The sequence below is a fragment of the Neovison vison genome, chromosome 1 (genome assembly GCF_020171115.1).
Source record: "Neovison vison isolate M4711 chromosome 1, ASM_NN_V1, whole genome shotgun sequence".
NCBI lineage: Eukaryota > Metazoa > Chordata > Mammalia > Carnivora > Mustelidae > Neogale > Neogale vison.
Window position 1 is genome coordinate 291,337,555 of NC_058091.1, and position 60,948 is coordinate 291,398,502.

General features: G+C 45.3%; 2 protein-coding genes and 2 long non-coding RNA genes across 4 annotated transcripts in view; 2 read left to right on the plus strand and 2 right to left on the minus strand.

Moving 5' to 3' along the window:
- SUB1 (SUB1 regulator of transcription) overlaps positions 1-2,470 on the minus strand; it is a 17,773-nt gene extending 15,303 nt beyond the window's left edge. Inside the window, exon 1 of the mRNA XM_044233121.1 lies at positions 2,388-2,470. The gene's annotated coding sequence lies outside the window, so the exon portion shown is untranslated. The remainder of the gene's footprint in view (positions 1-2,387) is intronic.
- Positions 2,471-35,171: 32,701 nt separating this feature from the next.
- LOC122895637 lies at positions 35,172-38,694 on the plus strand. The gene is made up of 2 exons (XR_006382244.1): positions 35,172-35,275; positions 37,849-38,694. It is a non-coding gene; the product is annotated as an uncharacterized LOC122895637 (long non-coding RNA).
- Positions 35,952-38,694, plus strand: LOC122895629. The gene is made up of 2 exons (XM_044233165.1): positions 35,952-37,141; positions 37,852-38,694. Exon 1 carries the CDS (start codon positions 35,962-35,964, stop codon positions 36,967-36,969), a length of 1,008 nt encoding a protein of 335 aa, XP_044089100.1. The 5' UTR covers positions 35,952-35,961; the 3' UTR covers positions 36,970-37,141; positions 37,852-38,694.
- A 2,336-nt stretch (positions 38,695-41,030) lies between these two features.
- On the minus strand, positions 41,031-57,461 carry LOC122895641. The gene is made up of 4 exons (XR_006382246.1): positions 57,322-57,461; positions 47,448-47,685; positions 41,539-41,667; positions 41,031-41,059 (listed from the first exon to the last, which is right to left on the minus strand). It is a non-coding gene; the product is annotated as an uncharacterized LOC122895641 (long non-coding RNA).
- Between the last annotated feature and the right edge of the window lie 3,487 nt (positions 57,462-60,948).

A 60,948-nucleotide genomic window follows, 5' to 3' on the forward strand; every position in this document is an offset into this window, starting at 1 on the left:
TTGTAGTACTGGAGTTGTTACGCTCAGCACAATGCTATAAGTTATACTCTTAATTTATACTCTTCCAAATTGAAAGTAACACCCAGAAGCCAGCAAGGAGAAAGAACTAAATGTCACACACATCTCACACTCCTACACCTCTTTCTCAAACCCATTGGGTGTTTTTATACTTCATTTTAGAGGAGTTAGATGTTTATGGGTAGACTAAATTGGAAAAAGGCAGCTGATAATCTGTTAAAACTAGGAATAGGCATATTCTCAGTACTGTTTTATATTTCTCATTGATGAGACCTAACATAATTATTAATTGCAGGAACTGACCCCAACATTCACACAACATGGGGCACAGCTGCACTATACAGATGTAATTCGTTTGCCAGAATAGTCCTATTTTTTCATATTTCTAGATGTCCCTAATTTTCTTTGGCTTTTTGATCATGCCATCAAAATGACAAAAATAATTCTGAGTTCACAAAGTTAAATACAATTTTTACAGTTTGCTCTATTTTACACTAATTTTCTACTCTGAAATAGTTTAACTACATTTTGAAGAATCTGCTTATAGGTGGGGCAAAACCTCCTCTCAAATTCCACTATGACCTTAGCTCCCCCCACCACAAGATACATAACCCAATATCTTGCTTTCAGGTGGATCTTTATTGAGAGACAGAGTGCCTTGTGCACAGATTTTTGCAGAGAAGTGGCGGGGGGTGGGGCGCAGCTAAAGCCCAAATTTCAAGGAATTCCAAAGCACTCTTTTCAAGACACTTATAAAACCACTTATTATTAAATTATCTTTAGCCCTCTCTATCTCCAAAAAGACTGAGTCCTATTAATTTCTGTATGCCCTAAGGGCCCAATATATTCAACACACAGTCTGTAAATGTTGAATAAAGGGAAAAAGACTTCATTTCCTCCTCAAAAAAACTCAAGTAATCTAGCTCTCTAGACTAAACTTGCCTTGGCAACTAACACTAAAGGTGTTCCACAATAGGAGGTCAAGGTAAAAGAAGTGGGCCATCCTTCCCAATTCTAGCCACTAATTTCAAAAAGCTCAAACAAGCGCAACCAGCCATGTTGTTTAACTGGTAATTTCCCGATGAGAAGAGTAGATCTGGAGGGGGACCAGCAACGTTGAGAACCACATTTTATGTATTATTCCTGTTACTGTTCCATTTTACAACCCTAACTCCAAAAGCAATTTACGTTTTTTTAATGCTAGAAGCTAATAATGCCAAGAAACATTTTTTAAAGGTTATTAAATTGGACATAACCTATTTTTTCACTTTGAAACTGTCAAGCATAACTATACGGTCTATTAATAAAAGCTGTAGGGGGGGATGCTGCCTAAGATCACTTCACAGAACGACTTCATAAATAACCCAAATTATAAGACCACCGAAAAAAAACAAAAACAAACCAAAAAAGGTGATGGTAACTAAAGCCACTTTGAACTTTTAACAAGATAGATTTTTACTTCCACTTCATGAATCTTTACTGTTCGAAGGAGCGGGGCAGGCCAGTAATTCGGGCAGGTGATACTAAACGCTAGTGTGGAATCTATACAAAATGCAACTGAAAAAATGCGTTTCTGTCTTTGATGATGGCGTGAGGATCGGAAAAGACGAGGCGAAACTAAACCGGGACTAAAGGGCACAGGAATTCGGTACAACACGAGGGTGATGAGCACCAAGGCGGGGAAGAGGGTCGCGCGGTGCCAGGAAGCTACTGGAACCCTGGGGCTGGCAACGGCTGAGGCCCGGGGGTGGGGGGCGGGGGGGACAAGTTGGTCGGAGGGGGCGTGGGAGGCGGCGAAGTGCGGAGGAGACCGTATGGGAAGAGGAGGGACTTGCACCAAGCGCCATTTTCTTCTCTCGAAGCGTTAGCTCCCCTCAGCACACCAGCCGTCCTTCCCCCACCCCCTTGCCCTCCTCCGACGGGGTCCTCCCTTGCCCTCCGGTAGAGAGCCCCCCAACCCTGGATGCCGAGGAAAGAGCCCCAGCCAGGCTCAGGGAAGAAGCCGGCACCACACGCGCCCCCGCTACGGCCCGGGCCGCCGCTGCATTGTCCCGGGGGCGCCCGGGCCCCCTCCCCGCGGCTCCTCGCCCCCGCCCGGCCGCGCCCCGCCGCCGCACTCGCCACGCCGGGGCCGTTCACGGGAGCCGGCTTCTGGCGCGAGTAGGGCTGCAGAGCATGGGACGCGCGGGTCGGCGACAGAGGAGGAGGTCCAGGGAGGCCGAGGCGGGGAGGCCTGGCAACGCCGCCATTTCCCCTGGCCGTGGCCTGCGAGCTGGGTAGAGCCGCCAGAGGCTTGCGGCCCGGCTGGGAGGGTGGGGGCCGGCCAGGAAGGGGTTCGAGAGGGTGGGGGCGGGGTCCCCAGAACTCACGCTCCACTCTTGCAGCCGAACTGCCTTCTGCTCGCTCGCTTGCAACTGACAGAGAACCGGAAGTGACGGAAGCTCAGAGACGCCGGCCCCGCCCCTCTGGGACTGTGCCCACGTGATGGGGCGTGTCCTCCCCGCCGAAACCAACACCGAGACCCTTTCCAGGGCCTTAAAGGGACCCGCCCTCGTTTTCAGCGGGTCCCTTGAAAGTGTAATGCTGAGAAGTTTGGGTATGATCTGTGAATAAAACAGGAATGGGAAACCTCGAGCTTTGCACTCGTTCCATAAATACTTCTTGTACTAAAGTGAATTGTTCATACAGAGAAAGCCCATTTTCACAGAAATGGTCCTTTACCCCCATTCCCAATATTTGACTCTGGCTGGTGAAACCCAAAGGAATTTTTAATTCCAGAAAGTGCCAGAAATCTTTACAGAAGTCGTTGGCCACACACATCCTTATCTTTAAACTGAAGTCCTGGGGGTAGTTCACAAAAGAGAAATCTACAGTACTAGCAGGAACATGACCAGGAGATTATTTTAGTGTATATGTAATGAATGCTTACTATAGCTAAAAATGTATATCGTTTTATTTATCCAACACACATTTATCAAGCACCCACTATGTGCCACGCACTGCACAAGGCACTTTGCATATATTACTCATCCTAACAAGCACTTTCCAAAGCAGGAATAATTACTCTATTTTATAATGAAGAAACCAAGGGTCAACAAGGTTGAATAAGCTTCTGGAGGTTATGGGAGTAAGTCATGATTCAAACCCTGCAATGCCTGCCTGACTCACAGTGCTGCAGACTGAGGGGAAAAGCAAAAGTTCTTACCCCTCTCCTGGTCATGCAGCATCAGTTTAGATGACCACTTTTCAAAAATGAAACTTCCTGTATAATTCCGTTTATATGATGTTCCAAAACAGGCAAAAAAAAATCTATAGGGATCCAGGTCAGGTTGCCCTTGGGGGATAATCAGTTGGGACCAAGTATGAAGGAATCTGCTAGGATGCTGAGTATGTTTCGGTCTGGGGTTGATTACACAAGTATACACAGATAAAAGATTTCATTTAGTATTTGTGCATTTCACAGTACACTTCAACAGGAAAATTGAAAAAAGTAAGAAATATTTAAATTAATTTGTAAAAAGGAAAAAAAAAATGGAAGCTACTCAATCACCACTACTCCAGCATGGTTACTTGCTAGCCTAGAGCTTGCACACCTAGAGGAAGTTTAGGGAGCTCCCCCACCAAACTATGGCTAATTGACCAAAGTTCTCCTGAAGCCAATGGTGCCTGTCCTAGGGCATTGTGGGGGGTATCTATATACTGGGGTAACTAGAGGATCACTGGGCTGCCCAGCCCTGAGAGCCATGAACGTGGCTCTTCCTGGAAATCTGGTGCTGGTTGAGAAGGGACAGGGTTTAGAACACTGGTTGTAGCCATCTGATTCCCAACCTCCGCTTCTTCTTCTCCATGACAGAAAGAGTTACAACTCTGCTCAAATGCAAGAAACTGCCCGAAGTTCCTTTCCTAGTTTATTCATTCATTCAATAAACATGTTCAGCATCTACTATATGTTGGCACTACTCTAAGCACTGGAAATTCAGGAATAAACAAGATAGATAGGGCTGCTGTAAACACATGAAATAGACTATAAATAAGCAAAGAGTTAGATAAAGATAATAATTTCAGATAAGAAAAATAGGATGATGCCATACAAAGTGTTGGATGAAGTTAATTTAGATGTGATTAGGGATGAAATGGAGCTATTTAAATAGGGACCTGAATGAAAAGGAACAGTGGGCTAAAAATTTTGGTGCTGGAGGTTTCTTTTCTTTTCTTTTTTAAGACTTATTTATTTATTTGAGAGAGAGAGAGAGAGCATGTATGAGCACAAGCCCAGGAGCTGGAAGGGCAGAGAGAGAGGGAGAGAGAATCTCAAGCAGTCTCCACACTGAGCACAGAGCCAGAGGTGGGGCTCAATCTCACAACCTTGAGATCATGACCTGAGCCAAAACCAAGAGTTGGGCCAGTTAAGCAACTGAGCCCCCCAGGCACCCCAGTGCTGGGGGTTTCAAGCAGACCAAAGGCCCTAAGGTCCAGATGAGTCTGAAGATCAAATATTCTCTTGATGTAGGAGCCCATCAGAGACAAGGGGCTTCAGCAGGTATGGCCCACCCAGAAGCTCCCCAGGCTCAGTACCAGGGCGGATGGGTTGGCTCTGCAGAGCTACTGGCTTCTGGCCTTTCTCCAAGATGCAGGATAGCACCTCCGCCTTTTCTTCTTTCCTCATCACTACTAATCAACACCAAGGAATCCCACAGCTTCCCTCCAGTGATATCTGTGCCCAGAGAAATAGATCTGTGTTAACCAGGGGTTTGTATTTTGAGGGATCAGTCTACAGGCAATAAAGCAAGGCCCTGTTCAATCATCAAATGACAGCTACAACAATAAATACTATAAAATTCTGCAAATAGCTGAGCCTCCAGATTGGAATGAACTGGGAACACTTTGAAGAGAAAGACAGCCTTAGGGGGAATGAGAGAGAACATGTGGACTGGGAAAAGAGGAACACTCTGCAAGGTATGACCACAAAATGAGTAATGCACATTGAGAAGCTGTGAGTGTCGATCCGATCGGAGCAAGTTGGCACAGAGGAAGAGTAAGCAATTCTTTGGAAAAGTAAGATGAAGGCAGATGGTAAAGGGCCCTAAATGAAGTCCAAGGAGTTTGGATTGTCCCCTATGAATAAGAAGACAGAGAAGATTTTTGAGCCAGGGCAGTTAAAATGGGAATGTCTGCAGTGATGTGAACATGGGGCTAAAGAAGGAAGAAAGAAGAGCTAGAGGCTGGAAACACTATAGAGGAGGTTTCTCTGGTTGTGAAAATAAGAAATGATACATTTCTAGAATATCAAAGTGACTGTCCTGTGGACTCAGCCCCAGTTGAGCTCTCTGTGCTCCTGTCTGGGCCCAACAAAGAGACCACCAAGAGTAATAAGGAGAAGAAAGATGTGTTCTAAACTTAAAACCGCTGGATCCAAGCAACTGTGCTGTAAAATCCACTTGCCTGTATTACATGCAGAGGAAACACAGTCAACCTTCCTTCTTTGCCACTGACTAGAACACCACTGTGGAATTGTGTGGGCTCAAGGTGAGTCCAGAATAAATTCCTAGGCCTCAGTGTACAACAAGAGAGGGCATAGTACCCAAGAGAGAGGGGAGGCCTCAACCCCAGCAGAGCAATGCTTGGTAGAAAACAGTACTCAGCAGAGACCACCAGGCCCTGGGTCGATCTCACTCCTCTGTAAGCAGAAGAGAGACCTGCATTGTCATGGCCACCAGAGCAGAGAACAAACACAGTGCAGAATCCTAAAATGTGAAGCAGAACAGCAGGTAGAAAAATGGTAAGGGAGTTGGCAACGTAGGTGCCAAATCCTATGGAAGCGCAGAATTGCAGGCCAGAGATGCCATGGAAGGATAGGGGGTGCAGGGGATGGGAATGAGAAAAGTGGGGAATGGTGGGGACTACATTCAGAGCAACGACAGCAGGGGTTCCCATCCACCCCGTCCTACCTTCTCTGTTCTATCTTCTCTGGAGAAACTGGAGGGAGTGTGGCATGCGGGCAGGGTTTGAGGAGCGAGCTGAATTTAGAAGCTGCATCTAAGCCTGAACACTCAGGCGAAACATCACTCCCCAGACCCTTCCCTTTCTAGGGTTATTTGACTTTTAAAAGATTAAATGCAGACAAAAACACAAGTTAATTCCTTAAAATATATACATTTTGTGGGGCCCCTGGGTGGCTCCATTGCTAAGCATCTGACTCTTGATTTCAGCTCAGGTCATGATCTCAGGATCGTGAGATCAAGCCCTGCGTAGGCGTGGAGCCTGCTTAAGATTCTCTCCCTCCCCTTCTGCCCCTCTCCAGCCCCCCCCCACTCATAAATGTGTGTGCACTCACTCGTTCAAAATAAAATAAAAAAAAATATTTATATATGGTGTGTGTGTGTATGTGTGTGAGAGAAACTCTAAATCATAATGAAATAAAAGTTGCCATGTAAATAAACACTGAGAGAGCCTGCTGATGTGGGGAGGGCGGGGCGTCTGCTCACTTGTTCCCCTCTCCCTCACATGCACCTACCTGACAAAATTGTAGGAGAGGAGTTCACCTCCACACCCTTTCCGAGAATTAAATTGACATAAGACAGATAAGGAAGAGAAAAGCATATGAATGTGGTGTAAGTTTTGCGTGGCATGGCAGCTCTCATAAGGAAATGAAGACTCAAAAGAGTTGCAAAATCCAAAAGCTTGTCTATTAGGTTGGAGTAGAGGTAACTGTGGAAAAATTACACGGAGAGGCTAAAGAAAGATAAGAATTATTTGAACAAGGCCTATTTGTACAGAATCCTCTCAGTCTCAACTTCCTGTCGTGTTGATAAGAACTTTCTTTCTGGTTTGGGAAAGACATCTTCCATATGGGGCTTTTATCTTCTGCATTTAGTAAGAAAAGGGGGATAGTCAGAGCGTCCTTCTTGTACCGGCTGGGGTGTTTTTCAAGTGCTTTTAGCTCAAAATAATTTTGATGTCAATTTCAAGGCATATTTTGGGATGACATAGTTTGGTCTCCTTCAAAATCTTTATTGATATTCTAGGTAATACCAAGCACAATAAATAAATACAGCATCCTTTGCGTCTCCATCCCCTCCCCCTTTAACAAAAGTTTTCATTCAGTTTCTGTGTCACTGAGAGAACTGGGCGATATGCCTGCCTGCACTGAGTTTGGGTTTCAATCCTCTGAGCTTTGGGAGGAGGAGAACTGTTAAGGAAGTATGAATTTTTAGAAGCAGGGAAATGAGAGGCTTTGCATGCAAATGCAGTTGGCTGTTTTCTCAGGTTTTGATACTTGGGGAAACTGTTAGCAAATCCTTGAAAATAAGTGATTTCCACCATTTAAAAAAATATATATATATATTTCAAAAAGTTAACAAAAATAAATGTTTACATTTAAGTAAAAGTGAAAGGATGGTTTTTGTTATTTGGTGTTTTTTTACACCAAAATAAGACACAGTTGCCTTCAAATAATAAGAAGGAGGTGAATTCATGTAACTTTGTACAGAATAGGGTGGAGAATTGTTTCTTTTTTAAAAAATTATTTATTTATTTTAAGTAATCTCTAGTTCCAACATGGGCTCAAAGTCATAAACCCTGAAATCAAGAGTCACAAGCTCCTCTATCTGAGACAGCCAGGCACTGTGGGAATTGCTCCCTTTATAGGAAAAATCCTAGAGGGAAACTCTGGATGTGAATGGACACCATCCCCTACTCCAGGTCTTGCTCTGGAAGAAGCAGCTGCTGCAAAATGAGCTGAATTTGGAGTGTCTATATGTAGACCCAAAGAGAAGGTGGTCGGGGGAGCTGAGATAGAAGAGAAGAGAAAATGTGAGGGAAACAGTCTGGTTACCCTGGAAGACCAGAGTCTGAGGAAGAGACAGATAGGGAGAAATCCCTAGAGCCCTGGAGGGGCGGGAGGACTCTTCAGTGATCCCCAGCCATGCACTGCGCTGCAAACATCTCCAGTACTCAGTTCTACCAAAATTTCAGAAAAAGGTTTGTTCAGGCAGCAGGATATTATTTTGAAATATTACCCCATATGGTTCCTATTCCCAGCACTTCCCATTTTCTGACCCTTATCCTTTCCCCACCTTCCCACTTTCTGTCTACAGCATTCCACCAGGAGAAGGATGTTAGAGCAGAGCACAAGGCTCAGATTCTTGTGACTTTTAAAATCTTAGGAATTCAGACATAAATTATAAACTTAAAACAGTATGTCATGAGCCAAATCCTGTTCTTTCTGTCCCTATCCCAACCCCCTGGAGATATTCTCCAGACTAGAGGAAGGGAGAATTAAAGAGGAATGAAATAAAAGTTCTCTTCGGTGTCTTTGAAAAGTACCCCTGTGCCCTGTCCCCAGACCTGCCCTGGGGGACAATGCCCAGAGAGTTTGAGGGTCTGAGAGAAAAGCAAACCAGTGACTTGCTAGCCAGGTCGGCAAGCTCCCAGAGGTTCTCTATACCCCCACGGGGTATACACAGAGATGTCTCTGTGTCAAGGATGGCAGGCCTAAGGCAGCCTCACTCATTCTCGGGACCCACCAAGGTGCTACAGGACTCCTTGCCAAGAGTAGCTCAGATGTGGCGCTGGCAACCAGCAGATCTGGGCTTGCAGTCAGGGCAAGATCTCACCAGCCACAGTCTGGATAGATTGAGCAGAACAAAGAACATCTCCACAGCTACCAGTGTGAAGAAGCAAGAAAGACAAGAACAAGTCATGACCAACTCTTAACTGAAGACCTGCCTGGGCAGATGGGGGGGGAAATAGGCTAGACCCCACCACCCTTGATGATCCAACAGCATATAAGCCCACCCCACCCCTGCCCAGCATTTAGAAGGGGAAAAAGAAGGAAGGGGAGAAATCAGAGTTTAACCTGAAATTGGCTAAGATGAAGCTCTGTCACTAGATGGAATGAATGGGGTGACTGTCAGATGCAATCATAGAAAAGTCCAGAAAGTCACATTTCTCCTGAGCCTGAGTTTGTAGCACAAGAGCTGTACCTGTAACATGCAAAGAAGAGGGGACAAGAATTAAAGGAAGAGGAGCAAAGCCATGTGCCAGGGATGGGGTGGGCACCGAGGGAGGTCAGGAGCCCTTGGTCAAGAGCATCTAGCCTAAAATAGAGAAGCAGACCACAGCATGGAATGATTAGACCATAATTCTCTGCAGAAGATTTTTGGACAACTTAGCAAGGTTACTAGAGATCGTGCAGCAAATGAAGCAATAACAACAACCACTCCATTTGAATATTAAAGTGTTGGTGGCTTTGGACATCAAGAGGTCTGGGGAACACCTAGGAAGGGGGCCTCTGGATCATACAGGCAATTAAGGAAAGGAGTGCAAGGGAATCTGAGGCACCCTTCGGTGCAGCGACACTGGAGAGGTGGGAATGGAGAGGGTACAACATAACAGGGTGGTACACCTCTCCTTAAGAGAAGACACTGGAAGCATCTCTCCTCGCAGGATATAAGCGACATCCCTCAGATGTAGAGAAGTGAGAAAAAGCTAAGAAAAAGCTAAGAGAAAGAAGTCATGCTTCACAGGCTTTGAGGAAGACAGAGAAAGTTCTGGAAAGTTAGGTCTAGAGACAGAGAGGGAAGGAACCAGTAGGAATATTCCCTCAGTGAGCTTGGCTTTCATGATAAATAACACCAGACCAAAAAGCCGACAGCAATCAAAAGCAAAGAGCAAAATTCCTCTGTAGACAGCTGGAGACCAAAATGGACAAACCAATAGGAATGTGGGGAGACAGGGAGGGTTGTGTTTGCTCCTGAGTAAGCTATGCCCTACTCACCAGAATTTTCTTCTATCAAATAAGCTGCTACAGGTTTTTTTTTCCCCCATTTATCTGCTGAAATTAACTTTCACAGTAGAACATTAAAAAGTTAATAATTTATAGTTCCCAAAGTTTAATAATTCTTCTCACTCAAGTAATTATAAATAAATATGAATTATAGGTAAGGTCATATGCAATGAGTAACAGGAATGTTTTTAAGGAGGCTATTTAAATATAAACTGCTAAGCATTTTTCCCTTAGGGTGACTTTTCTAAACTTGGGAGTAGAGCTATTCTTAGATCAAACCTTCATTAGAAATGCTATGCCACCTTTTATAGAAGAATGCATTTTATAATAGCAAAAATATACACACCATTTTTACTAGGTGAATAACATAATTCCTCTTACTATCTATACCTGACTCACTGAATTCTCTATAAAATAGTGTGATTCTTTTCTAGTAAATACACCGTAATTTACAACCAAATGAATGTTTTCCTCTTCAGAAGTCATCTTCATAGAAGCTGTGCGATTATCACTCTGACATTGGTCAGAGTTAACTTCCAGAACTCTGTTTTGAGAATAGCTGTCAGAGCTTAAAGTATGGTCTTTATATGTCCCTGGTAACAGGAAATATTTAGCTTTTGAGGTCAATTTCTTTCATAAAGAGCAAAGGAAGTCTCAGATCCATGATTACATACGTCATTAAAACATTCATAAAATGACATCCTTATATGGATCACTAACTAGCCCTCATAGAAACTCAGAGAAAGGGGATGCCTGAGTGGCTCAGTCAGTTAAGCAACCGCCTTCGGCTCAGCTATTGACCTGAGGGCCCTGGGATCAAGTACCTCATAGGGCTCCTTGGTATGCGGGAAGTCTGCTTCTCCCTCTGCCTCTGTTTCTAGCTATCTTACTGACAAATAAATAAGTAAAGTCTTTAAAAAAAAAAAAAAAGAAAGAAACTCAAGGGGGAAAAAAGAAGAAGAATTCGAGCATAAATGTGGTTTGAACAAGTATATAACCTCCCAAGGAGACTACAGTGGAGGACAATCCATTGAGGCGTTGAGTGCTTAATCAAACTTCTAGAGTGCTCCATACTTACCATGCATCCTATGTTGCTAGGCTTGTGATAATCAAGGAAACCAATATGAAAATCCAATCCAAGCATTTTCCTGTCTAACTAGGACCCAAAGCTAGGGTTGACTTGGTATTGCCCATCACACCCCTGGGGAGTCTGTCCATGAGTCTGGCATGAGCTGTACTTGCCAACGGGGTCTGCATAGTGACTGAACAGACAATCAAATGCTGCCATGGTCTCTGAGAAGCAAGAACCCCACCTGCCAACAACCCTATGAAGCCACTTAACCAGAGACCACAGGGCCAAGTGATGCCTGCCTTGAGAAACCCCAATAATCCAACACGGTCATACCTCAGACTACTGGAGCTAAGGACAGCTATGTAGGATATTTGACTCTGGACCATCACAGAAACCTACAGACCAGGGTCAACATGACAATGTCACTTTATCTCATTCAGAACTATGGTCTTTTCACATCACTGTATCTTTAGTAAATACATGTTGTTTAAAAGCAATCAGATTCTTACTTTCAGTTTCAAACATTTAACTATGATTGAGGAACCAACACAGGTTCATAGTTTCTGGTATCTTCTCTGGTTGTTAAAAGATCTACTTTCTGGTAACATCTTTAACCCACTGAGCCACCCAGGCGCCCCTTACTTTCTGGTAACATCTTAAGTGGACATCCTTGTTCTTCAGTGGTTTCTGCTAGGTTTTTAGGCCTAGAATGCAAACATTAAGTAGTTCTGTTCTTTCACTGTGGTGCCTAGGATATCACTGACTCTATATTTCTTAATATGACAATGCCAAATTTGGAAAGTCATTTAGAAGTGTATCTAACTATGTCAGACTGGGACATAGAACCAAATCAGAAGGGGCATCTGGTTGACTCAGTCAATTGAGCATATAACTCTTGAGCTCCAGGTTGTGGGTTCAAGCCCCACATTAGGTTTAGAGATTACTTAATAATAAAGTCTTAAAAAAAAAAAAAAGAACCAAATAAGGAAAATAGGGACCTAAACACAGAGGACCATAGCAAGATGAAGAAATCAGTGCCATCATCTTTAATTATCTTTAATGAAAAAACGAATGAGTAATTTTAAACTATTAAAAATATAAAAGATTTTAAAGTCATTGGTAAGTGATTTCTTCCCAAATGTTTTTTTCAAGTTATTCTCTTAAAGAACTTCAGCTGTTATAAGTGTTAAGCAAATTCAACAACTCTGCTGTATTATTTCTCTACTTTTTCTTGTTTTTTTAGCAGTTGCTCAAAACATACCTTTGAAGAAACTTCTGGAGACCCCTTACCCCACTAGATTCTGCCAAAGAATATTCTCAGAATCCTAATGTCTCTGCTCAGAAGATCTAGATCTTTTTTTTTTTTTAATGAGGTATGTCTTCTATGAAATAGAACGGTTCATCTCCAGTACAGTTTTGTAATAAAATTTCCCTGTTTTAAACACTCTACACAAATTTATATTTATTCAGGACATTTATGCAAATTTTATCAATTCTTTAATATTTTGACCTGAGGCTGGTTTACTGATTTATTCCTAGTACCTGTGAATGGGCCCTCATTTGGAAATAGGGTCTTCACACAAATAATCAAGTTAAAATGAGATCATACTAAATTAGAGTTGGCTGTAGATCCAATAACTGGTGTCTTTAGAAGAGAAAAGAGGAGATTTGGCTACAGAGATATAGAGAGTCACATGATGACCTAGGCAGAGATTGGAATGAAGAATCTATAAGACAAGGCCAGCAGATTGCTCGAAGGCCCAGAAGCTAGCAAAAGGCAAGGAGGGATTCCTCCCTGAAGCCATCAGAGATAGCACGATGTCTCTAACACCTGGATTTTTTACTTCTGCCTCCAAAACTGTGAGAGAATAAATTCCCGTTGCTTCAAGCCAGCCAGGTCATAGTCATTTGCAAAGGGAAGCTGGGGACACCAGCATCACACAGCTGGTGAGTAGAGGGGCTGGAGTTTGAGCTCAGTTGCTTGCATCCCAAATACCTAGCATAACCCATAGTCCATGCTGTCAAGTGTGGTTTCTTTGTCACGTGATTCCCCAGCCTACTCCTACTCCAGTGCTCCAGACTTCATAAGCCAGCCTGTGTTAGGCCGGCTGAATTCAAGGTAAGAGCTACACATGCCCAAACCCCTGTTATTGTCACTCAGAATTGATACATGGGGAGCTGTATGGGCGGAAAGAATACTAAAGAGCCAAGTGCAGAGACCAATGGTGATATTGACCAGAATAGGGCTGGGGCAAGTCATTTCACCTCTCTGGGTCTCAGTTTCTGGCTCTGGGTCTCAGTCAGCCATCAAACTAAATATTCCATGTGATTCCAGACAACTGTGTAACCGGCTGGTGGGACCCACCAGGCACTGTTTTTATTTTCACTTTTGTTGCTTTGTTTGGTCTGCAGGTTTTGATAATTCATTTTTTTTTTTAATGCTCTGCCACTGGATTGGTGACATGCACATTTCAAGGTTTCTCTCTTGTATCTGTCTGTTCATTCCTAAGCATCAGAAATTAAAATATTGGAACTATTTTGATTTCAAGGAACTATTTGATTTCAAACAGTATTTCTTGCTCCTTTTGAGGTGACAGCAGCTCATACTTTTAAGGAAGGACCCGAGCCGGAACAACGCGCTGGTAGCCACAGCAGGTGCAACAGCAGGGCTGTTTCGAAATCAGAGCAATGAACCGTCTCCAAAATATATATAGTACGGTGATGAGCTATTGAAACCATCCACCATGCCGAGTAACGTAAATACTGAAGTGGGTTGTTTTCCAGGATGACCTTTCTTTAAGAATGTAAAGCAGGCAGAAACGCATCTGCTTCTACAGCTGTGCCCGAACAGAATCAGGCAAACTCCCCCGGTGACACATCCTGTCCAGTCTGACAGGTGTGCAAAGTCGACATTCTTAGCTACGAAGGACTTGCCCTTCGTTGTGTGTGCCCGAAAGAGTGCTATTTAAAAAATACTCTGAAATAAAAGGTTAAACACCGAGGAGCTTTCGAGGCACCCTCCTAAACACTGGTCTGTTTCTTGAGGATCCAGGATCTGCAGTGGCTGCCACTGAGAAAAGGAAGAAGGTCATTGCGCGGGAGAAGAACGCGGCAACCCGAGCTCTTCCTTCCAGTCTTCCCCACGATTCTCTCCCAGACCTGGAGGTGGAGATCCCCACAGCCTCACAGCTTCACAAAGTCTTCCTTCTGTCTTCCTAAATGCACAACCAAGATTGTTACCAACATTATGATTGTCGGGGTTTTTGGTTTCGGGGACTTTTTTTTTTTTTTTTTTGTCTTTTTTATTATCCTGGTGTGAGAGAATCTGATTTCCTAAGCTTCAGTGTGAAATGTTAGTGATTATGTACACGTAACATGCGCATGCGCACGCACAGTAAATTCGGTTATCGATTGTCGTTGAGTACACAAGGAATGTTTCTTTAATGCTATAGGACATGCCAATAAAATTAATAGATATTGAGTGAGTCCTACAAGCAAGTATTCTCAGCAAGGTAGTCTCAACAAAGTTGATCCTTTCAAAAGATAATTGATTCCAATTATGAAATGAATAAAGTCACAAGGATAAAAGGTACAGCATAGGGAATATAATATAGTCGGTGGCGTTGTAACAGCGCCGGATGGTGACAGATGGTAGCTATGCTTATGCTGAGCACAGCTTAACGTCCAGAGTCATCAAATCATTATGTTGTATACCTGAAACTAAAGTGACATTGTGTGTCTACTACACTTCAATTAAAAGTAAGTAAATAAATAATAATATTAAGGAAAAAAGATGATTGATTCCAGGGCTAGCAGTTAAAAGATAAAGTGACAGCTAATTGAATATAAGGTTTCTTTTTGGGGGGTGATTGTTGTACAACTTTGTGAATACACTAAAACCCACTAAATTGTACACTTCAAAAGGGTGAGTTTTGTGGGTTTTTTTTTTTTTTTATTTGGGGGGCACCTGGGTGGCTCAGTCAGTTAAGTGTCTGCCTTAAGGTCACAGTCTGCCAGTTAAGGTCACAATCTCAGGATCCTGGGATCAAGCCCCACATTGGGCTCTCTGCTCAGCTGGGAGTCTGCTCCTCCTTTTCCCTCTGAGTGCTCTCCTTCTCTCTCTCTCTTTCTCTCTCTCTCTCTCTCAAATAAATAAGTAAAATCTTTTTAAAAATAAATAAAAACAAAATAACTGATTATTTAAATTCAATTAGCCAACATATAGTACATCATTAGTTTCAGATGGAGCATTCAGTAATTTATCAGTTGCACATAACGCCCAGTGCTCATCATCTCACATGCCCCCCTCATTGCCCATCACCCAGATACCCTGTTCCCCCTACCCACCTCCCCTCCAGCAAACCTCAGTTTGTTTCCTATAGTTAAGAGTCTCTCATGGTTTTTCCTCCCTCTCTGATGACTGTCATTTAGTTCTTCCTCCGTTCCCCTTGATCAAACCTCTGTACTGTTTCTTCTATTCCACATGTGAGGGAAACCATATGATAACTGTCTTTCTCTGAGAGCATAATACCCTCCAGTTCCATCTACACTGACGTAAGTATTCATTAAAAGGGTGAATTTTATGGTATGTGAATTGTATCTCATTTCTTTAACGATAGTTAAAAAGTAGCTAGTATGTGCCAGATATCCTGAGCTAGGCACTAGCCCTTTGAGCCACTTACTACGTGCTAGAGCCTTTCCTGTGTCCTTTACATTTGTCCTCTTATTTAATCTGTATAAAGCTCTCTAGAGGGAGGGAGTATTGGTATCCCATTTTGCAGCTAAGGAAATGGATTTAGAGTCTCTTTCTTAAAAATCACACATGTAGGGGCGCCTGGGTGGCTCAGTGGGTTAAGCCGCTGCCTTTGGCTCAGGTCATGATCTCAGGGTCCTGGGATCAAGTCCCGCATCGGGCTCTCTGCTCAGCAGGGAGCCTGCTTCCCTCTCTCTCTCTCTGCCTGCCTCTCCATCTGCTTGTGATTTCTCTCTGTCAAATAAATAAATAAAATCTTTAAAAAAAAAAAATCACACATGTAAGACTGAGGGTTGCTGGAGGAGAGGAGGCTGGAGGCAGATGTGGTAACTGGGTGATGGACATTTAGGAGGACACGTGATGCAATGAGCACTGGGCATTATGCAAGACTGATGAGTCACTGACCTCTACCTCTGAAACCAATAATACATTATATGTTCATTGAACTTAAATAAAAATTTAAAAGATGAAATAAAATCACACATGTAAAATTAAGCAGGATCATGTGAAACTGCCATTTTGTAGGCTATTTTTGTGTTCAAACATCATCCGTTTCTTACAGCTCAATCTAATGAGTAGCTATATCTGTCCAAGTTCTTAACTATGCACATGGGGAAACCACTCCAGGGAGACTTGGCAGTAAAGAACTATGAGACAGTAAGAGCCTAGTTCCCTGAATGACAATCCACACCAGAAAAGGCTTCACATGAGCAACAAATAAGTTTCTCTTGCACAAAGCCACAGCTACCTTGAGTTTTGTCTGCTACCCCTGGTACCACTAATCCTTACAAATAGACCAAATCTATGGAACACTAAAGACTGCGTTCCTGCCTGTTGGTGATTTGCCTCCTTCAAGAAGTTTAGAGCCTGGTTATAGATATGTGTAAAATGAACTAGAATATACCAGAATCAAAGATAGAAATGGCTAAGTTCCACAGAATGCAACAAATGAGAAATCATAGGGTTAATGTACAGAGGACACAAACAATCAGCACCTTAGCCTTTCGGCCAGATCCACCATCTTCCAGGAACACACAAAGATGATCAACAAGAAGAAGAAAGGAAGGGCTCCAGCTGTATGTTCTCTAGGCCTTTTGGGAAACACAGAGTTGTTCCTTTAGCCACATACAAATGTACAAGAAAGGTGATACAGTGGACATCAAGGGAATGAGCAGGGTTCAAACAGGAATGCCTCACAAACGTTACCATGGCAGACCTGGAAGAGTCTACCGTGGTTCCCAGCGCGTTACTGGCACTGCAGTGAACAAACAAGTGAAGGGCAGGAGCCTTGCCAAGGGAACTGATGGATGTAGTGAGCATGTTAAGTATTCTAAGAGCAGAGATAGCTTACTGAAACATCTGAAGGAAAATGACCAGAGAAAGAAGAGCCGCAAGTCTCCACCCAAGAAGCACGCTCTGTGAGAAAAAAACAGAAAGGAGCCTGAGCTGCTGGAACCCCTTCCCTATGAATTAGTGCAAATAAATAAATAAATAAATGACCTCTAGACTGTAAAATGTTTCTCTTAATTGAGAATGTCGTGTCCCCAGCCTCAAAGAAATATTTAAAGCAAAAACAAACACACACACACCCAGTGGCTTCCCCAAAATAAAGGGCTTATTCTTCCCACAATGTAAGAAGCCTGGAAGTGTGCAGACTAGGGCTGGAACCCTGTCTCCAGGATGCCACCAGAGACCCCAGATATGCCTACCTTTCCACTCTACCATCCTTAGCATGTGGGCTTCTGAGAAAAAAGGGTAAGTCGAAGGACAAAGGTGCACACCAGTCCGAAGCAATCTCCTTTTAAAGAGCTTCCTCTGAAGCCCATCCCAGAAATGACCACATGGCAAGAACTGTCAGCAGTGACCGGAGTTTCAGAGGAGAATGTGAAATGGGATTGTTTTTTGAGATGGTCACTCACCTGCCCCATCCCCAACCACCATATAAAATCAGAGTTCTGTTGGTAATGGAAAGTGGAAAAAGAACAGTAGGCCACACAGTTGGCAAATGTCCACTACAAAGGGCAGCCAGAATTTGGACCCAGGTTTGATTGCCCCAGAGCCATGACTCAAAATCCCAAACCATGCTGGCTCCTTTGTAGACACATAGTCTGGGAAAGCATGTCAACTATTAACCAGAATACAGGGATAGTGCCCTAGTTCCCTGTTGGTGTTGTAACAAACAAGCACAGACTAGATGACAGGGCAACCCAGATTTATTCTCTTACGGTTCTGGAGGCCACAAGTCCGAAATCATTCCCATTCCCACTGAGCTTAAGTACCAAGAGTTGCCAGGGCTCTTTCCTTTGCAGGTTTGGAAAGAAGAATATGTTTCTTGGTCATGCTAACCTCCAGCTTCTGAAGCCCATCCAGATAATCTAGGAAAACCTCCTCATCTCAAGATCCCTAGTGGAATCCCATCAGCAAAGTTCTTCTTGCCCTGTGAAGGACATTCATAGGTTCCAGGGATTAGAATGTGGACATCCTTAGTGGCCATTATCCAGCCTGCTACGCATGATAAGTTATAAATTAATAAGTGCAAGAAAGAAAGGATGACAGCATTGGCAAGTACCTTGAGTAAAGAGCAAGATTAATATGTAGAATCTAAAAACAAAGCAAAATAAACAAACAAACAAACAAACAAACCAGACTCTTAAACACAGAGAATAAGCTAGTCTCACCACTGGAAGATAGGGTAGGTAAAATAGATAAAGGAGATTAAGGGGTACAAACTTCCGGTTGAAAATAAATAAGTCACGGAGATGAAAAGTACAGCATAGAGAATATAGATATAACATTGTCATGACATTGCATGGTGACAGATGGAGATGACACTTTTCACGGTGAGCACTGTGTGTAGAATTGTTGAATCAGTATGTTGTACACCCAAACTAATATAACATTGTATGTCAAGTATACTTCAACAACAAATTGTATTTAATTACAAAAAAATTTTTTAAGAGAGCACATGGAGAACCATAGGAATTCCGAAGGTCAAAGAGAGATATTGCTTGGATAGTCAGAAAGAGGAGCATATGGGCACCTGAGTGACTCTGTCGGTTGGGGGTCTGCCTTTGGCTCAGGTCTTGGTCCTGGGGTCCTGGGATTGAGCCCCACTGGAGTCAGGATCTCTGCTCAGTGGGGAGCCTGCTTGTCCCTCTGACTCTGCCCCTCTCCTCTTCCCCCTTCCCCGCCGCCCCCCTCCGCTTGCGTGTGCAGCTCTCTTGCTCTCCCTCTCACTGTCTTTTTCAAATGGATTTTAAAAATCCTATAAGAAAGAAAGAAAGAACATAGCAATTTGGAAATGAAAAAATAATACGGACATTTTAGGGAACCAAGTAAAATACTCTGGACTAAGAATAGGCTGGGTCAGAACTGGAAGGAAAGGTGGTTGGTTATGGACATTGGGGAGGGTATGTGCTATGCTGAGTGCTATGAAGTGTGTAAACCTGGCGATTCACAGACCCCAGGGGCTAATAATACATTATATGTTTATTAAAAAAATTATTAAAAAAAAAAAAGAACTGGAAGGAAGACTCTGAGACCAAGAGCTTTGTTGGGCTTTGTCTCCAAAGCTAGACAGAAGGAGATTCAAGACCACTCAGGCCCCCAGGGATATCTGCTTACAAGTCTTCTGTAGCCTGCTACACCCTTTCCAGCAGCATAAGCAGCTCCGGCCCCTCTGAAGGCAAGGGAACCACAGGCCAGGACTGGGGGAGGCAGGAGAGGAAGCTTCACTGTCCCTGAACTCACAAGACCCAAGAGGGAGGGCCTCTGTGGATTTTGTGCCCTAAGCCCCTTGCTTCTCCTCCCCTAAACCCAGGCCTGGGGAGCTTCTAGATAAGCAAGGCTTACTTCGGCCATGAGGGGTACACCTGAATAAGGTCAAGTAGAACATTTTAAGCAGTAGGCTTTAACAACCTTCCTCCTACCTGGCCCCTTGCAGACACTTTAATTTCTGAATCTAGACAGTTGTGCTGAAGCAAGGCATTCCCTCCTACAGGGGAGCCCTCAAACACTGATGGCTCCCGCCATTTGCTTTAGGTAAATTCCCTTAAAGTTCAAGTCCCTTAAAAATGCAAAAGGAGGCCCCAGGCTGCAGGAGTCTTCCCACCCCTCCCCACCCCTCACTGCACGGGGACTGCCTGGCCTCAAGCAGGTCTCTTTGGGGACCCAGGAAGGTCTGTCGGAGGCCGGGCCCTCACACCTCTGTGTGACCTTCAATGTGTGGAGGGTCCCTGCACGCCTCACCTGTTAACATGTTAGTAAAACAAAGCAAGTGGAAGAAGCAATAAGGATAACACTTGATGTTATCCAAGTCTACACGGGATCATTTGTTTTCACTACTTTTAAGAACATGTAGCTTCTTCTGAGGAAGCTATCCCGGAGAAAGGACAAAGGGGTCCAAAAAGTGCAGGAGAAAGACAGAAGTCCGGGATGTTCCTGTTGCCCACAAAGATTGGGAAGAGGGGATGGTCTGAAGGATTGCTGGTTGGGCCTTGGGCAGAGTTCTCAACCCTGACCCTGCTGCCCGTGGAGTGGAGGAATTCTCCATGGTGGGGTTCTTCCGGGTATTGTAAAATGCTTAGCAGCCTCCCTGGCCTCTACTGAATCCCAAGGACACCCCTCCCCAAGTCATGAACCGAAAACAGCTCCAAATATTGCCCAGTATCCTCTAGGAGACAAAACAGTCCCCATCTGAGAACTGCAGCTTTGGGGAGGGGAAGGGTCATTGCCTCTGCTGACTTAATCAAAGTGACTTTTCCAGCCTAGGACTTTCATTCCTGTGAATCCTGAATGAGAAGATGACAGATCACAGGAACTCATTATTCTAGTCAAAGTAAAATTATATCCCAAAGTATATTACAATGATATATTTTACATGTTATATGGGAGCCTGACTTAGTGTAGGAGGAGGGAGCAAGGGGCCCTGCTATGCCCCTCACAGAGACTTCCAAACCCCACACACATCTCCGTCCACAGAAACGTGCCTGCAAATGTTCCCTCATCCTTCTCTTCTTGTCTGGAAATGATGCCAATGGCTACAGCTAATAAACCCCTTTTTTAAAAAGTTTTATTTATTTATTTGAAAGAGAAGAGAGAACACAAGAGGGGGTTAGGGGACAGAGGGAAAAGGAGAAGCAGGGTCCCTCTTGAGCAGGGAGCCCGAGGCAGGATATAGGATATGATCCCAGGACCCTGAGATCATGACCAGAGTCAAAGGCAGACGCTTAACTGACTGAGCCGCCCAGGGGCCCCAACTAATAACCTTTCAAATGTATAATGCAGGGAATTGATAGTAAAATGGTTGTTGCTGGTAGAGCTTGGGCTGACTCCACACACAGCATCTCCCAGGATGCTCACCTCAAGGCAGGGAAGTGATTAACATCATTTCCTGTGGATCTGGCATCTATGACGGCCCCAGGGGGATCACAGCCCCCAAACTACCTCTGTCACCAGATGGGATGTGCAGGGTGCCCAGAGAAAAATCGAAAGTCAGGACTGTCCCCCTCTGCGCTCCTGCCCTCCGTGTCCTGGCTTTCAAGAAGAGGGCAGTGCTGAAAGGAGGCCAGGCTTTCCAGGCCCATCTTCTCTCCTGCTTCCAGCCCACGCCCTCCCCTACTGCTTCTGCCTGCAGCTGCCTCTGCAGCTCTCTCCTCCCAGAACTTTGACTTCAACAGCATCAAACGTGCCTCTGAGAATCCGGAAAGGGCTCCCCTCCGGCCCGCCATCTCCTGTACAGCTGGTGGGGTGATGAGCTCTGCTAGAGAACACACAGAGACCCTTCCCGCCTGGACTGTCTCTCCCTTAAATCCGCCTGGGGACGGGGGCTGCGATCTTGCTGATTCCTCACCAGAGTGGGAAAAACAAACAGCCTCAGAAAGATAAACAGACAAAAAGCGAAGATCGGGGAAAAGACCATGATTTTAATAAAAGGTTCTTTCAAAACAAGCTGCTATAAGGATTCGGGGTCCTGATTACACTGGGCTGTCTCTGTGCATTGTATTTCCTTCTGTGCCTCCTGTTGGTTTTTCCTACAGCCTTGTCCCCAGTGAGATGGGGCTGAGAGCTAAGCTACCCCCACCAGCTATAAATTCCACCCTAACACCAAATGATAGGAGCACAGAGGCCATATATCTTTGGACATTGAGGTAGTTGTATTAGTCTGGGTTTTCCAAAAGAAACACAACACAATAGGATGTGTGTGTGTGTACACATGTGCGTGCATGCACACATAGCAAGAGAGAGAGAGAGATTTTAAGGAATCAGCTCACATGATTGTGGCACCTAGAAAGTCTGAAATCTGAAGGCAGGCTGGAGATCCAGGGAAGAGCTCATTTTGCGGTCCTGAGTGCAAAGGCAGATGGAGGGCAGAATTCCCTCTGCCTTGGGGAACCTCTGTTTTTTGTTCTTAAGACTTTCAACTGATTGGATGAGGCCCACTCATATTAGGGAGGGTAATCTGCTTTACTCAAAGTCTTCTTTGACATTTTAAGATTTTGAATTTTAACATTGAATTAAATGTTAATCGCATCTGAAAATGCCTTCACAGCAAAATCTAGACTGGTGTTCAACATAGCCATAGCCTAGCCAGCTGATACATAAACCTGACCATCACTGTAGTTCTAAATTCCTACCTAGCGGAAGAGAACTGGATTCAATAGGGCTTGAATCAGAGCTGAGGTATAGGCAACTGCATCCAGGAAGCCTCCCTGCAGAGTTCTAGACTTGGAGAACCCAACCAGATACATGGTAGGTTCCACCTTTCACATCTTATTCATTATTGTTCCAAAACTGTAACTCCGAGGGCACCCGCATGGCTCAGTCAGTTAAACATCTGCCTTTGACTTAGGTCATGATTCCGGAGTCGTGGGATCCAGCCCCACATCAGGCTTCCTGCTCAGCAGAAAGTTTGCTTGTCCCTCTGCCTTGGATCCTCCTCCCCATTGGTGCTCTCTGTCTCAAATAAATAACTAAAATATTTAAAATTAAATAAATAGGGGCACCTGGGTGGCTCAGTGGGTTAAAGCCTCTGCCTTCAGCTCAGGTCATGATCCCAGGGTCCTGGGATTGAGCCCCGAATCGGGCTCTCTGCTCAGCAGGGAGCCTACTTCCCTTCCTCTTTCTGCCTGCCTCTCTGTCTACTTGTAATCTCTGTCAAATAAATAAACAAAATCTTTAAAAATAAATAAATAAATAACAATAGATAAATTAAACTATAACTCCTGCTGGAGTCTGCAATTTCTTTCCCGGCTACAAGGGCTTGCTGGGTTTTGCAACTAGATCAAAGTCAGGAGGTTTGGGTGGACCCTTCAAATGGGTCTAGGACAAAAGTTATTTCAGTGGCAATGTGGGGAACCTGGAGATGATAGATAGATAGAATCATAGATAGATATTCAGTGTAGGCACTAAACAACAATACGATAAACAAGAATCAGACTTGTCAGTAGGCCAGCATTCAGGTCCTGGTATCCGCCTCTCCTGTCATAACCATCTATATGACATTCGTTAAGCTAGAGGCCTTGGGGGCCATTTTCCCTCCTCTATCAAAATACCAATGGAGAGGACAGAGGACATCTGTGGGTGGATTCTCTATCCCTTCCACTAACAAACAACTCTGATCTAGTTCTAGACAGTGGGTCAAAGTGTATTACAGCAGATGACTAACAATCCAATGTAAGCCCAGCACCACCCGTCCGTACCTCTACAGGCCAGCCAGTTTCTCAAGCCCTGCGAGATTGGACTAACACGATCAAACGAACCTCATCCTCTGATTGAGAGAGAGCACGGGTTTCAGAGTGAGAGGTGAGTCATCTAGGTTTTACTCTGACCTGGAGACATCTGACAATGTACTGGGATGTGCCAGATTCCTGTCCTCCAAGATGGCAGCAATCCTACTCACCACACAGGCTGCCAAAATTGTTCCAAATTATGGAAGTGTTTAGTACAGTGCCTGGAACATAGTAATTGCTTTAAAAATGTTAAAGTTAAGGGATGCCCAGAGTGAGCCTGGGTGGCTCAGCCAGGTCATAGTCCTGGGGTCCGGGGATTGAGCCCCACATCAGGCCCCTTGCTCAGCAGGGAACCTGCTTCTCCCTCTGCCTGCCACTCCTCTGCTTGTGATTTCTCTCTCTCTCTGACAAAGAAATAAATAAAATCTTTTCTTTTTAATATTAAATTTAAAATTATTATCTTCCTTCCCTAATTATATTTTAAGATTAAAGCAAGGATTATTTCTACTACCTTGTTTATATTTTTCCCTTACTCACAGCCCCTCTTCCCACCCACCTAGCACTGAAAATGAATGAACACCACCCCACACTCCCAAGGATGGCTACTGTCAAAAAAATGGTAACAGAAAAGATCAAATGTTAGAGACATATAGGAGAAATTAAAACCCTTGTGTAGGGGCACCGGGTGGCTCAGAGGGTTAAGCCTCTGTCTTCGGCTCAGGTCATGGTCTCGGGGTCCTGGAATCAAGCCCCGCATCGGGCTTTCTGCTCAGTGGGGAGCCTGCTCCCCACCCTCTCTCTGCCTGCCTCCCTGCCTACTCGTGATCTCTCTCTCTGTCAAATAAATAAATAAAATATTTAAAAAAAAAAACTTGTGTACTGCTGGCAGGAATGCAGAATGGTGCCACCACCATGGAAAACAGTATGGGAGTTCCTTAATAAGCTAAAAAAAAGAACTACCCTATGATCCAGCAATTCTATTTCTGATTTTACCCCTAAGAACCAAAAGCAGCGACCCATATTCAGAACAGCATTATCCACAATAGCCAAAAGACAGAAGGACCCAAGTGTCCATCAACACAGAAACATGTTTTGTATATTACAAACAAAACATGATTTGTATATTACACACACACACACAGGAATATTATTTAGCACTAAAAAGGAAGGAGATCCTCACACACGTTACAATGTAGATGATGCTTGAGGACAATATGCTAAGTTAAGTAAGCCAGTCAGAAAAAGACAGATGCCTTATGATTCCACACATAGGACGCGCTTAGAATCGTCAGATTCATAGAGATGGAAAGTAGAATGGAAGTCATCCGGAGCTAGCAGGAGTAGGGGATGAGGAGTTGTTGTCTAATGAACATAGATTTTCGGTTTTGCAAGTTGAGAAGAGTTTTGGAGATGCGTTGCACAACAATGTGAACATACTTAACACTAGTGGTCTATAGACCTAAAAATGACTAAGATGATAAATTTTATGTTATGTGTGCTTTATCACAATTTAAAATTTTTTGAGTGAATAAATGTACCGATACATGTTTCAACATGATAAAATGTCCCAAAGAAGCCAATTCATGGAGACAGAAAGTAGATGAGTAGTTTACAGAGGCCTGAAGAGAAAGAGGGAATGAGAGGGAACAGGGTATGACAGCTAACAGGTACCAGGTTTCTATCTGGGGTGATGAATGTTCTAAAATTCAAGAAGGGAGATGCTAGCTCTGTGAATACATTGAAAAGTACTGAATGGTACACTTTAAAAGAGTGACTTTTATGATATGTAAATTATATCTCAATAAAAGTTGTTGTTAAAAAATGCATGAACAAATGAGGTTCTAATTACATCCAGATCATTGGGATCATTTTAATTCAGTGTCAATTCCAGGAAAAGGGACGTCTGTCGTGAATAATTTGAATCAGAAATATGGGTAACAAGAGGTTCAGATGGGTCTTCTTGGCAAACCTCAGTTTTAGCATGCCATCCACACTGGAGAGTTGTTGGCTAATGGCCTGAGGGTTGCTAGAAGCCCTAAGTTTTGGCAGCATGATCACAAGGCCTTTGTCTCCCTAAAGCCACTGGTTTGTCTAACTATGGAGTCTCCTTAGGGCACTGGAGCTAGAAAGAGTACATCTACTCACCCAGAAACACCCGACTGAGAATTCCATTTATACTTGCCGTTATAATGACGTAATTGCATGCTACTCGTTGATACTGTGCAAAACAATCACTAGAGAACATAAACAAACAGCTGGTGCACAACCTCCTTGCAAAAGCTTAAAGGTAAACTTCAAGAGTTTTTTTTGTTTGTTTGTTAACAGGTTTTGCAAACCTACCGCAGTGAGCCCAGATGTGCATGAGAGTGTAAGTAGTAGCTCAGAAGCAAACTGACACCGTCTGGAACATGGCACGTTGTCAGAACCCATCAAGGGAGAAAACCCACAGGCAGGAATGAGCCAGGAAGAGGAATTATGATTCACTGGCAGGACTTGTCTCCCGTCCTTGACGATCCAAACGTTTCATGCTTAAAAACACCTTCTGTCCCCTGAAGGCATTTTCATACAGCATATAAATTCCAAGTTGCTTCTCCTCAAAATACTTTCCTTACCCACCCCACAGCAGCCTATAAGATGTGATCGAGGAGATGTACACCATCAAGGCCTTTGTACCTGTTGTCTTGCCAGCTTCCGTGGACAGTTTCGTCTAGACCCCAAGACCACCCACCTGCCCCTTACCAGGATGTGGCACCGAATTTCTGGTTTCTGGAACTGGGTCTTTGAAAAATAGCAAAATGAACTAAGTATTTGAAAATTAACATACCATTCCTATAGCTTGACTATAAACATATATAAACAATGTAGGCCCAGAAAAAAAGAATTATAAGCGTAACAGGCATAGTTTGGTTCATCACCAATCCCTCTTGTCTGAGAGAGATTGATACACTCTTCAAACCCCCACAAAGAAAGGCAATCCTGGGCCTGACCAGGTTCGTCATCTGAACCCTGGGTCCCGTTCCGCAGCCATCTGTGGGTTCTAGCTGGGGCACAGCAGGCTCTGAGCATTGTCTTAGTTCTTAGACACAGAATATGGGCTGGTTTTACTGTCTGTGGTTGTTTCTGTTAAAAAATTTTTTAGGGGGCACCTGAGTGGCTCAGTCAGTTGGGTGTCTGCTTTCGGCTCAGGTCATGATCCCGGGAGTCCTGGAATGGAGCCCCTCCTAAGCCTCCCTCCTCTCCCATCACCTGACCTACCCTCTCACCCCCACTGCTTCCAGCCCCCTGCCCAGCAGGGAGTCTGCTTCTTCCTCTGCCCCTCCCCGCTGCTTGTGCACACCCTCTCTCTTTTCTCTCCACAATAAACAAATAAAACTTTAAAAAATTTCTTAGATTGAGATGGAATTTATGTGTCTCTAAATTCCCATTTTTAAAGTGTACAATTCAGTGCATTGTAGTATATACACAAAATTGTGTCTCTGTCACCCTATCTGGTTTCAGAATATCAACATCATTCCAAAAGAAACCCCTTGCCCATCAGCAGTTACTGCCTCCTCCCTCCCCCAGTCCCTGATTACCCTAATCTGCTTTTTGTTTCTGCAGGTTTTCTTATCCTGAACGTTGCATATAAATGGCATCATACACTATGTGGTCTTCCGCAACTAGTTCCTTTCCCTCCCCATAATGAGGGACTGTTGCACGTTATGCTGTTGCACGTTAGCTATATTTCATTCCCTTCTATGGCCGAATAACGTTCTGAATTATAAAGTAATATAATAATAATAACAATAAGGCTGAAAATATGGGTTAATCATATTTTGGTTATCCATTCATCACTTGATGGACATTTGGGGCTTTCTTACTTTTTGGCTTTTGCGGATAAGGACGCTGTGAGCATTGGTTAAGTGTTTTTGTGTGGGCGTGTGTCTTTCTGTCGTGTGGATCTATAGCTAGGAGTGGACCCGGTGGGCCATATGGTGATACGAGGTTTAACTTTCCTGAGGTCTTCCCGGACTTTTTCCCCAGCAGCTGCACCATTTGCCTCTGTGGTGGCTCCCTCCTACGGTAGGGGTAGAAACTTTCCTTGGCTTCTGCATTTTGTGCTTCTCACTAAACTGCCCAACCCACAGATCCCTCTTGCAACATACTTCCATGTACATTTTGTTCTCCGTCTTTCCCTCTTGCGTGGCTAACCTGCTCCTTAAGCAAAGAGAAGAGAAAGAGAAGGAAAACGCAACAAGGGTCAGCTGCTCACCAAGCACTACACTCCATGCTTTGTGTTTGGTTCTTTTGTTCTTTTGTCCTCGCAATAAGACCACTGGGTGTCCCCACCTAACTGATTAGGGAACAGAAAGCCTGTTCTAGTTTTATTGCTCCAAAATGCTTCCCAGACCTCGATGCAGTGGTTCTCGAACTGTCTACTGCAGAATCTGATGGTGCTTCAGGGGTTCCGCAAAAACCAGTATTTTCTACCAAACAATGAATATTTAAAATTCCTGAAAAATCCACTCCTCGTTTTTATGTGCTTCGTGTTTTGAAGTACATCACCAGTCTTACTCACCGCTGCTTGCCCAGGGCTTAGAGCAATATATGATATAGAGCGGTGGCTCTGGAAGTACCTAATGAATGAATCTTTCTGTTAAAAATGTGGCCAATTGAATGCTATAGCATTAGTTCCTAAACCTGACTGTATGTAAAAAACTGCCTAACAAGTATTTTTAAAAATATAGTTCACTGGGCCCTGCTGACTCACCTCTCTGGAGCCACCGGCATTGGACCTGTTGTTATTTAGGCTCCCCGGGTGACATTGATGGAGCTTTCCACAGACCCTTGCCTGGTGCCTCTGCACTGAGAAGTGTTGTCCTTGGCTACAGGGCCAATGACTCCCGCGGTTATCCTCCCAGGCCTAGGGGACCTCACTCTGGCCCAGACACATGTGGTCAGGATTCTCTTTCCAGATCTATTGGCATTCCAGTCCCCTGACCCCTACTGGCTTCATTCCAACAGTAGACCTTTCAAAGTGACCAATGACTCTCCATGGCCGGAGCTCACCACAGGCCAGTCGTCCCCTATTCCTCTACCTGAGGTCCGCTTTCTTATTTTAGGAACCAGAGATTGAAGCCATGCTAGTTTGAACATCAGAAGTTCTCCATAGCTGCAGAAAAGAATCTCATCACTTCCTACATCCTATGACGCTCCTCCCTACTCTCCAAGGACTTGAGGGAGAAGCACGCGGCATGCAAGAAAGTTTAAGCTTCCTCTTCCCCCTCCACCTACCAGAAAGGGGCAGGAGTTCCTGCAGACTCTGACAAGGCAAGTGTCAGTAGTTGTAGTTTCTTTCCCACAGAGGATGGACCTAAAGAAAAAAAGAACTTCTGGCTACTTTTATTTGCTTGCTCAAATTTTACTTCCCCTTTTCTTACAGAAAGGACTTTGTCATACCAGCAAATGTAAAGATTCTCTAGAGACGTTCAGCTGTTTACCTAGACTCAGAGGAGGCCCACAGGGTGAGGAAGACCGGGGCATGGCCGTGGAGTTGCCCCTTAGGGCAGAGCCGGGGTAGCAGAGTGGGGGTGGGAATAGGGGTCAGTAGGGGGAGGGACGTAGGGGCAGGGAGGCAGAGTGAGTCTAGATGACCATGAGGTAGAGCCCAGTCAACAGAGCACAGTACCCTTGAAGGTACAGCAACTTCCAATCCCAGTTCAAGCAAACCACTGGCACCCCAGACTTGAGAAGTCTCAAGACAGACTCACAGGCCTGCAAAGCACAGCAAACTAGACTCGGCAGCCCTCTGCCCCTCAAAATGTGGTCCTCCACCAGCAGCATTTGTTAGAAATGGAGAATCTTGGGTCCCACCAACAAGATCCCTGTGTGCTTTGAACACACACTCAAGTGCTCGGAACCAGCTTGGGAACAAGCACAGATCAACATTAAAACCCAGTAGTTGACTTGACTGAGGCTAGGACTAGGACACTGAAGTGTAGTGCACAGGACATTTGCCTGGAAGACTTCCGATTCAGCAGACTTTGGGTGGGGGATGGGATTCTATAGTTTTAGCAAACACATAGGTGATTCTGAAGCCAGATGTACAAACTGGTTTAGTTCTGGGCAGATGGCATGTGGTTCCCACCTATGTGTGCAGAATAACATTTTGAACCCTTAACTAATTTTTTCCATATATTTTTCTCTTTTACCCATTTCATGCCTCTTGCCATTTGGAAGGGCGAAAGCAAAAAAGAATTAGGGAGACAGACAGACTTCTTCCTGATTGTGGCTTCTAGAAGCCTAAAGCCCAGAGTACCCTGAGAAGAATCGGGCAGGGCCAGATGTTTGGAAGTGGGATTGAAGGAGGGGGATTCCATAACTTCAGAAAAAATCGCTTTGTGCTGGGTGAAAAGAGGGATGGACAACCAGGACAGATGTCAGTGAGGCCCAGGGCCTGAGGCTCTGTGCCCTAATTGCTACAGAGAATTTCATGTCTCAGAGGAATTCCATTGTCCTCAAGACTAGGAATAGAGTAGCATGAGAAAAGCGCTGGGACTTGAAAGAATCAAGTGGACAGGAGTGAGGGGCATCCCAGGGGCAACGTGCATGAACTGGTATGTTGGAGGGATGGTCCTGGCAGACACCTACGTGGACAGATGACCTGAAGATCAAAGGGACCTTTACTGCCACCATCACCACACTTCCATGTTCATAAGGCCTGCAGATGCGGATTCAAACTCAAATAAATGCCCGGGGTATTGAATGTGAAGCCCTGGTGGATTAGGCACTTGGAATTCAGTTGTTCTAGAAAATAAAGAAAGCCAGAACATGAAGTGAAAATTGCACAAGCCACAAAGGAGAGCTGGCAAGACTTCAACTCAAGAACAGCTTCCAGATGACCCTCTCCTGAGGGCCCTCCCGTGGCACCTCTTGGGCGCCAGTCCCTCTCACCACTGCCTCCAACTTTTCTCTTCAGAATCCCCAGATTTTTCCCCTCAAACATCTTGTTTTCTTTACTCGTTCTTCATTTTCTTTCTTCTCCTCAAAATTGCCTCTAACAGGCCAGCAGGAAAAAAACCTCCCTGACCCTTCAAAATTAGAGTCTCAAGAACAACGAAGAAGCGCTATTTTCTTTTTTTTTTTTTTTTAAAGATTTTATTTATTTATTTGACAGAGAGAGATTACAAGTAGGCAGAGAGGCAGGCGGAGAGAGAGAGGAGGAAGCAGGCTCCCTGCAGAGCAAAGAGCCCGATGTGGGACTCGATCCCAGGACCCTGAGATCATGACCTGAGCCGAAGGCAGCGGCTTAACCCACTGAGCCACCCAGGCGCCCAGAAGCGCTATTTTCTTTTTGACCCACTTTCTCCTGGGACAGGAGAAGCCAGCTTTTCAAAACATTGCTTCACCTTCCCTCCCTGAATGGGAGCCTGAACCCAGTGAACGCCTGCCCAGGTGAGGCCCGCCTCGAACCTACCTAGGATAGCCTGAGGCACTCCTGAGGCCGCAGAAAAGTGCAAAATATTTCTGTATTAAAACAAAATGAGCCTTCACCTATCCAAGTATTCTTACCAATATTGTTTTTAATGTGAGGTCAAGATGAAAAATGTGTTAGCTTTTGAGGAAAATACCTGCTAACAACGACAAAGACAGGGTTCCCATTTCCAACCCCTCCCTTCCCTAGTGATGAAGGGCAGCTTTCCTCAAGATTCAGGGTCTATGCAACAAGAAATGTCTACCCCAGAAAGATGATTTCATACTCAGAGCATTTGTCCTGTAATTGTTTACGGAAATGGAGTGGTTAAAGGAATTCCAAGACTAACGATGGCCTGCCAGAGGCAACAGCGCCCCAACTTCCCCTTCCTGAAGCGAGACCAGGATGGAGGTAGAGACCCGCTGAGCAGAAGAAGAAAATCCCACACGCAGTCGCCAGCTCTGCAATTTCTGGGCAAGAACTTTTCCTCCTTAATCCAAAAAACAACAGGGTCTGGCCTTGCGCCAGCCCCACATGTCCGCACCTGCCCTGCGGCTGCTTCAGGACTCCCTGGGGAAGTCAGTGGGCTGCTCCCCACTCCTCCAAACCCAGCAACACTTTGGTTCACTCTTTTCCAGGCTCAAAAAAGGGGAACAAGCTGTCTGAAAGTGGGTACAGACCACTAACATAAGTGACTCCAATTATAACCATCGCCTCAAATTACAGCCTGCCCCCACTTCCTCATTCTCTTCGTCTCCAAGAGATACCTGTGGGGGTCTCTGCACTTACGACCCTCCTAGTGTGGCTGTGGCAGCTATGTGACACTGTGACCTCGCCACCCCACAGAGGGACAGCAAGCTGCAGGGGAGTCTATCGGTTGTAGTCTGTCCAACTGCAGTCATGCGGGCAGAGGAGAGAGAGAAGGTACAGAGGGAAGAAACTCCGAGCTGGGGAAGTGCGAGACCACCAGCCAGTCCTGAGTCCTGATAGTTCACGTCTTGCTTCCACAACACTTGACAGCCCCTGGGTTTCATAGAGCAGCCCTGTGCATCCTGCCAGCGTCTCTTCTTTCCCTCAGAGCGATACTCTTTCTTCATTGTATTGTCTCTCTCGTGACTATCCAGGATCTCTTTGACACCAGAGACCATTTTTATCCATATCTGTAACTTCAGCTCTTGATGGAGAAGTCTGGCACAGAAAAGATGATTCGGGTGTCTGTTGAATGAATGAGAGACAACTCGATTATCCAACATGATCCTTAAAGAGCTGGTGTTTCAGGTGCCTTGTTGGCTCAGTGGGTTAAGCCGCTGCCTTCAGCTCAGGTCATGATCTCAGGGTCCTGGGATCGAGTCCTGCATTGGGCTCACTGCTCAGCAGGGAACCTGCTTCCCTCTCTCTCTCAGCCTGCCTCTCTCACTACTTGTGATCTCTGTCTGTCAAATAAACAAATAAAATCTTTAAAAAAAAAAAAAAGAGCTCGTGTTTCGTGACCATAGTTGTTCAACATTATGTTTGATGATTTTGTGTGTGTGCATGCACGTTAATATCTTTTCTTCCATCCATAAAGTCATCACATGTGGCTTTATGGCGGCCTGGCAACAAGGGCTCCTCAGTGGTACTCACGCCTGTGGAATCCACAGCATGACCTTCCAGAGTGAGGTGCTGCTGCCCCCGCACAGTCACTCTCCCTCTCGGCATCGCCCCCCACCCCCACCCTCGTCCAGCTGCAGAGACCAGAGACAAGCAAATTACCAGCCTCGTTTGCAGCTCGAGCACAGGCAGGTGACCCAGTCCTTGTTCCTGGGACCTGCCGTGGCTTCTGCTGAGAACCTCTGGGAAGATAGGTCCTCCTTGATAACGGAAGAGCAGGCTCGGAACACTCCTCTCTTCTTGCTGGAGACAAGGCCTTGTGAGAATGTGATGCTTGGAGCTACAAGGTGATTTTATTTTATTTTTTAAGATTTTATTTATTTTATTTGACAGAGATTACAAGTAGGCAGAGAGGCGGGCAAGGGCGGGAAGCAAGCTCCCTGCTAAACAGAGAGCCCAATGCGGGGCTCAATCCCAGAACCCTGGAATCGTGACCTGAGCCAAAGGCAGAGGCTTTAACCCACTGAGCCACCCAGGCATCCCCACAAGGCGACTTTAAACCCACGAAGGGAGAGCTGGATCATTATACTGTACACCTGAAACTAACAGACCATTGTATGTCAACTCCGCTGGACTTTTAGAATTAATTAATTAATTAAAATCCTGAAGGGAGGTGTCCCCAAGATGTTGAGAGTGGCAGAGCAGGAAAACAGTAAGAACCTGGGTGCTTAGCAACTGCCCTTGATGGGATCCATGTTCTCATCCCCAGAACCCACAAATCTAACTTTATTTAGTGTGATTAAGTTAGTGGTCTTCAAGTAAGAGATTATCCTGAATTCGGCAAATAATACATTATATATTAATAAAAATAATTGGAAAATGTATATAACAAATAGGGAAAAAACAACAACAGTAACAACAAAAAACAAAAAAGAAATTATCTTATGGCCTGTCATCACATGGGTCCTTAGGACAAGGAGGCCGAGGAGGGTTTGATTGCAGAAGAGGCAATGCTGCAGCATCTCAAGGAGGAGGCCACGGGCCAGGGAATGTGTGCGCCTTCAGAAGCTAAAGGAGGCAACGAAATACATTCTTCCCTAGAGCTTCCAGAAAAATCCACCCCGCCAACTGACACTAGTCCAGTGAAATCGATTTCAGACTTCTGGCCTCCACAACTATAAAAGAATAAATTTGTGTTGGGTTTTTTTTTTAAGATTTCATTTGTTTGTTTGTTTGTTATTTAGAGAGAGTGTGAGCAGGGGAGAGCTAGAGTGAGAGGGAGAGAATCTCAAGCAGACAGCCCACTAAGCAAGGAGCCCAACACTGGGCTTGATCTCATCACTCTGAGATCATGACCTGAGCTAAAATCAAGAGTCCAGACACTTAACTGATGAGCCACCCAGGCGTCCCTGAAGACACATCACTTTTTTTTAATGCTTGTGTTTTAAAACTGTTTTCAGGGATGCCTGGGTGGCTCAGTTGGTTGGACGACTGCCTTCTGCTCAGGTCATGATCCTGGAGTCCCGGGATCGAGTCCCGCATCGGGTTCCCGCTCCATGGGGAGCCTGCTTCTCTCTCTGACCTTCTCCTCGTTCATGCTCTCTCTCACTGTCTCTCTCTCAAATAAATAAATAAAATCTTAAAAAAAAAACAAAAACTGTTTTCAGTAGGCTTGTTGTTACTTGTACCCCAAAGCATCCTAAATAACACTTCTAGCATGTCTGGTGGGGGTAGGGGTGTTACAGGATGTTTCTTCAGTTGTTAATAAAGAATTTTTTTTTTGTTAATAGAGAACAGAGGACACCTGAGTGGCTCAGTCAGTTTAGCATCCAACTCTTGATCTCAGCTCAGGGTCTAGATCTCAGGGTTGTGAGTTCAAGCCCTCTGTTGGGCTCAACACTGAGCGTGGAGCCTGCTTAAAAAAAAAAAAAAAACATAGAAGACTGGTAGGGCAGATTAGGTTCAAGAGCTTCATGTATCTAGCATACTAAGTACTTTCTACTTTTTTTTTATTACTGATAAAATAAGTAGCAGTATTTTTGAATTATCAAAAAAGGATGATAATTATCAAAATCAAAAATCAAAACATAATTATCAAGAAAGGATGAGGGTGGGGCCCTCCTCCTCATGGCCAACAATGGTTTGTCACACTGTGAGTAGGCAAAGGGAAGTAGAGAAGCTCTGGGAAAGGGCACATCAGGAAAGCCGCCCTTCCACTCATGGAACAGGCAGAATGGGACGAAGGCCTACATGTCAGGGAAACTGGAGGTCTGTATTCCGAGGTGCCCAAGTGGAAATGCAGAAAAACAAGGGGAAAGCACATATTAAGGGACGAGGATGGTCTGTTTGAGGAGTTCTGTCTTGCCAATTACATGAGTACTCAGGTTAAAATCAAGGAAGCCTCAGCATCTCAGTAGGATGGCCTAAAAATCAATCCTACTCATGAAGCTTAATTCCACCCAGGCCCCTCCTGGTCCATTGCAGTGGCTGACAACTGATGTACTTATACTTTGGTAGCAGTGGAACCTACAAGATATAAGAAAGATAGGGCGCCTAGGTGGCTCAGTGGATTGGGCATTGCTTGGGCTCAGGTCTGTCGGGGTCGTGCCCCTAAGATGACGCCGGCTACAAAGCCCGAGCAGCAGGGACAGCCAAAAAACATCCACCCTGGCCACACGTGACCTCGTGCTCGTCACATGAACACCTCTGTGATTGGCTGTTATGCCCTATATAAGGCAAGGGAACTTCTCTGCAGGGGAGGAGAAAGATCGACCAGGGAAATAAACAAGAGCTTGTGCATCGACCTGTGTGTGTGTTGCATCATCTCTGCAGGCAGGGAGGGCGCGACATTTGGTACCAAAACCCGGGAACTGTGAGTATATTTAAAAATAGCAAAGATAGGGATGCCTGGGTGGCTCAGTTGGTTAAGCAGCTGCCTTCGGCTCAGGTCATCATCCCAGGGTCCTGGGATCGAGTCCCACATCGGGCTCCTTGCTCGGCAGGGAACCTGCTTCTCCCTCTGCCTGCCTCTCTGTCTGCCTGTGCTCGCTCACTCTCTCTCCCTCTGTCTCTGACAAATAAATAAAAATCTTTTTAAAAAAATATTTAAAAATAGCAAAGATACAGTGAAGGTAGAAATTCTGATACTGGTTGAGCTATGTTCTGATTTACTGATAATATTGAGGTATATTTAACTTTTTAATTTTATGTGCATTGATCTCACATTGAACAGTTTTGTCAGAGTGAAATACAATGTTTCCATTTTGTTTACTTGATTTTTAGAAGTGGTAGTTCTTTCTTTCCTTTCCTTTGTTTTCTTCTTTAGAAGTGGTAGTTCTAACAGGAAGATTTCATGGAATAGAAGTTGTGCAGCTTTTTAAACTTAGCATTTTAGGGAGAAGGTGAGAGAAGGCAATACATGAGTACTTTTTCCCCCTCGTCATATTGCACGTTCGTCACTAGGACGACCACAAAGGAAAGGTTAGAAGTCTGCTGAAGAGCAACCACAAAGGGACAGCAGCTGAATGTTCGCGGATCGCGACTGTAAAGGTAAAGATAATGGGGTCGGAAATTTCTAGACTCCGAATGGAGAGCCCCTTGCGGGCACTTTTGAAAGCTAACGGAACCCCTCTTAAAGCTCGAACTGCTCGAACGTTCCTAAGAGCAATAGAGCATCAAGCCCCTTGGTTTTTAGGTGAGGGCCTCTTAAGGGTCCCACAGTGGGAATATTTGGGAGAAGATTTGAGAAAGGCTGATGCTCAGCAGCCTTTGCCAACAGGCACCATGGCTATATGGGCTCTTGTGAGGAGCTGCCTTACCGTTAAAAAGGACAAATTTGCAGGCCCCCTAAAAGAAGGAAGTTCCATTTTAGAGGAAGTAAAAGAGGAACGCTCTTTGCACTCCTCCCGTTCCTCTGAAACTGGCAGTGAAAATGGTGAAGAGGAGGAGTTCAGCGGGGAGGAATTAGAAAGGAAGGTAAAAGAACTAAAAATAGGTCATGCAACCCTTCCTGATATGATCGAGCCCCCAGCGCCACCCCCTCCCTATTCAGGTTCCTGTAAGGGCGCATGCTCGCGTCAAACCTCCTCTCCTTGGGCAGATCTCTCAACGGCTTGCTTCCCCATTCTCGACGCTCAAAACCAAAGGTTTCATCAGCCCTTAGACTTTAAGCTTGTGAAACAATTAAAGGACGCAGTTAACACATATGGTCCTCAGGCCGCCTTCACAGTATCCTTATTAGAGTCCCTAGCGGGGCTCAACTTGAGCCCAGGGGACTGGACAAACTTGGCTAGAGCTACCTTATCAGGGGGCCAATATCTGATGTGGAAAACAGCCTGGCAGGAATACAGCGCAGACACTGCCCAGGAGCAATGCAGCCACCGGCCACCCAGACTGGAATGTAGACATGCTAATGGGCTTAGGAAATTATGTCACTGTTCAGGCTCAAGCCCAATACCACCCCGCCATCTACCTACAAATAGCCACCGCAGCTACAAAAGCTTGGAAAACCCTACAGGGTACCGGAGGTTTACAGGGACAATTATCAAAAGTCATTCAAGGCAATAATGAGCCATATGCCGATTTTGTAGATCGTCTACTCCAGACAGCTTCCCGCATTTTCGGGGATACGGAACAAGCCATGCCCCTAGTCAAGCAATTAGCCTATGAGCAGGCAAACACATGGTGCAAGGAAGCTATCCAGCCCTGGAAAAGCAAGGACCTCTCCACATATTTAAAGGTATGCAGAGATATCAATGACTCTGTTATACAAGGGCAGGTCCTTGCGGCAGCCATTACCCAGGGCCTTTCAAGTTTTGGTTTTCAGAAGCCATCTCGGTCTACTCTGGGTGCCTGCTTTTCCTGCGGGCAACTCTGCCACAGGAAAGCGCAGTGTCCAAACAAACGGCACTCTGAACAAGCCGAACAAAGCCAAAACCCCAAGCTCTGTCCTAGATGTAAGAAAGGGAATCATTGGAGTAATACTTGCACCTCCGTAAGAGAAGGCATACCCTACAACCTTCAAGGGCAAGGAATCGTCGAACGCGCACACTTGACCCTGAAAAATCAATTAATAAAACAAAAAGGGGGAATAGGGGCCACCTACAAGTCCCCTAAGGACAAACTCAATACTGCTCTCTTTACTTTAAATTTTTTGGTCATGGACGCAATAGGACGATCAGCAGCAGATCGCCACTCACGTCAGGAGGTCAATCTCAATGATTGGGTAAAATGGAAAGACATTCTGACAGGACTATGGAAGGGTCCGGACCCAGTCCTACGATGGGTCCGTGGTTCCGTTTGTGTTTTCCCTCAGGACCAGCTGACTCCGGTTTGGGTTCCAGAACGCCTGACACGACGAGTACAGCCAAATTCTCTCCACCAGTTGTATTCAGCCCTTATCAGGCATATGCATCACATCTAACTTGTATTCTAATCTCTCCCAAGCAGCAAACCTCTCCTAAGAATTATCTCAGATGCTCAACGGCACCTGGTCAGCCAAATTCCACAATCTGACAGCCTCCCTCCGGATGGAGATTCTGCAGATCAATGCCACGAGAGTCAACCCTCTCACGGCCTCCCAATTCCTACAACTATGCAGGCAGTGGTGGCTTTTGGGAAATCCTGGTTTGGGACTATTGTACTCGGCTGTATTGTGCTCTTCGTCCTCCTCCTGGCGCTGCATTGGATAAGGGCCCTCCAACACACATTAGCCAGAGACTGGCAGGCTGTACATCAAGCCTTGGTAGCCATAGAGCATGGTAGCTCACCCCAAGTATGGCTTAGCATGCTGGACCGGTAGTCAATGATGGGTAATGAGGACGATAACAGCATACCAACCTAAGACAGAAGCTGCAGCATGCTCTGCAGTATTTGATGACGGGTAAGGGCACAAGTTGACCGTCCCAACCTAAGACAGGCACGGTCCCTTATCCATACAAATAAATAAAGAAGGGGGAGCTGTCGGGGTCGTGACCCTAAGATGGCGCAGTCACGTCCCTAAGATGGCGCTGGCTACATAGCCCGAGCAGCAGGGACAGCCAAAAAACATCCACCCTGGCCACATGTGACCTTGTGCTCCTCACATGAACACCTCTGTGATTGGCTGTTATGCCACCACTGCCTACGCCCCAGATACCTCCTGTTCACGTGAACACCTCTATGACTGGCTGTATACCTCCTGTTCACGTGAACACCTCTGTGATTGGCTGTTATGCCCTATATAAGGCAAGGGTACTTCCCCGCGGGGGAGGAGAAAGATGACCAGAGAATAAACAAGAGCTTGTGCATGGACCTGTGTGTGTGTTGCGTCATCTCTGCAGGCAGGGAGGGCGCGACAAGGTCTTGCTCTCCAGGTACTGGGATCGAATCCTGCATCTGGCTACTTGCTCAGCAGGGAGTCTGCTTCTCCCTCTCCTGCAGCCCCTCCCCACCCCCTTACCCTTACTCATGCCATCTGCCTCTCTCTCAAATAAATACAACCTTCCTTTTAAAGATTTTATTTATTTGTCAGAGAGAATGCGCATGCACAGTCAGGGTGACTGGCAGGCAGAGAGAGAAGAAGGTTCCCTGCTGCACAGGGGCCCGGATGTGGGACTCAATCCGAGGACCCCGGGATCATGACGTGAGTGAAGGCAGAGGCTTAACCCACTGAGCCACCCAGGTGTGCCAATAAGTAGAACCAGAAAGAAAAGAAAAAGAAAAGAAAAGATGATAGCTGTGGTGGGGACGTTAGTGTTCAGGGAACACATTTGGAAACCACGCATTGCTCTAAAAGGAAGCAAAACCACACTGCCAGACATAGTCATTCTTGGGGATTCCCAAGGCTGCAGAGCTTATTTCCCCTGCTGGGACCACGTGCACTCACACTCACTCATACTCACTCACGCGCACTCACACGCACAGACACCCCCATGCCCAACTGTTCATAAAGAAGCTGGGCAAGTCGGGGCTTGGTGTATTTTAGAGCCACTCACTGCAGGACAACAGTCTGGAGCACTCAGCTGGGCAAGTGAGAAGCCATGTTTAATGCCCCCCTCTCCCCGGAGCTTGCGGGGCTGTCGGGGCCAGCGAGAGTGCTGGTTGCCATGGCGCTGCCTGAACGGGCGCGGAGCCGCCTGGTCACGTGCTGCTCGCACCGCCGGGGCCACAACTCTGTTCCTGCTGTTTGTCCATTGAGGCTGAGCTGGGCACCCAGCACAGAGTTCTGTCAGCAGGAAAGCAAAGCCACGTGTTGCCGCGTCCTCTGCGCAGCTAATAAGGAAGCTAGCAGGGACTGGGAACACTTGCACGAGAGAGCCAGGGGCAAATCCTTTCATTCCGCTGTGGCTTGGTTTGCTCCGCTGCCCAGTGAAAGAGATGGGCTGGAATGTCTCCAGGGTCTCCTGATCTCCTGATGTAACCGGCTCGGATTCCTGCGTGCTGTTTTGAAACCGCGGGGATGCGGAGAGTTCTGCCCAGCACGAACCTCAAAGTGGGAGTGAGGCAATTCCTGTAAGCTGTTGCACCGTCCTCCCAGCGCCGTTTCTGAAATTCCGCTCCAGCACCTCTGGGTGGCTACAGATTTGTTTTGAGTCGATTTGCTGGCAAGATGCCACTTGCCTAAAAGTCCCTTCTGATGTGCTAAAGGGACTGTTTACAGCTTGAGCTGAGTCTTTATGTGCCTTGAAATGATTTCTTCTTGGAATAGTCCCTGGTTCGATGCTCAGGACTTTGGTCCCAGAGACTGTTACCCACCCACCCACCCGAATAAATTCTAAAACCAGAGAATGATACCTGTGGGAGCCTGACCTCTGGACCTGTTGCAGAATAGCATCTCATGGGATCGAGAGAGCAGTGCAGAAGCCGCTCTGATATTTGACCAGTGCTGAGGATTTCACCAGCCAGAATACAAATGAGGTCCTCTTTATATTTCAGATTACTTTGTCCTGACCCCTCGGCCTCACTTGCTGATTGCAGGGATGGGGGATCTCACCCTCCAAGTCTCCTTTTCTACCCCACCTCAGTTATTTCCGGGAATCCTCAGGGGACGTCTGGGGATTATTTTATGGATACCCACAATATAAAAATATGGCCCAGGAAGCAAGGGTTACAACAGGAGTAAGGCAGGGCTACACCCGAGAAATCTAGGGCTTGGATAACATCGTGAGGATGAATCCCTCTGTTGGCCTGACCAGGGGTGAGCGGAAGCTCAAGGCAGACTTCCTAGAGAAGGTGACACATGGGCTGACTCATGAAGAAGATGCCAACTCAAATGATGCTGGCTTCCGGGGAAAGATGTGCTAATTCAGGTAGCTGCTCCCTAACTCATTGAACACACACACACTCCCCCTTTCAATTGGAAATTTTCAATTTGTCCATTCATTCTGGTTTTGTTTTTTTGATTATCCAATACTTAGAATTTTGGCAAAAAGATGATTCCATATCCTTCCAATGTCATGCTGGAGCATTGCCCAACAGATCTGCCTCACATTATTCCTCTAAAGAATGTACTTTTGGACTGCCTGGATGGCTTAGTCGTCAAGTGGCGGCCTTCAGCTCAGGTCATGATCCCAGGGTCTTGGATTGAGCCCCGCATCCGGCTCCCTGCGCGGCAGGAACCCTGCTACTCCCTCTCCCATTCCGTCTTCTTTTGTTCCCTCTCTTGCCATGTTTCTCTCTGTCAAATAAATTAAAAAAAAAAAAAAAAGTATGTACCTTTGTTTGACTTATTATCATTGTAGGGTTTTGTCCATTAGAGATGCAAATGATTCGGAAGAGAAGATCACCCCAAAGATTACAGGTTCTTGCCTTTTAGGACATTAACCAGATTTACCTCTAACCAAACTAAATTATCTCCTGACTCTGTAACTAGAATTCTCCGTAGACCTGCTGTATTGCCCTGCTGGCTCCTTCATTAAATGAGTTAAGTAAACACTTGACACATGCTCACTATATGTTTGATGAGTGTCATGTTTTCACCTCTTAGAAAATTACCCTTTGCCATTCCCTTAACAGATATTTGTTAAACACCTGCTACAGGCAAAGCACTGTGTTCAGGACAGGTGATAGAACAAAGAACAAGACAGACAAGTTCTCTGCCCTCATGGAACAAACATTCTGGAGGGAAGAAAATGTGTAAATGTAACAATACGTTACCAATTGTGATGATGTGTAATGAAGAAAAATACTGAAGATGCTGTGACAGAGTGATGGTAGATCTGGTCAAGACAGGCCTCTCTTTCCTTGAAGGACATGAAGCTGAGATTTGATGGAAGGAAGCCAGCCCTGCAAAGAAACAAAGCAAGGAGCTGAGAGGTAGAAGAAATGTCAAGCTCAAGCACCCTGCAGGGGAAGCTGGTGTCCCCAGAACTAGAAGGTCCAGGCTAGAGTGAAATGGATCAAAGGGAAAATGGCACAGGAAAAGATCAAAGAAGTAGTGTGGAATTTAGAATTTAATGTCAGGACTTGCATTTCCTAAGAATCAAGGAAGGAAGAAGGGGAGTGTTTACCAGTCAGAAGCTGGGTGACCCCACCTTAGTAATTTAAATATATCAAATAATCTATAGGAGTTCTTTTAGCTTTCTTAATGTTAATATCTGTCATACCATGGCACATTTCTCAAAAATAAGAAATTAGCCTGTGCAGTACTATTACTACAGTTTATTTTTATTTCTCCAGTTTTAGCACTAAATGATTCCTTCTGTTGCAGGACCTAATCCAGGATTAGACAAGACATCACTTGTCATGTCTCCTTCATCTCCTCTGGGCTATGACAGTTTTTCTGTCTTTTCTTGTTTCTCTTGACCTTGACACTCTTGAAGAGTTCCAGGTTATTTTGTAGAATGTTTCTGAGTTTGGGTTTGTCTGATGTTTCCTCAGAATTAGACTGAAGTTATAGATTTGGGGAAAGAAAACAACAGAGATGATGTGATGGGTTTTCTTTTAACGTAGATACATTCAAGAACAAGGATGAGAATTGTCTTGTGACATTTTGGGGAGGAGAGATTTTTACAACATTCAGGGAAAGAAGAGGAAGGTTCGTGAAACTGAGGTCAGGGAGAAGGATGTTATGTTATTCCACAGAGGAGGGGAACTATGATTATAAGTTAGCAAATTCAAAAGGCTGGCTTCAGTGAAAGATGATGAAAGCATTAGCTATCAGATAGAACACCCTGGGGGAAACTTATAGAGCTGGGGCTTTCTCAAGACTTCGACTTTTCCTCTAATTGGCAGTTGAGGTAGCATGAAACTTCCTTATGGGGTTGGTTTTCTTTATCAAGAGGCAAGGATATGGTCATACACAACATGTTTGAATTTTATTCTAAGACCAAACAGAAGTTGATGGAAGATTTTAGGCTGGAGACCATTACGCCAAGCTGAGAAAACAGCATGGGGAAAGGCATGACCGGTGAGGGAGACTTGGCATACTGGAGTAAATGGATTGCCTGGAGGGTAAGGTAAACAGAGAGCAACTGTGAGAAATAAGGTTGAAAAGGAAACAGTAGGGATGCCTGGGTGGTTCAGTTGGTTAAGCCTCTGTCTTCAGCTCAGGCCCTGATCCCAAAGTCCTGGGATCCTTCCCCTCATCAGACTCCCTGCTCAGCAGGGAGCCTTCTTCTCCCTCTGCTCCCTGCTCATGCTCTCTCTCACTATCTCTGTTACTATCTCTGTCTCTGTCTCTCTCTCTCAAATAAATAAATAAAATCTTCAAAAAAAAACAAAAACAAAAAGAATCAGTAGTGAGAGCAGGAGGGGACTTTTATCCCATGTTAAGGCATTTTGGATCTGATTAATGATCCAGAAGTCAAGAGTTGACTTCATTCTGGACCTTGGTCCAAAACCCAACTCTATCCCATTATTTTGAAGGGTCAAGTCACGGATTTTAAGGAATTACTGGGCAAATGAGCAGGTAGGATTCTGCAAGTTCATCCTTTGCTCAAATGCCATGTCTTATCACGGGGTCAAGAGTGTTAGCGGATGTGCTATGAAGAATATCACATTATGACTATTAGATCAGTCATCACCAATATTTAATTTGATTGCTCTGTTCAAAGAAGTGTTTGCGTGGCTCGGACATCCTCCCTCACTCCCCATGTTAGAGGTATAGTTACCATGTTTTCTTTTCCTTTATTTTTTTAAATATTTTATTTTAAAGGAATCTTTCGCCCAATATGGGGTTCAAACCTACAATCCCAAGATCAAGAGTCACCTGCTGCAGCAGCTGGGTGGCTCAGCTGGTCAAGTGTCTGCCTGCAGGGTCCTGGAATCAAGCCCTGCATCGGGCTCCTTGCTCAAGGGGAACCTGCTTCTCCCTCTTTTCCTAGCTCAGGGCTCTCACTCTCTCTCTCTAATAAATAAATAAAATCTTTAAAAAAAAAAAAAAAAAAAAAGAGTCTCGTGCTCTCCTGATTGAGCTAGGCAGATATCCCCTCTTTCCTTTAGCTCTTTCTACAGTCTCCTTTGCAATCGCTTCGGTACCTTCTGCAAACCATTAAATGTTGGCTCCTCAAGCCTTTTCTTGCTCCATGCTCTTTTTCTCTGTAGGATTTTATCTAGCCTTGTTTCCCCGGCTTTCCGTGTCCTGAAGACTACAAAATCCATACCATCTGTCACCTGAGATCCAGACTTTATTTCCAACTATTTCCTGGGCTCTGAACTTCCTGGGAAACACGTACTGCAAACTCAGTCCAAAACAAAACTTTTTGTCTTCCTCTCCCCCATCCAATGCTGCTCCTCCTTTTGTGGATTTCAGGCATCAGGACCATCATCCACCTAATCCCCAAACTAGAAAACTTAGAGCCATCTTTAACTTTTCCTTCTTTATCACTTCTCACATCTAATCTGCTACTAAATCATGTCCATTTTAATTTTTTTTTAAGATTTTATTTATTTCTTGGGGTACCTAGGTGGCTCAGTGGATTAAAGCCTCTGCCTTCTGCTCAGGTCATGATTCCAGGTTCCTGGGATCAAGCCCCGCATCACACTCTCTGCTCTGCAGGGAGCCTGCTTCCTCCTCCCTCTCTGCCTGCCTCTCTGCTTGCTTATGATCTCTGTCTGTCAGATAAGTAAATAAAATCTTTTTTAAAAAAAGATTCTATTTATTTCTTTATCCCAGAGAGAGTGCATGTGCAGGTCGGGGGAGGAGCAGAGGGAGAGGGAGAATCTCAAGCGACTTCATCCGGAGCACAGAGCCCAGTACAGGGCTCGATCCCATGACCCTGAGATCATGACCTGAGTGGAAACCATGAGTTAGACACTTAGTTGGCTATGCCACCCAGGTGCCCCAAATCATGTCCATTTATTTTAAATATTTATTTATTTGACAGAGAGACAAAGAGAGCACAAGCAGGGGGAGCAGCAGAGGGACAGGGAGAAGCAGACTCCTGCTGAGCAGGGAGCCCAATGCGGGACTCAGTTCCAGGGTCCCAGGATCAGGACCTGAGCTGAAGGCAGACACTTAACCAACTGAGCCCCATCACGTCCATTTTTAAAGCAATTTTCTCTATTTGCCATCTTCATCTTCATCATCTCTCACCTGAACTATCATTAGTCCTCATAGCACTTATCACTCCCTGAAGTCATTTCTTAGGGTAAACTCTATGTTGAACAACAGGAACCACATGGTCTGTGGGGCTAATTCTTGTTAATTGTTTGTCCAGAATGAAACCTGGGCAAACTGCCTAGTATATCATTTACTCTGAGAAAAGAAAAATATTTTCTGATTGCTTTCAGCCACAAGAAAAATCTAATTTTCGAAATTAATCTCTTGTTGGATGTAATAATTAGAATCCCCAGCTTAGAATAAAGTTGAAGCATCTTTCTTCCCTCCACTTAAGGAAAGGTGTCCTGAAACTTCCTTTTCTTTTCCTTCTGCCAGCCCCTCCCCCACCCCACTCCTACTTTCTGTGACTTCTGACCACTCCAACCCGGCAGTTTGTCTGAACATATTAAATCATCAAAATGAGACTTCTCTCTGGGTTAGCTCCAGTGGGCTGCTCAGGAAGCGCTGCACCATTCTTCACTGTCCTACTTCCTCCCCCTCCCATACCCCACACACCAGGAGACGGGGGTGTGGTCTTTCCCTATGGTTCAACACTCAGCTCTGGTGGACTTTTCTGGTTGGGTCCTAGCACACCCTCAGACAGTCCTCTTGGATAGACAGGATGGTTCCCTAATCTTGTGAGTATACTGCAACCACTGAATTGTACACTTTAAAAAGGTGAATTTTATATGTACATTATATTTCAATAAAGCTGTTACTTAAGGATCAAAAGGAAGTAGCTACCCCCCAGCAGGCAGTGGATCCAAGGTGCCTAGGTCCTGGGTCCAAAGGTAAATCCTGATATACAGTTTTCTAAATTGCTTTAATGGGCATTATTTTACATCAATTCAAAAGCTATTTTCATTGTTGAAGAAGGGAAAAGCCAAACCCTCCTGTCTACACTAGCGTCTAACTGCACCCTTTTCCCAAAATTCAGCCCAAACTAAAGTCATATCCCATCATCCTTGTTGAAGCACCCTCAAATTCATTCTCACATACATCATAGGGACTTTTCTAAGTAAATCAACAATGGGTTACAGATGTGTGGAGCTACTGGTCCCCTTGTCCTTGCGGTGGTTGGGCAGGGCTGGGTGAATGGAGCCCCAGGTCTGGTCATCCCCAGCTGTAAGAAAATTCCTGTTTAATCTAGAGTGCTATACAAATGATTATTTTCTACAATTTCCTGGCTCACTTCCTGGCTCATCTCACACCCTGCTCCATTTCACCCCAGCCATTGTAAAATGACAAGTAGGGCCTGAAACTAAGAAACAATTCCCCTTCCAAGGGAGGGACTGGCTCCTTAAAAGGAGGGGGTACCCCCTCCACCCTGAGGCATGGAAGGTTCAGGGGGTTGGGTCTTGGTTTGGAAGCCTTTGAGAGTTGGGATAGTCCTCTTTGGGGGCTGTGGGGGAGCTGGTTGACTTAACTGACGTCCTTGATTTTTGCTTTCTAATTTTATCTAATCATGTTCTCCAACTTTTTTTGTGTCATGGCACAGTCCCACCGACACGGTCTCTAGGTCACCATGGCAGAGCAGTTACTCTTACCCGGAAACACCAAGCTCTGTCCTGTCTTTGTACTCTTGTCTGTGCCACTTCCTTGGGATGATGTGTTCTCATGATCACGTAAGCCCTACAAACATGGGGCTACATCCCACACACTGGACTCTAGGACTACACTTCTCCCCGGCATCAGCAGTCAGTGGTCTGGCCCAGCGGTCACCTCTGACACAAATTGTTCCTTGACTCTATCACCGGTAGACTGAACACTTCCCTTATTCTCTGTTCCCACACAGGTTTGGGTTTTTTTTGTTTTTTTTTGTTGTTGTTGTTGTTTTTTAAAGATTTTATTTATTTATTTGTCAGAGACAGAGGGAAAAAGAGCAAGCGAGCACAGGCAGACAAAGAGGCAGGCAGAGGCAGAGGGAGAAGCAGGCTCCCTGCCGAGCAAGGAGCCCCACGTGGGACTCGATCCCAGGACCCTGGGATCATGACCCGAGCCGAAGGCAGCTGCTTAACCAACTGAGCCACCCAGGCGTCCCATGGTATTTTTTTGTATGTGAAATAAACCCTTGGTATTGACAAATTTCACCTTTCTCCTGTAGCCAGTTCAAAAGTGACTCTGTGAAATAGTGAGTCTATAAAGTGTCATCATTTGTCATTTTGCCAAAGCACAAATGGGAACCATTCTCCATGAAGTGCTGGTGAACAAGAGTGAATCACCTCCTCTTGGAAGCCTTCCCTGATACTCCATCCCACTTAGGCTGAGATGGGTGGCCCTCGGAATCAGTTGGGGTATGTTTAGCTCTAAATGAGAATGGGACTGACATTTAATTATTTCACACAGAGGAGTGTGAAGGTGGAAGGTGCCAGAATTTGCTCAGCTCCTCACCCATGTCAGGGCTCTGAGTCAGGATTTTTGCCAGTCTCCCAGCCATGTCCACACAAACGGAACATGTCAACAGCGTCTCTTCACATAACTCCCTTCAAAGTTAGACAAAAGGACAAGCCTCCTTTCAACTTACTTTTTCCCGGGGAAGTAAGCATTCTTCCTGGAATTTCTCTGTAGGCTTTCCCTCTTGCTTTGTTAGGAGTTAGTTGGACAGCTAGGTAGTCAGGATCAGGGGCCCCAACAAGAAAATATGGAGTCAGGATGGCTAAGTCCAAACAGCACTGACATCCGGTTGTGCAGCTGAGACAGGATCAGGATTGCACTAGCATTCTGCTTTGCGGCCTTTGCAGGAAAGACTTCTTCTAAACGTCCTAAAATAAGACAATTAACCACAAAGCATCTGTCACTATCACGGGCAAGGGGCAGTTCAGACATAAGCCCCCAGATGTCAGTGAAAAGTCCCTCAGCACATAGACATTAACCTAATAGGTGGACAGATACGTACCAAAGCCTGATTGGCAGGACTCAGTACACCCTGACCGCTGAAGATAGTTCCGCAAAAGAGCTCAGAAAAACCCCTGGAAACTCCTGCGGTGACCCTCTCAGGTCCCCTCCCTCTCCGGGAGCTTTGTACTGTCACTCAGTAAACTCTGCTTTGCTGCCCACCACTCTTCATCTGGTCTACCTCTTCATCCTTCAAAGCGGCTAGCTCAAGAACTTCGGGCACTAAAGACAGAGAATTCCTGCCACTTCATTGGCCAGAACTTGGTCACGTGCCCCCACACCCCTACGGCCCAAAGGCCGTAACCGTTGAAGCAGGTGACCATGCTTGATTTAGATTACTGGGACTCAGACCAGCAGCAGCAATATCACCTGGAATCTGTTGGAAATATAAATTCTTGGGCCTCACCTTGACCTAGTGACTCAGTAACCCAGAGTGAGACTTGGGATTCTGGGTTTTAAAAGCCCCCCACCCCAGGGTGATTCTGATGCAGACCAAAATGTGAGAATCACTGCCTTGGGTCTCTCATGGTTCATGCAGAGCACAGGGAGGGGCCCACCTACCTGAGCATCTTGCCTCCTCGAATAAAATCAGGATTCTATGATTTAAGGAAGAAGCAATGGGCGCTGTTGGAAGGGCATCACCTTTATATTATTTCTTTTCTTTGCATCTGAAATAGCACTAATTACATTAATGCATCCATTTTCTGGCCTGATTCCTTGACCTACCTGCATGCTCTTTGAGAGCAGGACTCTTTTATTAGTGTTTCTATCCCTAGCACGATAGAAGGCACTCAATCAATATTTGCTGGACATGGGGCACCTGGGTGGCTCAGTGGGTTAAAGCCTCTGCCTTCGGCTCAGGTCATGATCCCGGGGTCCTGGAATCGAGCCCCACATTGGGCTCTCCGCTTTGCAAGCAGCCTTTTCCCCCCTGTCTCTCTGCCAGCCTCTCTGCCTACTTGTGATCTCTGTCTGTCAAATAAATAAATAAAATCTTTTAAAAAATATATTTGCTGGACAACCAAATATTAAAGCAGCCTTTCCTTTCCAATCGCCCCTACCCTTCCCAGCTGCTGGCTTCCACTCAAGGAACATTTCACATCAGCTTCTGTCAGTGAGCGTGAGCCAAGAGCTGTCCCTTCCAGAGGGTCTGAGAACAACTTTTTTTCCACATGGGTGCAAGTGGAACTTGGGCTTTCTGAACTCGTGTCAGACCTCTAGTATGTGCTTTCATTTTTGTCAATGGGTGTCCTTGGCGTACAATAGCTCAGAACTGAGCATGTTGATGGTTTGGCTGAGTTCTGGCTGCGACTCCTGGCCGGCAATCTTTCTCAAGGCAGCTGTGCGCTCTGAGTTAAATATGACCTGGAAAGCAGCCTACCAGCTTCTTCCACCATGAGAGCAGCATTAGAGGCAAAGGCAGGGCAGCCCTCATTTTGTTCTGCCCTATATGGCAACTATGATGGACTACTGAGCTTTCTGGAGCCACGTGGAGTAGGTAGGGCCCTGTCCTTTGCAAGTGGCAGACACTCAGATGCAAAATGTGCCAATCAAGGGGAGGAGGGAAGACTTCCAGGCACGGTTTGGAAAAGTCCTGGGGCAGGATCAGTTTCAGCTGCAGCTGGATGCAGACACTCAGACAAGGTTCTCAGGAACGTTCTCTCAATGACTGCATGTCTCATGTGGGCCTTCATTCTCCAGCAAGCTCTCACAAAGAAAGCCAGGAGCCACACCAGACTTAGAGTCCATCCGTTCAGCCCCTGCGGCAGAAGGCAAGCCCTACTTTCACAAAGTGACAGCAAAGTCCTGGGGCTGACTCTCACCATCCCAGTTTAAGTCACATGGACACGCCAGTACATTCACTGTGGCAGACGGCTTCGGTGGGTGTAAGCACCAGCTTGGAATAGGGGCAGGTCAGGTGGGGTTCAGTGTCACCGATTATGGAAACTGAGAGCGAAGAAAGGTGTTCCCCACACAAAATGGTAGGGCTGTGACCCCACGAGGGGGGAATGGCTATAGAAGGGGCTAAATCCATGGGACATCTGGGTGGCTCAGTCGGTTAAGCATCCGACTCTTGATTTCAGCTCAGGTTGTGATCTCAGGGTCCTGGGATGGAGCCCTGCACAGGGCTCTGCTCTGAGCACGGAGTCTGCTTGACATTCTCTCTCTCCCTCTGCCCCCAGCTCATTCATGTGCTTGCTCTCTCCCTCTCTCACTCTCTCTCTCTCTCTAGATAAATAAGTAAAATCTTGGCGGGGGCGAGGGGGGCGGGGGGAGAGAAGAGGCAAAATCCACACATGCCCAGTCTACCACCGTTCCTTATTTTGAATCGCCGAGTAACACTTCATAAAAAAGGCACCCACAGAATGCAGAGGTGGGTATCCTTTTCCAAAATGAGGAATAAAGTGAAATGCCTCCCAAAGGCAAATAGCGCAGACTCCCTCTCTCCCACAGGCTTGAAATAGCTGCCTGCCCCACGGAGCAGGGCGGAGGATTGGCACCGACAGCCTCCCTCTCTGTAATGCAATCCTCCAGAGCATCTGTCCTGAACAGTCAGTTCGGCGAACCCCCTCTCCCAACAGTTTCTTGGCCTGCTTTACCGTCTTTGTAATCACCAGCTAACATCTGCAATATTTTATATGTGGCAGGAAAGGGGTGGTTTTTTCCCTCCAGTACTCTTCCTCCTCCTGGGTTGAACACAAAATAGATTAGGATAACAGGAGACAGCCATGCTCCTTGACATAATAATCTAAAGATTCATTAAACTGCAGAGTGTCAAAGGTTTGGCTACCTTCCTCTGCTACTTCCCAAGGGAAGTCCCTCCCACAGGCCTCTCTTGCCCTCTTGCCCAGCATCCTCTTGGCCCAAAGCCCTGGATCTATCCAGAAAGAACCAGATGAGGCTGAATTCACTGAATTCAGACTGAGAAAGGGGGCAAAAGCTCTTCCTTAAGAGAAGGAAGAGCTGTGGTGGAGAGGCAGAGGAGACAAGAAATCCAAGGAGGTAGGGGCGCCTGGGTGGTACAGATGGTTGAACATCCAACTCTTGGTTTTGGCTCAGGTCATGATCTTATGGGTCCTGGGATCGAGTCCTGTGTTTGACTCGGCGTTCAGCACAGCATCTACTTGAAGAGTCTCTCCCTCTGCCCCTCCCCCCACCCGTGTGTGTGTGTGTGTGTGTGTGTTTGCGGGTGTGGCTTGCATGTTTTCACTTTCTCTCAAATAAATAAATGTTTAAAAAAGAAAGAAAGAAAGAAATCCAAGGGTGGGGGCAGAAAATGAGGGCAAGAGGTCTCTTTGCTATCTTTTAGGGGCCCATATGTTTTCCATCCGCAAGCAGAAGATACAGCTAGAGATGAAATCAAGACCCTGGCCCTTCCCCCACCTCACTTTGACCAGAAATAAGATAATCAAAAAATGGATAGCAAGGGAAGAAGAAATAATCTGGCTCAAAGAGTGCTAAGCTGAGATTTTCCACACCATTGAGGAAAACCAGGAGGGGAGTTGATGAAACAGGACAGAGGCCACCCCAGGTCCCCAGCAGCCACCCCCTCCACCCGGGGAACCCTCTAATGGACATCCTTCCAGACCTGGTGTCTGGACTTCATCAGCCTATCAGTTTATGACGGGGATCAGACAGCCACTTCCTTTCCAACTCAGGAGTAAACCAACGGGATCACATGTTTATTTATGTCAAAATCACTTAACTAGTACATTGCAAAGCGTAAGGCATTATGTAAAGGGATATTTTGCTGATTTAAAAATATCTAGTGCATTCATTTTTCAAATAAATAAATTTTTCTCCTCTATTGAACTTAAAGCCTTCCTCCATATATGTAGGAGATTACCAGTCCTTTTCAGGGAAGTCATTCTGTCTTCCGAACAGCTAAGTGGAAGACCGTGTCTCTCTTCCCAAGATCTTCTTTTCCTTCCTACACACCCCAAAGATTCATCTTGTGTTACCGCTCTCCTCACTGCTGCTACCTTCTCTGTGTTTTCTGTCTGTATTGATAAGAGTTGTGAGTGGCTGACAAGAAACCTCTCTAGCTGCTTTAGGCAGAAAGGGATTAATTAAAGGTATCAGGTAGACTGATGCATTTCCGAGAGGATCACGGAGGGAACCAGCCTCAGATTAGGGAAGCATCCTAGCAAAGTGACAATAACCTCACTATCGCCACTGCAGGCCACTCAGCATCACAATCTGGACTCTCCTGAGAATCCCAGGCTGTGTGCTTTTCATTCAGCAGGCATCTTAGATTATTACAATTCCAGCAGATGGTGTCTTATTCTAAGACATCAGTGTCCTGATGACAATTTTTTAAAAGATTTTATCTATTTATTTGAGAGAGAGCACACATGCAAGAGAGAGAGAACACAAAGGGGGAGACAGAGGAAGAGGAATAAGCAGGCTTCCCATTGAGCAGGGAGCCCAACAGGGGGCTCAATCCCAGGACCCCAGGATCACAACCCGAGCAGAAGGCAAATGCTTAACTAACTGAGCCATCCAGGTGTCCCCTAATGACAACTTTTTTTTACACTTGGAATTAAAGTGCTTTAGGCTACATGAGGTGTCTTTTTCTAGTTAATACAAAGATGCTGTATAAGTTAGCCATAACCATTCCCATGACAGCAGATATAAACAACAGAAACCCCACCACCGTTGTTCCAGAAGAATCAAAACCTCAAAAACTAGGATGTTTCCCAGAAAACACAGTCTCCTAAACCTCGGCCAGGGCCTCAGTTCAACCTTGAAGTCTCAGGGGTTGAGTACTGTGGGGAGCCATAGCTGCACAGGACTATGGTAACTAAAGGTTTCCCCAGACTCTGCGAACAGAAATATGTGAATGGTGTTCTGAAAAACAATCCAGAGGCAACCTCCAACATTTCCAGTAGAGGATGTCACATCTCCCCGGCCTCCCCTTCTTCACGCAGCTGAGAAATACCACTTAGCCTCTCATATTCTCAAGGTTCTGCTGGGGCGGGGGGTGGGGGACATTCTGCTGATCCCTATGGTGAAAATCTGAGGAACGATGCAAAAAAAGAGAGATCTTGGAATCAACAAATACCCCTTTTTCATGGTTCAATATGTTTTGCAATATACTAGTTGAATGTTGTGTGATTCGAGGCTCAGGAAAATCTCAAAAAGATCTCTCTGCATTATTTCTTCTGTCCATACTGAATTGCAAATGCAGGTTCTGGTCCACCCAGGTAACCGGAGAACACGCATTAATAATCCATCGCTGACCACACCGGACACCTCATCCGACGGACTATCGGAAAAGAAAAACAGAGGGATGGCAGCAGAGGGATCTCGGAGGCAGGCATGAGAACGGAGGAAGCCACTGCCTTGAATACACGGGGAAGGTCTAACTCCCAGGAAGAAAATTGAACCCCTTCTGAGGGTCTGTGACAAGTGACCAAGCTGTCCCTAAACAGCAATGACTCTGCAGCTGCTAAGTCGACTGATTTCTTTTTTTAAGATTTTATTTATTTATTTAACAGAGAGAGAGAGAGAGTGCGCACAAGCAGGGGGAGTGGCAGGCAAATGGAGAGGGAGAAGCAGGCCCCCTGCTGATCCCAGAGCCCCAGGATCATGGCCTGAGTGGAAGGCAGACGCCTAACCAACAGAGCCACTCAGCTGCCCCCACGTCTACTGAATCTCCATACGGTCATGGACAGTAAGGAAACAACCAGCCCAAGCAGATGTAGTCTATTACTCACAGCACGGCTGGCAGCATGAGCCCCAAGTTTGCAGCAGATCGCCCCGGGAGGGTGACGTGGAGCCTTCTGGGGTGAACAGCACCCACACAGAGTCCATATCGCAGCTAAGAAAACCCCAATCTTAGAAAGGAACAGATGGCAAACCACCCCCCACCCAACCCTCATGCCGCAGAGGAAGACGGTATCTTCATTATATTGGTCAGGAAACAAAACTGACTTCTGACCCCAAGAGAGACCTTACCGCTAGCTTCCAACGATGTTTGCTTTATGCAGATAAGAAACAAAAGCTGTCATAAAGGGTGTGGAAATGCCGTGGAGAATTGCCTCCCAACATTCTGTGGGTATGACAGAGGCAGAGGGAGAAGTAAGGAAGAAAACGGGGCATCTGCTGAGGTCTGTAGAAGGGGTGACGACATGTACCCCCTGCTCCAGCCTGAGGGTGGCTGGGCGGGGAGACTTAGGCTGGGGACCTTTGTGGCCCCTCAGATCTCAGGACTGGTGTAGAGGATTGCCCCCGGTGAGTTTTAAGGCTCCTTTTTTGCAGGTTTATGGATGCCTCAGGATGTTAATTTTTGAGGGTTAGCCTTGTGTATGGTTAGACAAATAGGGTCTGAGCAGAGGTGTAGGGATGGACAGGAGTCACCAGTTGCCACAACGTTGGTGCTGGACACTATTGAGAAGTTCTTGAGGCGCTGCTGCCCTAGCCCCTGAGCGCGGTAACGACAGGTAATAATTCCACCCCCACTTACTTCCGGAGGCCTCAAATAAAGCTCTTTATTGGTCTAAGTGGCCCATTGGGGTCAGGCTTTGGGGCAGGGGAGCTCCCACATCTCTTTCCTCATTCCTCTCCTCCCCTGGAGACTGTGACCTTTTAGAATCAAGCTGGACAAAGTTTGGAGCAACAAATTATGGTTTCAATACAGAATATAAACCTTACCAGCCTGAACAATGTGAAAACAAATGACAGATGTCAGGAATTGGGAAGGAGAACATGGAGAGAGAAATTTAGGGAAAGGCAAGCTTTTTTGACTTTTAATAAAGTCATGAAGATACTGCCTAAAATCATTGGAACAGGAAAGAGACATGCATGTCTAGTATTTAATGTTAAAACAGTAACCACTAGAAGAACGAAAAATGACAATATACTTCCACCAGGAGAGTAGTGTGGGCAGGCTAAATCCTTATCGTTCACAACAGGAAGTTAAGAGATAGTGTCTAAAGTTGATAAACCAAAAAACAGCAGTGTGAGCATAACAGACACAGAGAGGAAATAACCTGAAAACAGAACCAGAGAGGCTGCCTTTGGCTAGCAGAGTATCTTCCTGGTGCACAAGAGTAAGTGTACAACACTGTTGAATTTAATTTTAAAAAAAAAGGTCATGTGCTTGTATAACTTTGTTTAATACATTCAATAATTTAAAGAAATAAAAATGGAATCAGGCCTGTCTCCCTCTCCTCCTGTATGGTTGCATGACTAAAACGTTTCCTCAGCTGCTTCTTTTCCTGCTGGTAAGACTTCTTCTTCCCAGGTCTACAAGCACTGATTGGAGGATGTTCGTTGTTATCAAACACATTTAAGGCTGAATTGAATGCCTGTGACCCGAATGAGAAATTTCCATCTAATTTTTGTACTTATTCTGTATTGCACCCATTCGATTAATATATATATTCTGTGGCCATGTTAATATGTGCTAGACCCTGGAGATCTAATGGTGGAAGCCCTCATAAAGGGGAGTTCTTCAACCTGGATCCCTAAGTGACAAGAGCATGTAGAGTCCCTTTGCTGACCTGGACAGGTGACATAAAGAAGAAACAAGCCTCCATTTTGGTAAGCCACTGAGATTTGGAGGCTGTTGTCATAACATAACCTAGTCAGTAGGTAGGTACAGGGAGGCAAAATAGAAATTGGGGTGACATAGAAACATCATGAAAGTTCTATGTCTTCCACTCTGGAGCTTGCAGACTAAGAGTTCATTCCTGGTACAAGTACTCACTATTTCTTATTTCTTCTGGCCAGAAATATCCTCGGGTTTGAAACCCTACAAGGACCAGAATCAGCCCTTGCCATTTTCCCTGCTTAGAATGTCCCTGGAATCAATGTTCTATTCCTCTTCTCCCATCGTTCATTCAAATTTCCCCAGCTCTAAAATTACCCCTTCCTCTCAATTCAATAAAAATGTTTCTTTTTTGGGCGCCTGGGTGGCTCAGTGGGTTAAGCCTCTGCCTTCGGCTCAGGTCATGATCTCAGGGTCCTGGGATCGAGGCCCACATTGGGCTCTCTGCTCAGCGGGGAGTCTGCTTCTCCCTCTCTCGGCCTGCCTCTCTGCCTACTTGTGATCTCTCTCTCTCTATTTCAAATAAATAAATAAAATCTTTTTTAAAAAATGTTTCTTTTTCTTCTCAGCGTGAGAGAATGACTTCTTATTATAAGAAGTAATAAGAAAATTCCCTCCAGTGTGTGAATAGAAGCTTCATGTCCCCAAGAGGATTTGCACTTGAAAAGAGATTTAAAAACAAAGCACAGATCCCACACAAACGAAGTTATACAAGGTGAAATTCCAGAAAGTGATTAAATGAGGAGATTTTCCAAAGTAGAGAAGATACTTGGGGGTAACAGGAACTTTCCACAGGTACTCTGCTGATGATACCAATATCAAAATATGTTGGGTATTGATTGCTGGGGGCTTCTGAGTGGCAGGGAGAACAAGGAGTCCTCAGGGATGCTTTAGAGCGACTTCCTGTGGTGTCCACTAATTCCCAGTCTCCTTCCAGGTGGCTCCCAGTGACACACCAGTCTATCTCCTACAGCCTCGCAGCCTTTTCTGTCCATCCCCAGGCCCAGCTTCCTGCCACTTTGCTTTCCACGGGGCAGCTTCCTGGGACATGCGACCTTTACCTCAGGGTAAGGTCCTTAAAACCTGACACAGAAATATCCCTGCTGCCACATCTCTTCTCTTAACTTCACGCCAGGAGGCTTACCTCATATCACAAAAGTAATGTACATTCATTCATAAGAAATCAAATGGGCAGTTTATTTAAAAGGCGGATTCCGAGATCTAGATTCTGATTCAGTCGTTTGGGACGCAGCCCAGAATGTTTTTATAAAGCTCCTTCCCCCAGGTGGTTCAGATGCACTAGGCAGACTATACTTAGAAAACCCAGCGCCCCAGGGAGAGGGGCTGAGCTATTAGTTCAGCTTGCCCTCCAGAATCTCCAGCTAACTCTTTTCTAGTACGTTCTGACTTCCTGTGTTACTGATGGAGCGAGGCCATCTGCTCACAACCTTAAAACTAAGCAAAAGAGACAAACAAAAGATGGAATGTTGCCTTTTGGAATTCTGTGCTGTTTTCTCTTTTCTTTCTGTTTACCGGGGAATGGGTCTTTTTCTGTGATTTAGTCTTTGATGACAAAAATGAGGACAACAGGTCGTTTCCTCTCCCACTCAAATTTCTGCCTATTTGCCTAAACACGTAAGAAAGAAGAAGCAACCAGCTGGGAGTTCTCTAGTGAACCCTGGGATAATCAAGAGTTAAACGAAATTCGTTAAGGCAGTGTCTTTTTAAACCTGAGTTAAAGCCAGTAACCATGGGCAGAACCAATAGTCAAAGAGACATAATCAATTTGGACAACTGAAGGGTTAATTTCTATGGCCTCCAGCTAAAGGCTTCAGAGTCCTCCACACCTGGAGGTAATTATCCCCCTAGGCTCCTGCCCAGCCCCAAACCAGGTCTCTGACCGAAATGCGCTCGCCCCCTGGTGGTTAAAAGGTAAACTACAATTTACCTTAGAAGAAAATCCGTTTTCGTATTCTTGGTTTCACCACTCAGCACTGGCACAGAGCTTTTTCAGGGACAGATCTGCAGGTACAGAATCCTCTTCAAAGACACATCAGGACCGTTTTATAGGTAAGGACATCAGCTCTGGTGATAGCCACACAATTGATGGCACACACCTGAAATATTTGGGTACTTTGATACTTTACAAATGCAGAAATTTATCAGCCCTTAAATGCACATTTCTCGCCTAGCCCAGCTCAATACACTAAACCAGGCCAAACTGCGAGCACATATCACAGAAAGCGCCCAATAAAAATCAAGTCCCAAGTTCAGTGTGGGCCTTCGGCTCCACCAACACCCACTTCAATTCCAGGCCAGCCTGCCCAGCTTCCCCGCTCCTTTGTGGTGTCTGGACCCCTCATTATGGACCCCAGAATCTGCTCTTAGGGACACAGCTTGCATTCACCCTGTGGCCCCTGGGCTCCACCAGGCTTGCAGGTCTACTCCATCCCCACCGCCCTAGTTAGGGGAAACCTCACAACTGGAAAGTTTAGAAAAAAGGCCTTTGAAACTTCAAAACAAGCTGGCCTTCAACCAGACCTTCTACTCACCTGCAAGACTTTTTTTAACTATTGATTAGGCAGATATATTTTATTGTTAAAAAAAAATCAAAGAAGCCATTGTTATTAGTTTGGAGTATGTCCTCCCAGAACTTTCCATATGTATTTACGTATGTAAATATACATAGAGAAATACATATATATAAATGTATATACATACTTTTAAAAAAAAAACAAATAAGTTCATACTCTACCCATCTTCTTTTGCAGCTTGTTTTTTTAAATTAACAAGAAGACTATTATCAGGGCACCTCGTGGAACATGTGACTCTTGGATCTCAGGGTTATGAGTTTGAGCCCCATATTGGGTATACAGATTACTTAAGAATAGAAAATCTTTAGGAGTGGGGCACCTGGGGGGCTAGGCCAGTTAAGCGGCTGCCTTCAGCTCAGGTCATGATCTCAGGATCCTGGGACAGATCTCTGCATCTGGCTCCCTGCTCAGCAGGGAGTCGGCTTCTCTCTCTTTCCTTCCCCCTGCTCATTCTCTCTCTCAAATAAATAAATAAAATCTTTTTTAAAAAGTCTTTAGGAGGTGCCTGACTGGCTCAGTCAGAAGAGCATGTGACTCTTGATCTCAGGGTTGTGGGTTCGAGCCCACGGGTGTAGAGATTACTTAATGATGAAATCTTTTAAAAATTAAAAATCTTTTTAAAATATTTCTTTTTTTTTTTAAGATTTTATTTATTTATCAGAGAGAGAGAGAGAGGGAGAGAGAGCGAGCACAGGCAGACAGAATGGCAGGCAGAGGCAGAGGCAGAAGCAGGCTCCCTACTGCAAGGAGCCCGACGTGAGACTCGATCCCAGGACGCTGGGATCATGACCTGAGCCGAAGGCAGCTGCTCAACCAACTGAGCCACCCAGGCGTCCCTTTTATCAATACTTCATTCCATTCATATATATATGGAGCCATTTAGTTCTTTTTAACTGCTACATACTGTTCCATAGTATTGAGAATTTAGAAAGCCAAAATAATACTCCCTTCTCTCCTAAGTCTGTGATCAATGGAGAAAGACAGATATAAATCGAAAACTTAACAGAAATCAAAATGTCTGTGCTGTTAACATGCTGATTGGAAAACACAGCTTAAAGGAGCATATAGAGGGACTTGCATTTCACCCCTGAATGCTTATGGCCTTACCTGTGGGGTCACAGGCATTCTTGGATATCCACATGTCCTCAGGCTTCAGAGCAGGGCACAGACGTGAATGCCCTCCAGGCAGACACCTTGGGAAACGGGAGCAGAAGGGCTGAGCTAAGATGCCCAGCGCCTTCCACCTAACCCTCAATCAGGCAAACCCGTCCCCTTGTCCTAGGAACGCATGAGAGGATGAGGAAAAGGAGGAGGGACTGGAGTGAGATCTAGAATCTAACTGAGGCCAGGGAAATGGAGATTCCCTGATCATTTTCCAGCTTTTTGTTCTTACAACCATTTTAGACCAAAATGCACCATGGCATGGTTGACTCCCCCTTTCTCCTTGGAGCAAAGAACAAGCATTTATCAGAATGTTCCTGGCTTCTGCCTTCCTGAATCCATTCCCTCAATACCAATCACTACTCCTTTATACATCTGTCTAGTGAATATGCACATTGTACATTGTGAAGTTTTCAGTTTAGCCTCAGGAGACTCTAATATGGGTTAGGACAGTCCTTTTATTAAATTGACTCCTAGACCTTGATGTTATCTAAACAAAAATGTGCTCCGTATTTTGTTTCCCATCATAAACATGCCCAATCACATTGTCCAATGTAACTCACCAAAGCTTATACAGCAGGAAGATACTCCTTTTAAAAATGCAATATCTGGGATGCCTGGGTGGCTCAGTTGGTTAGGCAGCTGCCTTCGGCTCAGGTCATGATCCCAGCGTCCTGGGATCGAGTCCCGCATCGGGCTCCTTGCTCGGCGGGGAGCCTGCTTCTCCCTCTGCTTCTGCCTGCCATTCTGTCTGCCTGTGCTCGCTCTCTCTCCCTCTCTCTCTCTCTGATAAATAAATAAAATCTTTAAAAAAAAATGCAATATCTAACATAATAAAGGTCATGTATTAAAAACTCAGAGTTAACACCATACTGAGCAGTGAAAGACTAAAAACTCTTCTCGAAGATCAAGAACAAGACAAGGATACATGCTTTCACCACTTCTGTTCAACGCCTGGGTGGCTCAGTGGCTTGGGCCCCTGCCTTCGGCTCGGGTCATGGTCTCAGGGTCCTGGGATCGAGTCCCACGTCGGGCTCTCTGCTCAGCGGGGAGCCTGCTTCCCTCTGTCTCTCTCTGCCTGCCTCTCCATCTACTTGTGATTTCTCTCTGTCAAATGAATAAATAAAATCTTTAAAAAAAAAAAATAAATAAAAAAAATAAAGTCTTAGGCAGGGTAATTAGGCAAGCAAAAGAAATAAAAAGCATCCAAATCAGAGACGAAGAAGTACAATTACCACTATTTGCAGATAACACAATATTATATACATCACATATAATTATCTTTAGGGTTAAGGACTTAACCAAAAAAACTGAACTGATAAACAATCTCAGTAAAGTAGCAGGATATAAAATCAATATATAAAAATATGTTGCATTTCTATACATTAATAATGAACTATCAGAAAGAGAAATTCAGAAAACAATCTCATTTACAGCTGCATTGAAAAGAATAAAATACCTAGGAATAAATTTAACCCTGTACTCTGAAAAGTATAAGATACTGATGAAAGAAACTGAAGAAGACACAAATAAATAAATAAGTATTCCATGCTCATGGATTGGAATAATTAATACTATGAAAATGTCAGGGCACCTGGGTGGCTCAGAGTTAAGTCAGAGTCCTGGGATCAAGCTCCGCATTGGGCTTTCGGCTCAGCAGGGAGCCTGCTTCCCTTTCTCTCTCTCTGCCTGCCTCTCTGCCTACTCATGATCTCTGTCTGTCAAAAAAAAAAAAAAAAAACCTATGAAAATGTCCATGCTACACAAAGTCATCTACAGACTGAGGGCAATCCTTATCAAAATTCCAACAGCATTTTTCA

Excerpts from the sequence above, each read along its gene's own strand:
- LOC122895629 (XM_044233165.1), top strand. The coding sequence starts at position 35,962 with ATGGGGTCGGAAATTTCTAGACTCCGAATGGAGAGCCCCTTGCGGGCA.